Source organism: Rana temporaria, chromosome 13 (genome assembly GCF_905171775.1).
Source record: "Rana temporaria chromosome 13, aRanTem1.1, whole genome shotgun sequence".
In the NCBI taxonomy this organism is placed as follows: domain Eukaryota; kingdom Metazoa; phylum Chordata; class Amphibia; order Anura; family Ranidae; genus Rana; species Rana temporaria.
In genome coordinates this window covers 30,212,175-30,284,263 of record NC_053501.1, presented here as the reverse complement: position 1 = coordinate 30,284,263, position 72,089 = coordinate 30,212,175, and the positions used below count along the sequence as shown (strand labels likewise).

Below are 72,089 nucleotides of genomic sequence, written 5' to 3'. Positions count from 1 at the left end.
AAAATTGAAGCATGCTTCAATTTTATGTGTCGTTTTTCAAAACGTCAACTTTTACTTCACAGAAATTGACCGTGTGTAGCAAAAAACGTCGTTTAAAACGAAGTTTTTTCATCCACGCATGCCCAGAAACTACTTATGAAGCGAGCTTCAATGGAAAAACGTGGTGGAACGTAACCTCGCTTTGCTAGAACATTGTGAGAAAAACGATGGTGTGTAGGCAACTTCGTCTTTGAAAATTGAAGTTTCAAAAACGTCGTTTTTTACTTCACAGAAAATGTCGTTTTTTTTCATCACATAAAGTGATGGTGTGTATGCGGCATTAGAATCAGTCGCATAGATACCCGGGGCCAGATTAGGACTTACGACGGCGCAAATGGTGTTGCGCCGTCGTAACGCCTTTGAGAATCTGGGCCACTATCAATCAGATGATGGTGTTATGCCTTGTACAAATGATCGGTTCGTCTGATGAAAACGGACCAATGGACCGTTTTCATCGGACGAACCGATCATGTGTGGGCCCCATCGTTTTTTTTCCAAAATCTCTGGTGTTCTTACCTATACTTGTTATATTTTGTACATTTAGGAATGCATGTAGCTCTTTTAAAACAATCAACCTAGCTGGCCAATGCTAGTTCCTGAGATAGTCTACTTCACATTTTCACAGCTCTTTGTGAAGAAGCCTTTCCATATCTGTAGGTTAACCTTTTTAACTCCAGACATAAATAATTACTTTGCACCACGTTGACTATATGGATTACATATCTCAGGACAATGGAAATTTGCCATAGCTATAACTGAAGGTGTAAGTTTTGAAATTAGTCATAATTGCAAGTTCTCACATGCTTGAAGGAAATAAGCATACGGTGTGTGTAAGGTGCAAGTGTGATTCAAAACAGGAAAAAGAAACCTCAAACAGCATTTTTCCTTTTATGTGTGGTAAAAAGGTGGGGTATGGCAGACTGGTAAGATTGCTTCTGTAAGATAGCATCTTCTTTTTACTTTTTATCTGATTCTGCCTAGCAACGTCATTGTCTTTTTTCAGATAGCTTATTGCATTGTCCAGAATGCCTTTCTGGAAACCAATGAACTCTCTGCACTTTAAAAGATTTAGAGTTGACATAAAGGACACCAAACATGTGACTATAAATTTCCCAATTTTCCACTCTCTCTACTCTTACACAATTTCACAGAAAACAAGGGGCCAGATTCATGAAGCACTTACACCGTTTTTGTTGGTAGATGCGCGGCGTAAGTGCAGATTTGCGCCGGCGGATCGCTGCGCTGTACCCAGAGAACCAGATTACGCCTCCAAATAGACTTCATCGCCTCGGTGTAACCTTTCCACGCCGGCGCGGCGTTGGCACAGATTTACGCTGGTTGGATCTGGCGTGGCCATGGTTTTTGTGTTTTAAATATGCAAATGAGGTTTTTGGGCCGATTCATCAACTTAAGCTTGACCGGCGCAGGCTACTCCCGGTGCGCGGAGCTGAAATTTCCTGGGGCAAGTTACACCTCATAAAAGCAGGGGTAACTTTGCACCAAACTTGCAGAGGTCAGCTGGAGAGCAGCTAAAGCAGCAGCGTTACAAACAAACTGAGCAACAACACTTGCTGGACAACACATCTGTGTGCCAACATGCCAGGGGCAGCCACTCTGTGGCCCATAGAGGCGGTCCCCATGTTGGGAGAGGCCCTCAATAATTACAGCCCTCTCCTCTGGGCTGAAATTGGTCATCCGCCCACCTGAGGATTCCTCATCAGCCATAACTGCCCCACCACAATGCAAACGACCTAGCTTGGAAAAAAAAAGCTTCAGTACATTTGCACCTGCAGGGCGGAAGTCTGGGCTGGTTTGTGGACTGGGCGTTGGTAGTGGGCCGGCGGAGCTCAGGGCCAGTTCTGAGCATGTGCAGATTGGGGCGCAGTTCTGAGCATGTGCAGATTGGGGCATTTACCCCTGGATGTCACTGAGCATGTGCGGTCTAAGATGCGGCCCGGCGTGACCCCTGCGCCGCGGTCAGCACTTCATTAGCATAGGGTGACTCCCATTTGGCCTTACCCCGCCTTACGCCGTCTAAAATCCGCCCCGCTGGGGCATCGTAGACAAAAAAAGTTTCTTGAATCACCTAACTGCCGCTCCGCGCTGGACCGGTGTAGTCTAAAAATGATGCACCACGCCGGTGCAAATCTGCACCATTGTACATGAATCTGGCCCAAGGTCTTCTGGTGTAGTTGGTTGCACTGCCTTACTGAGAGCCTTTTTATTAAAAGGACAAAAGAGTAAAATGTAACCCAGTTCCACGGGCTGAACAAGAGAAACCACTTAATTCTCCCAGTCACATTATGGTGGATGAGGATAGGTGAATCGAAAGCCCATGGGGTTGAATGAAAGAAACAGTGCAAATGATTCCATATAGAATTCCTGTGGGTTTCTTTATGCTGTTGAGATCTTTATTTTGTAAATATATTTGGAACAGGAGACGACCCAGACTTGCTAGGTCCCTGTTGACTAGATCCAAGAGAGATGGGGTCTTGGCTCTGCCGGATGTCAAACGGTATTTCCTATTCCTACCAGAATCTCAGATTGGAAGTATCATAAGCTATCTAAGCTATGGGTGTCATGTCATTGGAAATTGATTTGTGTGGTGATGATCCTTACACTCAAATCTGGATCCCACGGAAGTTCAGGACCTTGTCTGCTACAACATCTCCCCTGACACACTCCACTTTGATGATTTGGGCACATAATTGATTGCATAATTCCCCCCTGATGCCCTTAACTGGTCACGATTACTTCCCACCAGGGAATATGCAGCCCATTATCCATGCTTGGCATTTAGGTACCGCATCATTGCTACATCATGTTGCTTTTTGGTCTGGCCTTGTCCCCCTTTCCAATCTCATGGAGTCTTCCATGGTCACACCCATGGTCTTCTGGAAATACCGTCTTCTATGGCCTTTGTGAACTCTCTCCCAAAACCCCTCTGAGATCTCACGGATTTAACGCAGATAGAATTTGCTTTTGCGGAGGACAAACTGGTTGAGAGACCCATCTCTTACTTTTACAAAGCTTTGTATTCCATGTCTGCTTCTGGGACTCCTACTGTTTTATAAATAAATGGTGATTCTGCGCAACATATCACACTAATGGAATAGTGATATCACATAAACAAGATAAATGTAAGAGCTGACAAATAATCAGCATATAGTATTAAATGCAAAGAGAATAGTGAGTCCAAATATAAATATATATATACTCAAATAGTGAATAGTGAGTCCAAAATATATAATACTCATAAGGCGAATGTGCAAAAATATATAAAGAATATTGTGCAAAAAAAAACGGAATGGTGCAGGTAAAATATGTTTATTGAGGAAAAACCTGCACTTACATTAAAAGAAAAATAAAAGTGCAACGAGGAAACAAACAGGCGGCGTTTGAATCGCCAGCTTACGTCACTCCGGGTGTACGTCCTCCAATTCCTACGCGTTACGACACCACGTGTCTTCGTCTGGGGAATCCCTGCACCAAACGTTACCTCACTATGGGAGTCCCCTCTCTCTCTCTCTTATAACCCACATCATCCATCTGGTTTCGAGGAGCATCTGTCCCAATTAAGGAAGGATCCATCAGATCAAGAGAGGAAACATCAGGGACCACCCATAGAAGGCTGCGAGTGACCTGTACATCAATGCCCATTTAGGAGGGCTGAGAGGTAAGAGTCCCGGGAGCTCAGCCAGGGATCTGGTTTATCTTCTATCGCACGGCCGTGCACTCACACCATAGAGCTGGTGCTCACCTTCATCCAGTGCATTCAGAATATCTGCCCTGACAGCTGATTTGTGTTTACTATTGGGATTGAACTTCCATTCCGTTTTTTTTTGCACAATATTCTTTATATATTTTTGCACATTCGCCTTATGAGTATTATATATTTTGGACTCACTATTCACTATTTGAGTATATATATATTTATATTTGGACTCACTATTCTCTTTGCATTTAATACTATATGCTGATTATTTGTCAGCTCTTACATTTATCTTGTTTATGTGATATCACTATTCCATTAGTGTGATATGTTGCGCAGAATCACCATTTATTTATATTCCTGTTTTATGTCATGTAAACATAATTAGGTTTTGCTGCACTATATATTTTTGGTGGATTCACTCATTTAGGATCCATTTTAGCGCAAAAGCACTTTTCACTTTATCGACTCCTACTGTTTTGCTTAATTGGGAAAAAGATCTACAAAAAGAACTCTCGCAAGTTCAAAAGTCCACAATTTTACATCTGGTACATACAGCTTCTATATCCTCTAAACTTGCTGAAGTTAATTATAAACTGTTGACTAGGTGGCATTACACCCCGATGGTGCTCCACAGAGCATTCCCTCTGACATCCCCGCTCTGCTGGCGTGGGTGTGGCGAGCGTGCATCGCACACACATGGTGGTACTGTCCACGTATCCGCCCATTTTGGTTGTCTACTCTGCATTGGATGAAGGAGATCCAGGGCTTTGAGACCCCGGGAGACCCCTGGGCTATCCTGTTACACTGTACGGCCGAACTAGTCGGATCATATAAAAAATCACTAACGCCGCATCTGCTGAATGCAGCAAAATCCCTTATTCCTAGATTTTGGAAACAAACGGCTATACCCACTCTGCGCCAGTGGTTAGTGGAAGTGGACCATATTTACTATATGGAGGACCTCACTTATTCTCTTAGGAACAAATCTGATTTGTCACAGAAAATATGGTCCGGCTGGTTCGCCTTTAAATATACGTGATGTCACGTCACGTGATGTGTTCGTCACATCACGTGACTTCATCAGGGGATGAAGTCCTGATGAAGTCACGTGATGTGACGAACACGCGTTGGGACTCAGAGCACTAACCAGGAGCAGTACCGAACAGACGGCAGACGAGCGCGGTGCTCGTGGATATGCGACCGCCACCCCACTGCTCCATGTGAGTTTTTTACCGATTGTTTTTAGCTTTATTAAACGTGCTGTACAGTTTTATGCAATGTGCACTCTCTCACTTTTCCTTTCCCTGCCTGCTTTACCCTAACATGAGCAAACGGCTCCACGCAAGCTAAGGAGTTAAAGCGGTAGCAGTGAGAAGTCCCAGGAAACGAGTTCGGCACTCGTGGAGATAGGCACTTTTTCCCTACACACTGTGTAAGTGGATTCCCACCCTGCTACCTTGTAAACTGCACCCTCCCCCCCCCCCTCCATGAGTGACAGGAGGATAAGGCTACAGCTTCTTTGTTATCTTTTCCCACATGTATGACCAACCACTGAGAAACTGACAGGAAGATACCCACTCAATAGGAATACTGGTAATTTGTTTTTCTCCTGACTGACAGCTGGAAGGTAAGCTGCATGAGCAACTGAGGTGTGGGTTGCACGCTGTGTGGATTTGTCTGGACTGCACATCTCCATCTATGTGAAGTCTGGAACTCTTCTTACTTTCACCTTTTCACTGCTGTATCAGCTTTAGTGTGGAACTATGGTCTTTTTTCCTTGGTCTGCACCAACCCAGTATTTTTGTTCATGTTATATATGAGTTTCACACATATGTTTTTGCCTTTCACCGTAGACTTTCACTGTGCTATAATATACAGTCCAGTTAGGACTGTACCTATTTAAAACACCGTTTTAGGGTGCTTTATTTGTGTCTGCACCACTTCCCATCTCTCAGGCCCACTTAGCCTGCCCACCCACTCTTCCCTTAATGTCTGTGTTGAGTTATTTTGAGGGGACAGCACATTTACACTGTTATATAAGCTGTACACTCACTACTTTACATTGTAGCAAAGTGTCATTTCTTCAGTGTTGTCACATGAAAAGATATACTCAAATATTTTCAAAAATGTGAGGGATGTAATATCTTTTGTGAGATACTGTATGTCTCAATTTTATCATCAATAAAAAATTATGGACTTTTAAGACAATTATCTAATGCCTTTTGATGATTTCACTTTGATCATCAGGTGAGAACTGTGCCTTGTTTTCTGGGGGGACCTCGGGTTATTGGTAGAGCTGCCAAGATCTAGTCATCAAGCCCAAGCATTGCTTCCTCATAGTCCAGCGCCTCACACCTTCTTCTCTTTGAGGTTCACTGTGACTGACCTGGTCACTACTAATAAAATATTTACAAAAGTGTGAGGGGTGTACTCACTTTTGGGGAATAATGTATGTGTTAACTGTTTTCCCTGTGCATGTTGAGTATTCTAATTTCCTTCTACAATCCACAAAGGATATAAAATAACTGTATTTAACCACTTCCGGACAACCGCATGCCGATATACGTCGTCGGTTTGAGGAGGGATATATTTGTTAGCTAGCTGCCATAACCCAGGTATCCTCTTCTTCAGCGGGCAGTTCGTTTTCCGATAATAGTGGTCTCTGCGGCGAGATTACTTTTATCGGCAGTGGAAGAGGGCCCCCCCCTCCCGCCGCTCTCCCGTGCCCTCTGCCGCTTACTGGAGCCGTCGGCAGTGACGATCGGGTCCTTCTGATGGCTGGGTATGGAGAAGAGTGAGGGGAAGATAGCCCCCACCCATCTCCATACCATAGCAGGGTGTAAGCGGCGTAAAAACGTCACTTCTGCCCATAGCTGTTAAAGGACCATTTTTTTTTTTAAATGACAACATTTTTTTATTTTTTTATTGCATTAGTGTAAATATGAGATCTGAGGTTTCATTTAAATTTCAGCTGCTTTGTCTGGTAACCTCTGATGCATGTACTCACAGGGATGTGTGTTCTGTTTCAAATGCCGCTTTATAAATTGGAATACCTCCATAGACCCTGTCTTTCCAGACAGTCTAGTCATCTGGTTTCTTGGCACTATCCACAGGCAGCTTAACTCCTTGAAAATTTCAATTCAACACAATTTTGCTCACAAGTCCTTTGTGAGATCACTATAGCTCACTATATTTAGATATGATCATTGGAGGTGACTGTGTAAGGTGGATGTAGAGTCTTGTTTAAGGGGGGCTGGATGTAAGGGTAATTGGTGCCTGTCATCATATTCCAAGCACTTAACTGTAGCCTTGCAGTCTCTAGAAAAATGCACAGTAGGGGCACAGCATCTGAAGCAGACATCATGGTTCTTTAGAAACTTCTTGCATTCTTTAAGGAACTTTCCTTTGAAAGCATTACACTTTCTGAAAGGATGTGGTTTGTTTCGAATGAAACAGTAAGAGTTAGGGATGAACTTTATGTTCGAGTTGAACATGAGTTTGACTCGAACATTGGCCGTTCGCCCGTTCGCCGAACAGCGAACAATTTGGGGTGTTCGCAGCAAATTCGAAAAGCAGCAGAACACCCTTTAAAAGTCTATGGGAGAAATCAAAACTGCTAATTTTAAAAGTTAATATGCAAGTTATTTTCATAAAAAGTTTTTGGGGACCTGGGTGCTTAAAAATGCTTAAAGTGAAACAATAAAAGTGAAATATTCCTTTAAATTTTGTACCTGGGTGGTGTTTATAATATGCCTGTAAAGTAGCACATGTTTCCCATGCTTAGAAAAGTCCCTGCACAAAATGACATTTCTAAAGGAAATCGCGACTATAATGAATTGTCGGGTCCCGGCAATAGAGGTAAAAGTCATTGAAAAAAACAGCATGGGTTCCCCCTTAGTCCATTACCAGGCCTTTTGGGTCTGCTATGAATATCAAGGGGAACTGTATAGGGTTCCCCCCCAAATTCCATATCAGGCCCTTCAGGTCTGGCATGGATATTAAGAGGAACCCTGCGCCATTTTTTTTATAAATGGCGTGGGGTTCCCCCCAAAAATCTATACCAGACCTTCAGGTCTGGTATGGATTTTAAGGGGAACCCCGCACCAAAATAAAAAAAATATGGCGTGGGGTTCCCCCCCAAAAATCCATACCAGACCCTTATCCGAGCACGCAACCCTGCAGGCCACAGGAAAAGAGGGGGGACGAGAGAGCGCCCCCCTCCTGAACCATACCAGGCCACATGCCCTCAACATAGGGGGGATGTCCCCGTGTTGATGGGGACAAGGGCCTCATCCCCACAACCTTTGCCCGGTGGTTGTAGGGGTCTGCGGGCGGGGTGCTCATCGGAATCTGGAAGCTCCCTTTAACAAAGGGGAACTCCAGATACAAAAAAGTGTCAAAATGTTAAAAACCACAGGAGACAGCCTGCACTTGTGCCTGAGTTGCATGTGCTTCTGCCTGGGCAGCTTGTGCCTCTGCCTGCCCAGTGCCTGGGCAGCTTGCAACTCTGCATCCTCATGTGCCTTGAGCTTGTGCCCCTGCCTGCTCAAGTGTCTGCACACAAACCTGGGCAGATTCAGGGGTAGATTCAGGTAGAATGGCTTATTTTTCTCCGATACGCTACGCCGCCGTAACTTAGTGAGGCAGGTTCTGTATTCACCAAGATCCTGCGCCCTAAGTTACGGCGGCGTAGCGTAAATTGTGAAGAGGTGGGCGTGTTTTATGCAAATAAAACATGACCCCACGTAAATTAAGTTTTTGACTAACGGCGCATGTGCCGTCCGTGAAAGTAACCCAGTGCGCATGCTCCAAATTAACCCGCAAAAAGCCAATGCTTTAGACGTGAACGTAAATTACGCACAGCCCCATTCACGGAAGACTTACGCAAACAACGTAAAATTTTCAAAATTTGACGCGGGAACGACGTCCATACTTAACATAGGATACGCCTCATATAGCAGGGGTAACTTTACACCGGAAAAAGCCTAACGTAAACGACGTAAAAGAATTTGCCGGGCGGACGTACGTTTCTGATTGGCGTATCTACCTAATTAGCATATTCCTCGCGTAAATCGACAGAAGCGCCTCCTAGCGGCCAGTGTAAATATGCAACTAAGATACGACGGCGTAAGAGACTTACGCCGGTCGTATCTTAGTCAAGAATCAGGCGCATAGATACGACGCCGCACACTCAGAGATACGACGGCGTATCTGGAGATACGACGGCGTATCTCCTACCTGAATCTGGCCCTAAGTCTCTGACTGTGCAAGTGTTCTGTAAGCTTGTGCTGCTGCTTGAGAAGCTTGTGTTCTAATGTCTGCTTCCCTCACAATGCAATAAACTTTTGCCCTTGTTGCTCCTGCTTCAGCACCGGCTGTTATGAGTTGACTACTTAAGCCGCCCATAGATGGTTCAAACCCAGGCTGGTTCTGCAGACCAGGGAACAGTCAAAATTCTAACGATCTATGGGTATGCTGAATGTACAGTGTCTGCTTCAAAACGCTGCTTGTTGCAGTGGGGTCATGTGATGCAGAAGCTCAGACTCCCCTGTGTCATGTCATTTGACAATGAGGCTAAATTGTTGTAGTAGTGACATCACCAGCCAGCTTCCATTGCCTATCTAATTTCTGCGTTCCCTCCTCTTCCCTGCAGCAGCTGCTCCATGACACAGGGGAACTGGAGGTTTTACAGCATGTAAATACACTGGAGTGAATTGAAAAAGGGTATTCACACATCTTTTTTACAAGTAGTAGGAAATGGGAAGCAGTAAGCAGACGCAAATGTAGCCTTTACTTCCACTTTAATTGCTTTACATCATTGCATGTTTCATCAACAACAGTTATGCATTGCACAGTCATGTTCCACTAACCACACAAATGTTCAGACATTTGTTTCATAATTCTCTTTAAGCTTCAAGGAGCGCTTAACTATATGCTTGGTTCTAACATAAATCTATCTCTACCTGTGTGCAGTCACAAATTATGCAGAAAGCAGGTTTTGTGCAGAGCGGAAAATTAAATATAGTCTAGCACAGCAATTCCAGAAGAGATCATTCTTGAAACAGTTCTTACATTTCCACAAGTTCAATACACAGACAATTCTAATCCACATGTAGCACCCACCACAAATCTAGGGGGCGCTATTTCAAATTTAAGGGAAGTCTAGGCCAGTATTTGGGCCCAGACCTGTAAGGCCGGGTACTAACGAGCAAACATGTACGATGAAAGCGGTCCGTCGGACCGTTTTCACCGTACATGCCTGCCAGAAGTCCGCGCGTAAACACTACGCGGGGCGTGTCCGCGTCGTCGCCGCGACGATGACGCGGCGATGACGCGGCGACGTGGGCGGGCCTGCCATTTAAAGGCTTCCACGCATGCGTCAAAGTCATTCGACGCATGCGAGGGACGGCGGGCGCTCGGACATGTACGGTAGGTCTGTACTGACGACCGTACATGTCCGAGCGGGCAGGATTCCAGCGGACGGTTTTAAAACACGTCCAGGAATATTTGTCTGCTGGGAAAAGGCCCGGCGGGCAAATGTTTGCTGGAATTCGGCCCGCTCGCGCCTACACACGACCGAACATGTATGCTGAAACTGGCCCGCGGACCAGTTTCAGCATACATGTTTGGTCGTGTGTACGGGGCCTTAGATTAACACAAATTTGCCTCTGTTCTGGCTGTGGTACTGCCTGGTAGTTTCCCTTGTTGCCTGCAGGTGGTGTTGCCATCTTGGCCTTATGTTGGAACACAGGTGTACCATGGTGTATTGGGTGTCCTTTCTCGGCAGCGGTACAGTGGGAGTGATGACCCCGCTGTGCGTGCTGGGGAGGGGTACTTAAGGGGTCCTTCGCCTCGTGGCCCTCCTGGCGCAAGGTGCGTGTGTGTGTGAGCCCGACTTCGGGGCCACGTTGGCCCGGAGTTGCTTCGCTGTTGAGAGGGGCCCAGCTATGCTGTCCACAAGGGAGGAAGCTGCCTTAATGAAGGAAACTGGGGGAGGACCTGCCCTGGAGGAGACCGACAAAGTGCTGGTGTCTCGGGTGAGACCTGGTGACCTAATCAAGGGAGGATCCACTACATTGAAAGCCCTGCAGTCTGCCGGTTCCAGCTTAAAGGCTCTTCTACTGCATGGCTGGAGGTTCGGGACTTTGAAATCCTGTGGCCAGGGCCACCATCAGGAATTATGGGGCCCCTTACACAGCTTCAGGCATGGGCCCCCTGGAGCAGAGAACCGGGGGGGGGGGGGTGCTGCTGTCTGAAATTAAGAAGCAGGGGGGCTGCCGCGAATTGAGAAGCGGGGGGGCCCCTTTACAAAAAAAAGAAGAAATATAGAAAAGCCATCCGGGGCCCTGGGGACCTCTGGGCCCTTTAATAATAATAAAAAATGATATATATATATATATATATATATAATATATATTTTTTTTTTATAAAAAGAAATTACAAAAAAGGGGGTTGCCATCCGGGACCTCTGGGCCCTTTAATAAAAAATTAATTAAAAAGATATATATATAAAAAAATAAATAAACATTTATAAAAATGGGGCCTTTAATAAAAAAAAATATATATATAAACATTTATAAAAAAATAAACATTTATAAAAAAATAAAAAAAGGGGGTTTGCCACATGGGGCCCTGGGGATCTCCTGAGCCCTTTAATAAAACAAATATATATACATATATATATATATATATATATATATATATATATATATATATATATATATATATATATATATATATATATATATATATATATATATATATATATATATATATATATATAAAGAGATAAAAAGAAATAAGATAATATAAAAAAAAAAATTATAAAAAAAGGGGGGTTTTCATCCGGGGCCCTGGGGACCCCCATACCCCTAAAAAAAATTGTCCCTTTAATAAAAAATAAAATAAAAATATATTAGAAAAAATATATTTTTTTTAATAAAAAATATATAAATGGCCCTTTAATAAAATATATACCCCCATACCCCTAAAAAAAAAAAATTGGCCCTTTAATAAAAAAATAAAATAAAAATATATTAGAAAAAATATATATTTTTTAACAAAAGATAAATAAATGGCCCTTTAATAAAATATAAAATACAAATATATAAAAAAATGTATATATATATTTTTATAAAGAATAAATAAAAAAAAAGGGGAGTTGCCATCTGGGGCCCTGTGGGCCTCCGGGCCCCTGGGGACCTCCGACTCCCCTAACAGGTGTACTGCCTGTACCCCCCTAATGGCGGCCCTGCCTGTGGCAGAGGATTCCTGGACGCATCCAAGTTTATTCAAAGATCTGTGGCAGAGACCAAGTTCATTCCAAAAGGTCTGTGGCAGAGACCGTCTGGACATTAGTTTGTGCTTCATCCCAGCTGCTAGGCCATGTAAGAGAGGACTATCCGGGTAAACAATACCCACTCAATAGTTGAGAGTGGAGATTGATTGACTTACTTGAGCATTCTGTACCATGTGCCTGAACCTTCCCCTGCTCTTCTCCTCCCTTCTACTTTCTCTACTTCAAGTTACCTTGCAGCAAAAAAAAAAAAACTGTTGAAGGTTTTACATCTGTTTGGACATTGCATTTATTATGGACTTTCCCACCCTGACAACGAAGCTATAAAGGTAACGTGCACAGTCCCACCCCGCCTCCCTTGGCAGAAAACCTCAGAGAGGTGGGCTGTGGTGTGAAGTGCCACAACCAACGGTCACTATAAACACCCTGTTACAAGTATCTAAAACAAAAAAATAATAATAATAAAAAAAAATACTTTAGTTCCCTTTCAACGATAAATAAGAGTTTAGAAAGTTAGGGACTTTCACACTAAAATTAAACATTTTTTTCTTTTTCAATTTGTTTACATCTATGAAAAATTCCTTTAGTCAAACCATGAACAGTTTCCCTTCCCATTTGAATTTGAAAAAAAAATCCAAGTTGGCAGCAATTCTGCCTTGGGTTTGCTTTCAGTGTTACTACTTCAAGACAAATACGTATGGTGGAAAGTTAGCTAGCAGAGATCTGAGAAAATCAGACTTAAGAGTTCCACGGATGACAAAGTGGAAAGTACTATTCATTCTCTTTTGTGATTCTCACTACAGTTCAATACGTCTGGTTCACTGTGAAACTTCCTGTTATGTTAACGGATTCGAGAAGAGCAAGAACGGTTCTGAAGAACTCTGCTTAAAGCATTTCGAAAAAAGAAAGCTGGAAATGCTTCATGTTCCAAAATAGGTACGTCTCCTACAAATCCTTCGATTTTATTTCATATAGTTGCTATAGATGGGTTTAGAATGCTTTTCATCGGCTACTCTTATGTTTCCTCTTTGATGTGCACTTGACGCCCTAGAGAACTCTATACACAGACCACATGGGATACAACACACACCGTCTAATAATGTGCTGGCTGCCCAGTGTACAGGATTGCAGCAATGCACAAACACATTTATGGAACGATTATTTATTTCATTTACCTAATTAATACATTTAACTAATGATAATGTGCAACGTCCCGTAAGCTTGGTTGCTTTTACGTTTTTAACTTTACATGGCACAGGTTTATAATAAATATTACTAAAAGATATTTGTGCATTTGTATTCACATATTTAATTTTGTTTCTACAGTGCCAGTGCCACAATTTGTATCACCCAATTCGATCTTAGTTTACCCTACTCGGAGCAGTGAGAAGTTAACCCTTACTGGCTGCTGTGGGTACCTTATGGTTCTTTGTAATATACATTTTTTTTTTCATCTGCACCACAGTGTCTTATTTTTTTCTTGTGCATACATTTTGGAAATATTAATAGTACACTATATTATCCCTAATAAAATAGTAAAAGTAGCAGAATAAATAATGCTAATAGTATGATTGCTACTGTTGTTATATTTGTACTGTGTAGTAGTACTATGATTGCTTCTTTTTATTTTATACTATTACTGAAAAAACAATAACAAAAACATCAGTTGACTAACAGTTGTAAAAGTGGTGCAATGTCAGCTTAGTGATTCATTAACATTTCTATTCCCTTTATCGGGGGTCAGCAACCTCTAGATCGCGATCTACCGGTAGATCGCGGACATGTGACTGGTAGATCTCAGTCTGGGCTTGCTGAGTGCAATGCATAGGAACTACTTGTAAAGTTAGAGCTGTAGTAGGGAGCATGAGCTGCATAAGCCGATGCCTCCTCAGTAGTGCTGGGCTGGCTCTTGTCCCATGTGGAGTGATGCCAACTGCACTCCACCTCTTATCCTGGCTAGTGGTCTCCAGAATGGTGCCAGCAGCAGGAAAGAAGAGATACTCAGGTCAGTGTGAAGCAATAGTATAGGACTGCTTTCACACTGAACCGTAACTCAACCATAGGGTTTTACCACCCCCTCAACTTTACGTGTAAACAAGCCCTAAGGGTGCCACTGCCAAATGCAACTAAGTACACACTCACAAGTGCAGCAGGCACTGCTGCTCCTCTGAAAAGCAATCTGAGGCCTAGATTCACGTACAGCCGATCTATATTGCGCGGGCGTAGCGTACCATATTTACGCTACCTTGCCGCAATTTAGAGAGGCAAGTGCTGTATTCACAAAGCACTTGCCTCCTAAGTTACGGCGGCGTGGCGTAAATGGGCCAGTGTAATCGCGCGTAATTCAAAGTAGGCTGTATTGTATTTAAATGAGGCTTGACCCCATGTAGATGCATGGCCGAACGAACGGCGCATGCGAGCGCATGCTCAGTATCACGTCGTATTTACGCCCAAAGATACGTCGGCTCAATGCGTGACGTGAACGTAATTTACGCACAGTCCTATTCGCGTACGACTTACGCAAACGACGTAAAAAGATACGCTTGTTCTGACGCCCATACTTTGCATGGGTTTCGCCACCTAGAGACCAGCTTTATCTTTACGCCAGCGTATCTCTAATGTAAACGGCGTAACTAATTGCGACGGGCGCACGTACGTTCGTGAATCGGCGTATCTAGTCATTTGCATATTCTACGCCGAACTCAGCGGAAGCGCCACCTAGCGGCCAGCGTAAATATGCACCCTAAGATACGACGGCGTAGGAGACTTACACCGCTCATATCTTAGCCTAATTTAAGCGTATCTGGTTTCCAGAATACGCTTAAATTTACGACGGTGCAGATTCGGACTTACGACGGCATATCTACTGATACGCCGACGTAAGTCTCTGAGAATCTGGCCCTAAGTGTATTTCAGAGGTGGTGAGGAGGCGTGATTTTGTCTCCTCACCACCTGATTTAAACCCATGATTGCCAGGCATTGCATGCGATTGCGACACAGTAGTAAGGCAATTAAATGTTTAAATCAGGTGTGAAGTGGCGACAATCTGCCCAGTGATCTTTGACTTCTCCCGTGTTGGTCAGGTAGATCTTCACCTCTATAAGGTTGCTCAACCCTGCCATTTATGGTATTTTGACTTCAGATGTCTTCATACTGTATGTAAGTTTTATGGTTGGGGATTTCTTGCTATTGTATCTTAACCCCTTCCTTACCGGGCCATTGTAAAATGACGCCGGCAGGAACCCTCCCTTGATCCGGGTGGACGTCATATGACGTCCTTTGTTCCCGGCGATCTAGGGCACGTGTGCCGCCGGCGGCACAAACCGCGCATGCCCGGCGGCCACGATTGCTGCCGGGCACTTGCGATTGTCGGTGATCACGGCAGGAGTGTGGATCTGTGTGTGTAAACACACAGATCCACCTCCTATCAGAGGTGAGGAGACCAATGCTATGTTCCCAGTACAGAGAAACACACATCGGTCTCCTCCCCTTGTGAGTCCTCTCCCCCCTACAGTTAGAACACACTTTATGGAACACCCATTCAGCGCCCCCTAGCATTAACCCCTTCCCTGCCAGTCACATTTACACAGTAATCAGTGCATATTTATAGCACTAATCGCTGTATAAATGTGAATGGTCCCAAAAACGTGTCAAACGTGTCCGATGTGTTCGCCGCAATGTCACAGTCACAATAAAAAATCACAGATCGCCGCCATTACTAGTAAATAAAATAATAAAATAAAAATGCCATAAATCTATCACCTATTTTGTAGGCGCTATAACTTTTGCGCAAACCAATCAATATACGATTATTGTGATTTTTTTTTTACCAAAATAATGTAGAAGAATCTGTATCGGCCTAAACTGAGGGAAAAAATGTTTTTTTTAAAAAAATTGTGATATTTATTAAATAAAAAAGTAAAAAATATTGTGTCTTTTTAAAAAAAATTACGCTCTTCTTTTGTTTATAGCGCAAAAAATAAAAAAACGCAGAGATGATAAAATACCACCAAACGAAAGCTCTATTTGTGGGGGGGAAAAAACATAAAGATTTAGTTTGGGTACAGTGTTGCATGACCACGCAATTGTCATTCAAACTGCAACAGCGCTGAAAACTAAAAATTGGTCTGGGCAGGAAGGGGGTGAAAATGCGCTGTATGGAAGGGGTTAACAGACAGACCAATAAAAATTACTGCATTATAATCATTATTATATTATTATTGTATTGTAGTTTTGTGTATATTTTTTATTTAGATTGGTCAAGATTAGAAATACCTTTGCTGCAAATAAAATCATGTTATCTACAGAGCCCAAGAGCTGAAGCTGAATGCTGATAGTATGATTCCTACTATTGTTTTATTTGTATTGTGTACTGTAGTAGTACTATGATTGCTGTTTTTTGTTTTTTTTGTAACACAATTGATATTATTACCGCAAAACAAAAAACAACAAAAACATCAGTTGTACAAATAGTGCAATCTTAGCTTAGTTGTTTATTAACGTTTCTATTCCCTTTTTGGTATTGTCCTTCATATTTTACCTTCAGATGTCTTCCTACGGTATGTAAGTCATGGTTGGGGATTTCTTGCTATTGTATCTTATCAGACAGACAGACCAGTGCAGTTCAGAAAAAAAATGTGTCACAAATTCCTCCACATATGTGAAAACAATTTTCTACTCTCCCCTGAGAACATCTCATTTCTCATGTGTTTAAAAATATATTCTTCTGTTTTTCTTCGTGTTGCTGTCACAATTCTTTTTTTAAAACGTTAATTGTGTTATTGAGTTATGGATCACAGTAATTTTACTAGAACTGCATAGGGCCCCTTTCACACGATAAGCCCGCTCGGGGAACAGGACACTCATTGGGGTAGATTCAGAGAGCAATTACGCCGGCGTATCCATAGATACGCCGCGTAATTGCTAAGTTGCGCCGGCGTATCTACTTGCTGTATTCAGAAAGCTAGATACGCCAACTTTAGCCTAAGATACGACTGGCATAAGTCTCTTACGCCGTCGTATCTTAGGGTGCATTCTGACGCTGGCCGCTAGGTGGCGCTCCCGTAGTTGTCAGCGTAGAGTATGCAAATTACATACTTACGCCGATTCACGAACATACGTGCGCCCGGCGGTAGTTTTTTACGTCGTTTGCGTAAGTCGTTTTCGTCGGAACGTTGCTCCTGCTATTAGGAGGCGCAGCCAATGTTAAGTATGGCCGTCGTTCCCGCGTCGCGATTTGAAAATTTTACGTTGTTTGCGTAAGTCGTCCGTGAATGGCGCTGGACGCCATTTACGTTCACGCCGAAACCAATGACGTCCTTGCGACGTCATTTACCGCAATGCACGTCGGGAAATTTTAGGGACGGCGCATGCGCAGTACGTTTGGCGCGGGAATGCGCCTAATTTAAATGATCCACGCCCCCTATGGGATCATTTGAATTACGCGCGCTTACGCCGGCCCCTTTTACGCTACGCCGCCGCAACTTTACAGGCAAGTGCTTTGTGAATCAAGCACTTGCCCGTAAAACTTGCGGCGGCGTAACGTAAATGTCATACGTTACGCCGCCGCAGTTTTGCGCGCCCCTACCTGAATCTACCCCATTGACTTTTATGGGCGGGCGGATGTCAGCAGAGATGTGTCTGCCATTCCGATCCGCTCAAAACAGAGGTATGGCGATACGTTCGCCATCCGTCTGGCGGATCGGAAAGGATGGGATCTGATGAAAACAGACATGCTGTCACGCTCTGACAGGTCCCTTCCTGCTCAGTGAGCAAAGACGGACCTGTCATCTGCCGGCTCAGCTGAGATCAACGGAACATTTCCCAGCTGATCCTAGCGGAGTCCACTGATCGGATCTGCCTCATGTGAAAGGGGCCGTCGTTTTTATTGTATTATGGCTATTAGATTGGAACTTAGGAAACATTTAAAGCGGTTATAAACCAAAATGCAAAATGCAAAACAAGGCCATAATGAGCTAGTATGACTAGCACACTAGCTCATTATGCATTACTTACCTTAGATCGAAGCCCCAAAAGACGTCCTCGTGTCCCCCTCCGGCAGCAGACACCTCTCCACAGGTACCCGGAAGGTTACTTCTGGGTATTGCGCTCCGGCGTTGTGATTGGACGGAGCAGCAAAGACGTCACTCCGCGCCGGCAAATACAGCATTGTCGTTTTTATGAATTGGAATCATCACTGCGCATGTGCCGTAGACAACGGTGTATACCTTTTGGCAAATATCTCCTTAACATGTAGGTTTAGGAGACATTGCAAACACCTACAGGTAAGCCTTAATCTAGGCTTACCTGTAGGTGTAACTTCAGGGGGAGGGTTTACAACCACTTTAAAGGCAAATGTCTTGCTTGAAAAAATGCTGTCTCCTTGCCATGCGTGTCTCTACTATGGTCCCCCATCAAATCCCTCTGTGTGCTTCACTATTTTCACTTACTAGAGGCCTTACCCCAATGCTAAACCCTGCTAACTGCCATTGTCCTGTCTGATGAGAGGGCCTTAATGGCCAAAAAGGCATTTTTACTGGATAGTGGAATAAAAGTTGATGGAGCTTAGTCCTTGAGTCTAACCCTTAGTAACAAAGTTAGACATATGCAGAATGAAAAAATGTGTTTCGCTTCGAGTCGTTATTTGCATCAATTTGTTTTGTTTAATTTGTTTTCGGAATTAGTTTCGTTTATTCGAGTTCGAATCGATTTGAAGTTTCCAAATTCAGTCTAATTGAATTCGCCAAAATTTGGAAAAGTCGAAACGACTAGCCTAGAATAGAACAACTACCTGACTGTACCACCAGGACTACACCTACCCGACTACCACCAGGACTACACCTAACCGACTGTACTACTAGGACTACACCTACCTGACTGAACCTCCCTGGCATACCACCAGGACTACACCTACCTGACTGTACCACTAGGACTACACCTACCTGACTGTACCACTAGGACTACACCTACTTGACTGTACCACCAGGGCTACACCTACCTGACTACACCTCCCTGGCATACCACCAGGACTACACCTACCCGACTGTACCACTAGGACTACACCTACCTTGACTGTACCACTAGGACTACACCTACTGGACTGTACCACCAGGGCTACACCTACCTGACTACACCTCCCTGGCATACCACCAGGACTACACCTACCCGACTGTACCACTAGGACTACACCTAACCGACTGTACCACCAGGACTACACCTAACCGACTGCACCGCCAGGACTACACCTAACCGACTGCACCGCCAGGACTACACCTAACCGACTGTACCACCAGGACTACACCTACGCGACTTACCGCTAGGACTACGCCTACTCGACTTTGACGCCAGGACTATGCCTACCCAACTGTGGCGCCAGGACTACGCCTACCTAACTGTGGCGCCAGGACTACGCCTACCCAAATGTGGCGCCAGGACTATGTCTACCCAACTGTGGCACCAGGACTACGCCTACCCAACTACGCCTACCCAACTGTGGCGCCAGGACTACGCCTACTCAACTGTGGCGCCAGGACTACGCCTACCCAACTGTGGCGCCAGGACTACGCCTACGCAACTGTGGCTCCAGGACTACACCTCTCCACCACCCTACACCTACGCGACTTACCGATAGGACTACGCCTACTCGACTTTGACGCCAGGACTATGCCTACTTAACTGTGGCGCCAGGACTATGCCTACCTAACTGTGGCACCAGGACTACGCCTACCCAACTGTGGCACCAGGACTACGCCTACCCAACTGTGGCGCCAGGACTACGCCTACCCAAATGTGGCGCCAGGACTACGCCTACCCAACTGTGGCACCAAGACTACGCCTACCCAACTGTGGTGCCAGGACTACGCCTACCCAACTGTGGCACCAGGACTACGCCTACCCAACTGTGGCGCCAGGACTACGCCTACCCAAATGTGGCGCCCTACCCCCCAAATGTGGCGCCAGGACTACGTCTACCGAACTGTGGCACCAGGACTACGCCTACCAAACTGTGGCGCCAGGACTACACCTCTCCACCACCCTGATCACTAGTTCCTCCACCCCAATCTCGCTCATCCATGTCTTTATGGACCTTGCTTTTTGCACTGGTGCACAGTCATGTTGGAACAGTAAGGGGTCATCCCCAAACTGTTCCCACAAAGTTGGGAGTATGAAATTGTCCAAAATGGCTTGGTATGCTGACGCCTTATGAGTTCCCTTTACTGGAAGCCCAACCCCTGAAAAACAACCCCACACCATAATCCCCCCTCCACCAAATGATTTGGACCAGTGCACAAAGTAAGGTCCATAAAGACATGGATGAGCGAGTTTGGGGTGGAGGAATGTGACTAGCCTGCACAGAGTCCTGACCTCAACCCGATAGAACGGAGTGGAGAATGCGAGCCAGGCCTTATCATAGACACACTCCTAAACCTTGTGGACAGCCGTCCCAGAAGAGTTGAAGCGGTTCTACTGCAAAGGGTGGGCCAAGCCAATATTGAACCCTACGGACTAAGACTGGGATGCTATTAAAGTTCATGTGTGTGTAAAGGCAGGCGTCCCAATACTTAGGACAATATAGTGTAGTCACCCTCTCTGGCTTGCTCCCTAGATTGACTAGGGTCCATTGTTCATAGTTCCATCTCTTGTATTAAAATTGAAAAGACATTTTTTAAATTGTGTGTCCCCATTGGGGAAACAGAATAGCACCGTGGCTTAGTGGTTAGTACATCTGCCATGCAGAATGTGGTTCACTGGTTCACATCCCAACCAGGACACTACGTGCATGGAGTTTGAATATTCTCCCTGTGCTTACATGAGTTTCCTCCTCTCCTCCAAAGATATGTTGATAGGTAATTGGCTTGGTAATTGGTAATTGTCTAATTTGGCCTATGCATGTGGGATAGGGACCTTAGATTGTACGCTCCTTGGGGGCAGGGACTGATGTGACTGTGTAGAGTACATTTTTGGTGCTATATAAATGCTGCTTTATTGATCTTTTATTCTTTTCAATAATTACAGGACTGTATACTTTATGCATAGGAACATACCATGGGACAGGATACTTATCTCATGTAACTATTTATTTTTATAAAGTATGGTAGTTTTCTGACTTTTTAGACCACTTGTGCATGCTTTTGTGCATGCTTTTTGTACTTTCTTAGCACTAACAGTGACACTGAGTTGGCAATGATTTAAAGTACATTTTGGGTAGATATTAGATTTTTTTTTTAAAAGTGGCAGCTTTCTAAAATAGTTACATTTATTTTTACATACAGCTGACATACTGTAAAGATGTGAATCTTTCTTTAAATAAGCCTCCTGTACAGCAGGATACAGTTCTTCAAGCCCTCATGCTGCCTAGGGCATTTATTTTTTTGTGCTCCACATAGCTGAGTTAGTTTTTACATTTTCATGTACAGCAGACGGACGTGTGTTGCAGGAGCTCCTGCTATCCGGGACTAATCTCGCTCTCTTCCCCAGCAGGCCGGTCTATGGCTCCCCCTCGACCTGGTTCTCCCTCAGACCAGCTCCCCCAGCTCACCTGTGTGCCGCCCGCAGCCACCTGCCGCCAGCCGGGCGCCTTCTCTAGACCGCTGGACCCGCAGGACAGACCGCGGCTGCGGCCTATCTCTGGCCATCCTCTTTATCACGGAAAGCTGGCTAATACTGGACTGTAACACCGTCCTAGCAGAATTAGTGCCTGAGAACTATTGCATCCTAACCGAGCATAGAATAGGGCAAAGAGGAGGAGGCCTAGCAGTGATCTACAAATCCCACCTCTCTCATCAAACCAACTCTACAGAACTCATTGCCTTTCATGGAAACACTCACTCTGCAACTCCAAACAACACCTCAGGCCCCCGTATACATACTGCTATGCTACAGACCACTGGGACCAAATACACACCTCCTCACACCTCTCACTGAATTCATCTCGACATAAACCTTGAAAACCAAACACCTCCTGTTACTCAGGAATTTCAAACTCTGGGCTAACTCCACCCAGGACGTCATCGCCACTGCCTGCATTGACCAACTGGAAGAATTAGGTCTGCAGCAACTGATAAATGCTTCCAAGCATGTTTCTGGGCACACTCTCGACCTCATCTTTGAACAGAATATGGACATCAACACACTGGACAACACGCCACCACGCAATCGCTATCAAATTTAAAATAACCACCAACACCATCCTCTAAAAACCAACATATTCAATAACAACACACTGGACAAGATCACAGAAGAAACTACACTCAGAACTCTTCAAAACCACACTATCGAATAAAATAACAATCCTAAATCAAAACCACTCAACGGAAGAAACACTCAACTCACTTAACAAAGCATTACTACAGACAGCAGACGCAGAGCACGCATTCGCAAAAATAATTCAGGCTGGTTCAATGACGCTCTTACATTACTGAAGCAAGAAGGCAGACAAGCTGAAGGAGCCTGGAGAAGAAACTCAACAAAGGAAAACCACACAAACTACCAATAACTCACCAAAAAATACCACAAAGCAATCTTCAAAGCAAAAAAAAAAAAAAACTTCTCTAACACCTTTTTAAAAGATTCTTCTGTGCGAAACTATCAGAAAAGACATTGCACATGCGCATGCAGGTAAACGCCGTTGCACAGAAGCATCTGTGTTTACACTCACTTCTACACCCCATCAGCGGTACTTTGGGTGCAAAGAAATGTCAGGAATTTTATGCTAGGCATATTTTATGTCTGCAATCATCTGTGTGCGAGAGGCCTTACAAAGAAAGCATGGTCACCCTGCTGTGTTGTGTACATCACAGAAGTGGTTGGAGAGAATTTCAGATCCTTTGGCAGATAAGACCGTTTACATATTTCATCTGTGTATTCAGGGGTTTGCCTGGAGTTCAGATTTAACCACTGCAGCTGAAGGCTAGCAATGGGGATATAGTCTTTTTTTTGGTTACTCACAGTTCTTGATTGTAGATTCTGACCACTTCTGACCAGATGTTGGGACAACACATTTTGATATTAATAAAAGTATCTTACTACAGGCTTTTCACCATCACTGGACTGTGAGGATTCAGGTTAACCTGATCTCCTGCCACCTCTCTCCTGTGACTGGACATTGAAAGGAGAAACAGCATATTGATTAGGTCATCTCTCTGTCAGTATGTTCTGCCCAGCATGCTCCTTACAATGCGCCTAATTGGCTCCTTAAGATGCTAGTTTCTTACCTAATCAAAGCAACTGTTATACAGCAGACTGTAAGAAGCTAATTTCAGGTCAAATTCTGGTAATTATTTTCATATAATAATACGTTTAGCTATGTATTAACCACTTGCGAATAACGGCTACAGCGCAGTCAGATAACTCTGGGGCGCGCACCCAGGAATGCCCGTGACCATCAGGTCCTCTGGACCGGACACGTCACGGAACGGGGTAAAGGGCCAATGACAGCAGCCTTTTACCACACGATCGCTGTGTCCAATGACGGAGTGATCATGTCTGGTTCAGATCCTCCCCTCTCCTCACACAGATCGGTACAGTGTACGAAGAGAGGAAGGAACCAGGTCCAGCAGCGCTGTGGGCTGGATCTGAAGTGCCCACAGCGCTGATCTGTGCCCATTCATGGCTCATCCATCCTCATTCATGATTCGTCCATGCTCAGCCATGCTCATCCATGCCCAGCCATGCTCATCCATCCATTCATCCATGCCCAGCCATGCTCATCCATACCCAGCCACCCTCATCCATCCATGCCTAACCATGCTTATCCATGCCCAGCCATGCTCATCCAAGCACAGCCATACTTATCCAAGCCCAGCCATGCCCATCCATGCTCATCCATGACCAGCCCTGCTCATCCATGCCCAGCCATGCTCATCCATCCCCAATCCGTGCTCCCATCCATGGCTCATTTGTGCCCATCCATGGCTAATTCATGCCTCATCATGTCTCATTCATGCTCATCCGTGCCACATCAATGCTCATCCATGCCACATCCGTGCCCGGTCATGCTCATCAATGCCCAGCCATGCTCATCTGTCCATTCATCCATACCCAGCCATGCTCAACCATGCCCAGTCATGCTCATTCATGCCCAGTCATGCTCATCCATGCATATATAGTAAAGTAAAATGTGGGAAAAACACTAAAAAGTATACACAGTATGATAGTGAAACAAATTATAATCAGTCACACGTGAAATGATAATCAAGTCACACAAAAAATCCAATGTAATAAAAGTGTACATCATAAGTGGATGTACATAACACAGTAGAGATGTCATGAGATTAAATGGACCATTCCAGCGACAATTCTTCAAGCCAAAGGTATGGATATAATCCGCTTACCAGAACTGTTGGACCCGCAAGCATGCGGTATCCCAACAGGCTAGTGGTCCACTTCATATTGCAAAGAATTGTGGGAAAAATTACAACTTCAAAAAACTCACCATGCCTCCTTCTAAATACCTTGGATTGTCTACTTTCCAAAAATGGTTCATTTGGGGGGTATTAATACTGTCCTCGATGTACATCAGATGTAATCAGGTGTGATCAATTTTCATAGACTCTATAACTTTCACAAAGACCAAATAATATACACTTATTTTGGTTATTTTTACCAAAGATGTAGCAGTATACATTTGGGCCAAAATTTATGAAGAAAAATTACAAATCTGCTAAAATATATAACTGAAGCAAAGAAAAATGCATTTTTTTTACCAGATTTTTGCTTGTTTTTCATTTATAGCGCAACAAAATAAAAAACTCAGCGGTGATAAAATACCACCAAAAGAAAGCTCTATTTGTGTGAAAAAAAAAAGAAAAAAAATCATATGGGTACAATGTTGTATGACTGAGTAATGGTCATTCAAAGTGTAAAAGCACTGAAAGCTGAAAATTGGTCTTGTTAGGAAGGGGGGTTAAGTGCCCAGTGGGCAAGTGGTTAATAATTACACAGTTGTCTTTTTATCTGCCCTAAGTTCAGTTTTAACAGATTTTTGCCTCTTCATAGTCCTGCAACAGTATAACCTTTGCACAGCTCCCAACCGTCCCTGATTTCGAGGGACTGTATCTGATTTGGAACAAAGTCCCTTTGTCCCTCTTTCCTCCTCATTTGTCCCTTATTTTGGTCTGATGTTATATAGTTGTATATAAAATGCATAAATTATCTTTAAAAAAGTGTTTCCCAGTGCTTAACCTTTTATCCAATTTCTAAATTTCTACATGTGTAGCTTTAAAAAGCCAGTATAAATGAACAGTAGTGGTTAAAAAAAAGCAATTAATTAATTCAATTGTTATTTATGATTTTCCTTTAAGGGGGTGTGGTAGGGGGTGTATCCTACGCCTACAAACTTTTGCTAATAGGTGTCCCTTGTTCTCATCTTAATGTACACAACAACGCAATAAAAACAATTTCTTCACCACATTACTCATAAATAGTAATTCCCCAAAATATACAAGACTGATAAAAATGGGGTTTGAGATACACTATAAGCAACTTTTGGCTCTAGTTATTTCTGCTACGTTTCTAAAAGATATAAAGAGGACCTAAACTGTGGAAGCCATGTTTAAAAAAGGCAAACAGGAAAAATGACTAGTCACCAGTATTGCCTGTAGGCTCCAAGCAGCTGATCCTTTCTCCATTACTGAATTACTGTGCCTTTTACTACACTGTGTCACCCTGTGGAGTTGGCCATCTTGGTAAAGGAAGGATTTTGTTGGGGCTATTCTATTGAAAACTGGTTATCTAATAATTACTGGGATAATGACCAAGAAGCAGCAAAAGGAGAACAGAAAGCAAAGATCCACAGATTTAATGAAGCAGAAGCAGGGAGACCCTTGCACTGTGTGATTTCAGGTACAGCTTCCCCTCAAGCAAGGAGAACAATGAACAGCACAGTAGGGACTTCACCAAATCTCACTCTTCATCTCATGAGACTTGCAGTCGTAGGAAACAATCAGGGCTGGACTGGGACAAATATTTGGCCCTGGACTTCAGCCAGACCGGCCCAGTTTAATTTAGCAAAGACGCACAGATCACCTATTTTATTATTGCACTTATTCTCCTCTGTATTTTTCTCCTCCACTCCTTCTCGCATCACAGCGTGAAGTGGGAGGGCTAATGTCATGCAGGAACATTGCAAATTTGTTTTATTCTTATTGTTTTTTTAAATATTTTCTTACAATTTATTTATGTATTCTGTTTTTCATGGTGATTTGGGGGGGGGGGGTGTGTTTACATTGTTTACATTCTTTAAAATGTTGTTGTTTATTACTTGATTACTGGAGGGGGGGGGGGGTGTATAGGGAAGTGAATGGCGTTAGTAGTTTTTTTTTATGTTTTCTTTTCCAATTACATATTTTTTTTTTTTATAATTATTTTCACAATGCTTTTGGGGGAAGAGGGTTGGGGCAGTGTACAGTGTCGGTAGGGCGGTGTCAGTAGTTTATTATTATTCATTTTTTAACAATTTTATTTTTTATAATTTAAAAAAAAAAAATGTTTACAATTTTTTTATATTGATTGCAATTCTTTTTTTTATCAGCCCTGTTGATGGGCTTTGGTGAGATATCAGGGGTTCAAACAATCCCCTGACATCTCCCCTTTGAGACAGAGAAAGGTACTGAGAACACAGATTCCCCAGTCCATTTCTTTGGTGTCTCAGCATTGAAGATGAATGGACAGGAGACAGCAGCTCCTGTTCATTCATAAACTGATGCAGAGTTTACTCTGCTCAGTTATCAAAAGACACAGGAGCAATCACTCACGATGTCCAATTGAGAAAAGGAAGGGGCCGGTAAATGACATATTTACTGCCCCCTTCCTCTGCTCTCCATCCTGCCACATCCCCCCAGCATCCGGCGTGAAAGTAGAGAAGCCTACTGCGGGGATGGGGGGCAAAGGAGAAAGAAAAGGGGACCGGAGGAGAGGTCAGAGCACATAGGGGAGGAGTAGAAGTACAGGGGACCAGAGGAGCGGCCAGAGCACACTGGGGGCAGAGGAGGAGGGCATGAAAGAGGAGGACACATGAAACAGCCAGGGATGATCGGTGCGGTGGAAGACGTGCAGCCATTACTTTGACAGGCTCAGCCTGTCACTGGAACCAGCCTACTGAGCCATCGGCCCACCAGGAAACTCTGTGTAGTCCTGATGGCCAGTACATGCTTGAAAACAATGCCTTAGATCTCACCCTGCAGATATACAACTGTGCAGTTACACAACAGGAATACCTAGACCCAATTACATGATAGGAAGGGCACTGCTATTTTCAAAGAGGAATTCAAGGCTGCTTAAAGTGGTTCTAAAGGCAGAAGTTTTTTTTAATCTTAATGCAGTCTGTGCATTAAGGTAAAAAAACTTAAGGGCCGCAGCCCCCCCCCTTTAATTACCTGAGCCCCATCTCGATCCAGTGATGCGCAGGGTCTCTCTCTCCTCACTGTCTCACACAGCAGTGGGAGCCGCAGTGTGAATGGCGAGTGTCCATTGACAGGAGCGAGGTCCGGGGGTGAGACTGCTCAAGTGCCCCCATTGCAAGAGACTTTGCTATTGGGGGCACGTGGCAGGGGGGAGGAGCCAGGACCGCTGGTGGGGGACCCAAAAACAAGAAAATCTGGGCTGCTCTGTGCAAAACCATTACCCAGAGCTAGTAAGTATAACATGTTTGTCTTTTTTTTTTTTTATTGTTCTCTTAGAATCAGAATTACAAGAACAAATAACATTTCTAGATGTTCCCTAAGGCCTCGTACAGAAGAGCGGATATCCGATGAGAAAAAAGTCTGCCGGACCTTTTCCATCGGATATGTCCGCTGGGCGGATTTTGATCTGATGGCTGTACACACCATCAGATCAAAATCCCAGCGGAAAACATCCGCAGTGACGTGGCCGCGCCGTCGCCGTGACGATGACGCGGCGACGTGCACGACCCTGGAAGGTAAATACTTCCACGCATGCGTCGAATCACTTCGACGCATGCGAGGGATGGGGATCGGGCGGACTTATCCGTTGAGTCTGTACAGACGACCGGATAAGTCCGAAGGACAGGATTCCAGCGGATAGATTTCTTAGCATGCTAAGAAATTTTTATCCGCTGAAAATCCGTCGGCTGGATTTTTATCAGCTGGAAAATGTTCGCTAGGCCCTACACACGACCAGATCTATCTGCTGGAACTGATCCGCGGATAAATCCCAGCGGATAGATCCGGTCGTGTGTACGGGGCCTAAGAGAAAGCAGATCTTCAATTTTTGAGTTCTTGTTTCGTTTTTGTAAGGTGTAAGGTATTCATTGGGTGTCATTCGATATTTCTCTAGTTCCATATTTCTTCCTACATATTATTCATTGTGTTCAGCTGAGAATGCACAAGGTTTCCTTGTTGCCACATGGATTGCTAGAAACTTGCAATGTTATGTCTATGAGGACATTCCACTGTCAAGTGTTGATAGCTGTGGACAGCTGAACACAGACACAATGGCTACCAACAAAAAAAGCAGAAGGATTATCCCTATCAAAGGAAGGGTCGGTCTATTTAAAACTGGTATTTCAGGTTTAAGTAGATGCTGGAGAGTTTGTAAAACCTAAGTCTTCTTTACCATAATGCTTTACCTGCATTAAGGTAAAAAATATTTCAGTATGTGCATCGCCACTCAACCCAATTATACTTATCTGGTCCCGATCTCAATCCAGTGCTGGGCCTGGCTGAAACTGCTCTTTCCCTTTCTCCCCGCCACAGGCTTTGATGAGAGCAGTGGGAGCCATTGGTTCCCGCTGCTGTCAGTCAAATCTTGTGACAAGGGAGCAGGGGGCGGGCCGAGCCTCGTTGTCTGTGTCTATGGACGCAAGCAGTGGGGCTCAGGATCAAGCCTGCAGGTGTGCCACAAAAGGAAGCGGCTTCTTATGTGGCACATCAAGAAGAGGAGGAGTGCAGGCAGGGGATCCCAGAGGAATAGGATTGGGTCTGCTCTGTACAATACTATTGCACAGAGCAGGTAAGTATAACATGTTGTTATTTTAATATATATATATTTATTTTTTTAAATGACTTTGAATGTGCTATAAACCACTAGATAAAGTTTCTTTCTTACCCACCACCTGCTTAATAAATAGTATAGGCAACAGGTATGAGTTTTTATTAAAAATGTGCATAGCAATTAGCCCTGGGAAAATGCTTATACATTTGCTTTGTGCCAATGGGGCTAAAAACAAATGTTATTGGGCTATAGAATCTATGTTCGCAAATCTTTTCTCCCTCTGAAGAAGACTTTACATTACTCCTAAGGTCGAAACGCGTTGGGGTTTTGCGTTTATAGTAAATATTTACAATGTTGTACAATTTTCCATTGGCTGTTTTGTACTAGCTTTTATTGATGTTTTTCTACTTTATATGATTTTTTCATTCCAATAAACTTTATACTTTTTTACAATTTCCATCCTTATTATTATCTTTATTTATTGCTGCAATTCAAAGCTCCTATGGGGTATGTTTTCCTTTTCCAATGTTATTAGGCTATGTCCTGTTTTGGAAGGACATAGCTTTTCTTTGATTTAAAACAGAAAATATCAAATTTGCCCCCTAGATGGTGCTAAGTATCAGAGGATTTTCCTATGATATTGAGCACTATCTAGGGGCCAAATGCAGAATTTTCCATTTTATTTCAATGAAAAACACGCCGGGCACAGGAAATAGACTAATAACATTTGTTTTTCGCCACATTTGCACAGAATGAACATGCATACCCTTCACTAGGCGATTTGCTATGCATTTTTTATATTTTTTTAATAAATACACCTCTAGGAGGTAAGGGCCAGATTTAGGTACATTTACGTTACGCCGTGGCGGCGTAACGTATCCCATTTACGTTACACCGCCGCAGGTTTACAGCGTAAGTGCCTGATTCACAAAGCTCTTACCTGTAAACTTGTGGCGGTGTAACGTAAATCCGCTCGGCGCAAGCCCGCCTAATTCAAATGGGGCAGGCACCATTTAAATTAGGCGCGTTCCCGCGCCAAACGTTCTGCGCATGCTCCGTTAGGAAATTTCCCAACGTGCTTTGCGCGAAATTACGGCGCCCCAATGTTTTTTTTGAACGGCGACATGCGTTACCTTAGGCCTAACTTTGCGACGGGAAAAACCGACGTAAGAGATTGCGACGAACGCGCGTATCTTCGTGGATCGCCGTAAGTAGTCATTTGCATATTCTACGCCGACCGCAATGGAATCGCCACCTAGCGGCCGGCCTAGAATTGCATCCTAAGATCCGACAGTGTAAGTCAATTACACCTGTCGGATCTTACGGCTATCTATGCGTAACTGATTCTATGAATCAGCCGCATAGTTAGGACAGGCGGATCACAGAGATACGACGGCGTATCAGGATATACGCCGTCGTATCTCTTTTGTAAATCTGGCCCTTAGTTTGCAAACACTTGGCTTAATTGAAATCCTTTTTTTTTTTTTTTTTTTAATGCATTTAGTCACTTTTTAAAAACATTAAAAGTCAGTCAAGTTTTCTGCCAACCTTATTTATCTGCATTAACCTGTTATGGACTTTACGTATAACCCTGGGCCTTTTAACCCCTTGGATAAACCACGAATGGGTCACTAAAAACCTCACACAGGTAGGATACCTCCTAACTAAAGAAGGGGTAAAACCCTTTGCACATTTACATCAAGAAAAAGAGTTGTCACACAGTGAACTCTTTCTATTCCTACAGATAAAGCACCTCTTGCAAACCAGTACATGATACCCGGAAGTACCTAGGGTGCTCATATCTTTTGAATCCAAATGTGCTTCAGATCCACATGCCCTTGGTCTGATCTCTTTTCTCTACTCAAAACTCATGGAACCATCCTCACAACATCCTCTCACTTATGCCGCGTACACACGATCATTTTTCGGCATGAAGAAAACTTTTTTCAAAAATGTAATTTAAAATGATCGTGTGTGGGCTACACATAATTTTTTAGGTTCTGAAAAACGAAAAAAAAAAAATTCGAACATGCTGCATTTTTAAACGTCGTTTTAAACGATGACGTTTTTCGGGTTGTTAAAAATGATCGTGTGTGGGCAAAAACGACGTAAAATACCCGCGCATGCTCAGAAGCAAGTTTTGAGCGCTCGTTCTGGTAAAACTACAGTTTTGTGGAGAAGAAGCCCTTGTCCTCATTAACATAGGGACAACATAGGGACAAGTTACTTTGCCAGGAGGTCCTCCTGTCCCCTGGCAAGGCACGCCCAATGTTAAGAGCTTGTGGCCTGGTATGGCTCAGAAGAGGGGCGCTGCACGCTTGCCCCCATTTCCTTTCCTAGCTAGCCAGGCTGTATGTTCAGATTAAGATTTGTAGTCCCAGTGAATTTATGGTCAGAGTCACTGTGGAAATGTTTAAATGCACTTCATGGACTTTGAACTAAGGCTAGCAGGCTTTAAAAGTCCAATAAAGGAGCTTTTGGATAATCCCTCTCGCTTATAAAAGGAAGGACACAGAGCAGCCATAGCGTCACTAAATTGTAGGGAAAACATAGGAGAAGGTGCCATACTGCATAGGGAAAGATTATGGTCAGTTAGGAAACTGTTCTGTAATTGTGATTGCCAACACCTTTCCTGTCTTTTTTATTTTTTTTATTTCTATTATTGGAGGCATTTTTGTCTTTCATTTTATTTTGTGGTAGACTTGATATCAGTGATCACTTTTACAGAGCGCTTTCTTCCACATGTTTGCTGTGTCCGCCACATGTCTTCTCGTAAACTGCAAACGGGACTTCACTTATGGCTTTCTTTCAACAGTGGATTCTTCTTGCCGGTCTTCCACAAAGGTCAGATTTGTGGAGTTGTCCTGTGGACAGATTCTTCCACCTGAGCTGTGGATCTCTGCAGCTCAGTGGCAGCTGGTGCTCAAAATTTTTGGGGGGGCGCAAACAAACTGAAAATAAAAACCCATCAATTGCAGCCTCACTGTGCCCATCAAATGCAGCCACTGTGCCCATCAATTGCTACCACTGTGCCATCAAACGCAGCCACTGTGCCCATTAAATGCAGCCACTGTGCCCATCAAACGCAGCCACTGTGCCATCAAACGCAGCCACTGTACCCATAAATTGCCACCACTGGGCCCATTAAACGCTGCCACTGTGCCATCATGCGCAGCCACTGTGCCCATCAAACGCAGCCACTGTACCCATAAATTTCCGCCATCAAACGCAGCCACTGTCATCATCAATTCCTGCCAGTGTGCCCCATCAATTGCCACCAGTTTGCCCTATCAAATGCTGCCAGTGTGCCCCCCGCCCAGCACTTACCTGTCTCGGGTCAACGCTGTCCTCCACAAATAGAGCTTTCTTTTGGTGATATTTGATCACCTCTGCCGTTTTAATTTTTTGCACTATAAACAAAAATAGCGACAATTTGGAAAAAAATTCAATATTTTTTACTTTTTGCTATAATAAATATCCCCCAAAAAATATATAAAAAAAATGTTTTCCTCAGTTTAGGCCAATACGTATTCTTCGACATATTTTTGGTGAAAAAAATCACAATAAGCGTTTATTGATCAGTTTGCGCAAAAGTTATAGCGTCTACAAAATAGGGGAGAGTTTTATGGCATTTTTATTAATATTTTTTTTTTTTACTACTAATGGCGGCGATCAGTGATTTTTATCATGACTGCGACATTATGGCAGACACATTGGACACTTTTGACACATTTCTGGGACCATTGTCATTTTTACAGCGATCAGTGCTTTAAAAATGCACTGATTACTGTGAAATTGACACTGGCAGTGAAGGGGTTTAACACTAGGTGGTGCTGTAGGGGTTAAGTGTGTCCTAGTGTGTGATTCTTACTGGCGTGACACGTCACTGATTGTCGTTCCTTATGACAGGGAACAGACGATCACTGACACTGCCACTAGGAAGAATGGGGAAAGGTTTGTTTACACTTACCTCTCCCCGTTCTTCAGCTCTGTGACCCGATCGCGGGACACCGGCGGCAAGCGGGGTCACAGAGCTCTGGACCGGCACGCGCGACCCATGGCTGGGCTCTTAAAGGCAACATACCTGTACGTGCTTATGCCCAGCCGTCCTTAAGCGGTTAAGCAAGTTCCCGGAACAGTATTCTCACCAACCGGGGATGGTGAAGAATCGGGAAACATCAGCATGTGCCAAGCCAGGGACCCAGCCAGTGGGGTGATGCTTGAGGAGCATTTGGGGTGCCAAGCCTGGGACCCAGCAGGGAAGCGGGGGATGACGCTTGAGGAAGATAATAAGTAAGACAATTGTAAGAGCTCACTGGGGGTTCAGTGGCAGTGAACCAGCAAGTCTAGTGAGAGAGACTGGGAACTCAGTCTCCCCCTGTGAAGTGGATCACGGCGGATTTTGCCCTGCATCCTCCTCCTAGGTGTCCAATAGGATCGCCTGACCTTTCAGCCAATTGGGAAACGGGTATCAGACCCGAGCTTCCTGATTGGCGGAGAGGCGATTGAGTGTTAGAAAAGTAAATATTCATTTTCTTTTCTAACACACCTGGACAGGCTCCGAGCGCAATGCTCTGCGACCACCATATAGCAATAATCAGGAGCTTCAAAAAACCATCCGCTGTAATTCATGTGTCCGGCGTCCTGAAAGGGTCTGGAAACATGAATAGGGGGCGGCCGCGACCGTGGATAGATTCATGCTATGCATCTAGGGGGTGGCATGGATAGAGGAAGTGGCGCCGAGCGCCCTTAATGGACGGGCCACCGCTGTAATCCGCAGCTCTTAACCACTTGCTTACTGGGCACATAAACCCCCTTCGTGCCCAGGCGAAATTTCAGCTTCCGGCACTGCGTCGCTTTAACTGACATTTGCGCGGTCATGTGACGTGACTTCCAAACAAAATTGGCGTCCTTTTTTCCCCACAAATAGAGCTTTCTTTTGGTGGTATTTGATCACCTCTGCGGTTTTTATTTTTTGCGCTATAAACAAAAAAAGAGCGACAATTTAAAAAATATATATATATTTTTTACTTGTTGCTATAATAAATATCCCAATTTTTTTTTTTTTTTTTTTCTCAGTTAAGGCCGATACGTATTTTATCGACGTATTTTTGTAAAAAAAAAAAAAAAATTGCAATAAGCGACTGGTTTGCGCAAAAGTTATAGCGCCTACAAAATGGGGAACAGAATTATGATTTTTTTTTATTATATTTTTTTTTTTACTAGTAATGGCGGCGATCTGTTATTTTTATTGGGAATGCGATATTGCGGCGGACGTATCGGACCCTTTTGACACAAATTTGGGACCATTCACATTTATACAGCGATCAGTGCTATAAAAATGCACTAATTACTGTATAAATGTGACTGGCAGGGAAGGGGTTAACACTAGGGGGTGAGGAAGGGGTTAAATATGTAACCTGGGTGTGTTCTAACTGTGTGGGGGAGGGGGGTGACTGGGGGAGGTGACCGATGCTGTGTCCCTATGTACAAGGGACACAGATCGGTCTCCTCTCCTCTGACAGCACGTGGAGCTCTGTGTTCACACACAGAGCTCCACTTCCCCGCTGTCTTACCGACGATCGCGTGTACCCAGCGGACATCGCGGCCGCCAGGTACACGCATCGGCTTCCCAGCGATGCGCTGGAACAGTGTTTACCCGCTGCGTGCCCCCCAGGGGCGCGCGCGGGTACTGCACTTGAAATGACGTCCAAAGACGTCCAGTTGGCACCTGAGAGCCGCGCTGTTGACGTCTTTTGTCAATAGCGTGGGTCTCAAGTGGTTAAATGTCAGCTCCTCTCTGCAGCTCTCCAGTGAGTATCACATTGGTGGCGGCAGATAAAGTGCCACATAGTGTAATCCCATAAAACATAAACACTGTCAGGTTTCTGTGGTAGTGAGCCCTTGTAGAACATCCTCACAGGGTCTAAGCCCCAGCCTGTTTCTTTACCAGGGCCCTGGAAGGACTTGTAGCAAGCTGGAACCAGGTTGCGTCCCCAAGGTACAATCAGCGGACGATATGGAGACTACTCAGAGTACAGATGGCAGGAAACAGAAGCACCTAGCAATATAGGACAAGGTACTACATGTACTTCATCCCATGGGAGAATTTCAGGCTGTTGGAGAGGAAGTAGCTATGGTAACTTTGTTGATCCTTAATTGAACAAATGCATCATATATGTATCATATCATATATGTAATTTGTTATTTTGCCCATAGTCTCACTTTAAAGACCTATTGATATAGATATATACTTATAGATATACTGCGGCAGGGTGGCCGCTCAGTGCCAAATCATGTACCAAGTACATGATCTGACACTTTCACATCAGGGACGTGCACACACGCCGCCGCCGGCTCGCTCCCACTGTGATCACACTAGATGTCCACCGGTCCACCTGATTTTTCAGTACACAGGCGGAACGTCGAACTGCCTATGTAAACCCATTACTTGACCCATTCCAGTCCGGTTTCCGCCCTGGTCACGGGACGGAAACAGCACTGCTCAAAATATGGGATGACGCTCTCGAGGCCACAGACGAAGTAGAATCTTGTCTTCGAGTACTGCTGGACCTAAGCGCAGATTTTGATACAGTAGACCACCAATCATTGCTGACATGGCTTGGTGAAGTAGCCGGAGTTACGGAATGTGATTTATCGTGGTTCTCCTCCTTTTTGGAAAACCGATCACAAATAGTAAAACTTGGTCCTTTTACTTCTGAAACACGCACAGTGTCATGCGGAGTCCCCCAGGGATCCCCTCTGTCGCCTGTTCTTTTTAATATCTATCTTCGCCCTCTTTTTGAAATCATCAGTAACCAGAAGTTACATTTACCATTCAGATGACACACAACTTTATTTTCGCATCTGCAACAAAAAGGATCATTATCTAGGACTAGAGAAATGCCTTTCTTTGATAGAAGATTGGATGACTAAGAGTTACCTCGAACTCAATGGCTCAAAAACCTGTTTCAGGCCAACCGAAAGATTTATCCTGCAAAAACATGGACGCCCCCGCCCATTCTGGATCAAACTATCGCCCCTTGCTCCAAAGTCAAAAGTCTAGGAGTCATCTTCGACACCAACATGACAATGGACGCACAAATAGGGTCAGTAGTGAGCGGATCGCACCATCTGTTGCGCCTACTACGCAGACTCACCCCCTTTATTCCAAAAGAAGACATAGCAGTCGTAGTGGGAACAATTATCAACTCCAGACTCGACTATGCTAATGCCCTCTATATTGGACTCCTAAAGTACCAAATCACTTGTCTGCAAGTCGTTCAAAATACGGCCGCTCGACTTGTGACTGGGAAAAAAACATGGGAATCAATCTCACCTTCTCTGAGATCCCTTCATTGGTTACCAGTAAAAGACAGAATCACCTTCAAGGCACTCTGTCTAACGCATAAGTGCATTGGGGGACTTGCCCCCCAATATCTATGAGAGAAACTAAAAGCTCACAACACCAATCGCATTCTGCGATCCAAAAACCAAAATCTACTCCAGATACCCAAAACCAGATACAAATCCAAAGGAGAATGAAGATTTGCGGTCCAAGGACCCAGACTATGGAACGCTCTAATTAACATCTGATTGGAGGTAAACCACCTGGCCTTCAGGAGAAAGATCAAGACCCATCTCTTCTGAGGGCCCAGGGAATGGTTGCCATTTAACCCTTTGATTGCCCCTGATGTTAACCCCTTCCCAGCCAGTATCATTAGTATATTGACAGTGCATATTATTTAACACTGATCACTGTATTGGTGCCACTGGTCCCCAAAAAGAGTCAAAAGTTTCAGTGTCCCATTTGTCCACCGCAGTATTGCAGCCCTGCTATAAGTCACTGATTGCCGCCATTACTAGTAAAAAAAAAGAAAAAAAAATCCCATAGTTTGTAGACACTAAAACATTTGCGCAAACCAATCCATATATACGCTTATTGGGATTGTCTTACCAGAAATATGTTAGCAGAATACATATTGGCCTAAATGGAGGAAGACATTTTTTTTTTTTATGTATATTGGATGTGTTTTATAGCAGAAAGTAAAAAAAAATGTTTTTTCAAAATTGTCGCTCTATTTTCTTTATAGCGCAAAAAATAAAAACCACATAGGTGATCAAATACCACCAAAAGAAAGCTCTATTTGTGGGGAAAAAGGAACATAAATTTAATTTGGGTATAGGGTTGCACAACTGCGCAATTGTTAGTTAAAATAACGCAGTGTCGTATCGCAAAAAATAGACTGTTCGTGAAGGGGGGTAAATCTTCTGGAGGGCAATGGGTTAAGCAGTGTAGACATACAGGGCCAGATTCAGAGACATGAGCGGATCTTTGTGCGGGCGTAGCATATCTCATTTACGCTACGCCGCCGCAACTTAGAGAGGCAAGTTCAGTATTCACAAAGCACTTGCGTCCTAAGTTATGTCGGCGTAGCGTAAATTGGCCAGGGTAAGCCCGCCTAATTCAAATGTGGAAGTGGTGGCCGTGTTTTATGGTAATTACTCGTGACCCCACGTAAATGACGCTTCTTACGAACGGCGCATGCGCCGTCCGTGGACGTCTCCCAGTGCGCATGCTCAAAATTACGCGGCAAATACTCATTGGTTTCGACGTGAATGTAACTTACGCCCAGCCCCATTCACGGACGACTTACGCAAACAATGTAAAACGTGAAAAAATCTACGCTGTTCCGACGTCCATACCTAAAATTGGCTACGCATCAGAGAGCAGGAGTAACTTTACACCGGAAAAAGCCTTACCTAAACGACATAAAAAAATGCGCCGGGCGCACGTACGTTTCTGAATCAGCGTATCTAGGTCATTTGCATATTGGACGCGGAAAATCTACGGAAGCGCCACCTAGCGGCCAGCGGAAAATTGCACACAATTATACGCCGGCGTATGCAAGTTACGTCGGCGGAGGAAGCCTATTTTTTCAATGTATCTGGCTATGAGAATCGGCCTAAAGATACGACGGCTCAGATTTGAAATTACAGCCGTAAGTTGTTTCTGAATCTGGGCCACAGAGAATAAAATGATATCTGGACCTCATGCATTCTACTTTTGATGCTTTGCTCCTTACACACCCAGTCCACCAGGGGCACTATCTCCGATACAAACATAACAGAGGATCAAATCTGTTCTCACTCTATCCTAAGGGGATCATTAGATGGCTGATGGTGATATTATATGGAAAGTTTATCACACCGTCTTAATAATGTCAAATTTGGTAAAAGGCCAACCTATGCTTGAACACACAGTTGCATTATGAGATTAATACGGTTAACAGTCAATGTGTATCTCTCATCTCTAACTGAATTTATGGTTCTCTTTTTGTAAGTTTCATTATTACCACTTGGCTCACCCAAATCGTAGTGACAGAATTAGTAACATCGGTGGTTAACTGGAAGTAACTGGTGTTATATGTTTGGTTTCACGTCCTCCCAGACAACAGAACCGCCTCTCAACCTTTTCAACACAGAGGAACCCATGAAATATATTTTTGGTCTCAGGGAACCCCTATAAAGATGACTATATCTACAAGTCATGATACATTAGTGTGATGGTCAGGGAGAAGAATGCTCCTTATCCTCAGTGGCGTATCAACGGGAAAGTGGTCTGCCCTGAGTGCCGCACATTGGGGGGGGGGGTGTCAGACTGGAGCCACTTAGGAAGCCACTCTGTACATCACTCTCTGCACATTGCTCCTACTGGCATGGCGGGTCCAGACTCCAGATTGTCTGGACCCTCCATCTCCTCAGGTAGGTGATCCCACCTTCTATCTCCACATCTCTACACTGACAGGTTCACCCAGCCTGTCATCTGTCTATTACTGAGCAGTGAGATTGGACTCTGTGCAGGAGAGGGACAGGAGCAAAGTTCCTGGCATGGGCACACTCTTCCCAGGAGGGAGGGTTATGGAATGGGCACATTCTTCTCGGGAGGGGTGATACCTGCTATAGTCACACTCTTCCTAAGTGGTGATACCTCCTATGGTCACAATCTTCCCAGGAAGGGGGATAATTTGCATGGGCACATTCTTCTCAGGGAGGGGGGGTGGTCGATACCTGCTTTTATCACACTATTCCCAGTAGGGGGAATACCTGGCATGGACCCACTTTTCCCAGGGTGGTAAAACCTGCTATTATGACACTATTCCAGAAAGGGGGGTACCTGCTATGGTCACACTTTTCCCAGGAGGGGTTTTGCCACACTTCCCAGGTGGTGATGTCAGATGGTGAGGGGGTTCCAGATGGGGGGGGGGGGGTGCCAAGTATAGGATCGGCCTGGGTGCCAATTGCTCAAGGTACACCCCTGCTTACACTTGTGGACATTTGGAATAATTCCCCCCTTACAGATAGCTAAAAAGATCAATGGTGTCAGTTGGAACTTATCTGAGAGGTAGAAATTGCTCATTGCTCAAGGAACCCCTAGCAACCTCAGGAGGAACCCTACAGTTCCACGAAACCCTGATGTAGAATATGAATAGATGGACCTGTAATAGTTTAAATTGTTCTTATATTCAAAGGGTTTACAATGCAGATGGTAGGCTGTCATAGACCCAGATAACAAAGATAACTTGCCACAAATTTGTTGAAGTGTTGTATTGTAAGTCTGGTAACTTGCTGCACACTTTCACTGGCAAGTTGTACACTTGCAGAGAACTTGAAGCACAACTTCTAGTTGACACTTTTCCAATATGTAACAAATTTGCTTGCCAAGTCTCTTACAAGAGACAACAGCAAGAGCTCTGCAAGTCAACAGCATGAAAATGTAGCCACAGTGACCCCTTGTGGTGGGATGACTATTGCACAACATAACTGAACCAGAACTTGCAGCCAAATTGCAGAATGTTTAGAAAGAAAGTTGATCTGGAGTCATGCAATGTGGATTGGCTGCAATTGTGCAACACATTTGTGAAGCCTGGCAAGTCTAGCAATAGCTTAGCAAGTCATTTTCAAACTTGCAGCACAATTGCTTGCTATCTGGGTACATGATGTATTGATGAACTTTTGTATTGGCTCTGACCTTTTAAAGTGGAACCACGGTCAAGCCTGACTTTAGGTGTGCCGGTCTCCCTGACGCTGCCATTAACCACTTAAGGACCGGACCAATATGCTGCTACCTGACCCAAGGGGTTTTTACAATTCGGCACTGCGTCGCTTTAACAGACAATTGCGTGGTCGTGCGACGTGGCTCCCAAACAAAATTGGCGTCTTTTTTTCCCCACAAATAGAGCTTTCTTTTGGTGGTATTTGATCACCTTTGCGGTTTTTATTTTTTGCGCTATAAACAAAAATAGAGCGACAATTTTGAAAAAAATGCAATATTTTTAACTTTTTGCTATAATAAATATCCCCCAAAAACATATATAAAATTTATTTTTCCTCAGTTTAGGCCGATACGTATTCTTCTACCTATTTTTGGTAAAAAAAATTGCAATAAGCGTTTATCGGTTGGTTTGCGCAAAATTTATAGCGTTTACAAAATAGGGGATAGTTTTTTTGCATTTTTATAAATTATTATTTTTTTACTACTAATGGCGGCGATCAGCGATTTTTTTCGTGACTGCGACATTATGGCGGACACTTCGGACAATTTTGACACATTTTTGGGACCATTGTAATTTTCACAGCAAAAAATGCATTTAAATTGCATTGTTTATTGTGAAAATGACAGTTGCAGTTTGGGAGTTAACCACAGGGGGCGCTGTAGGAGTTAGGGTGCACCTAGTGTGTGTTTACAACTGTAGAGGGGTGTGGCTGTAGGTCTGACGTCATCGATCGAGTCTCCCTATAAAAGGGATCACTCGATCGATGCAGCGCCATAGTGAAGCACGGGGAAGCCGTGTTTACATATGGCTCTCCCCGTTGTTCAGCTCCGGGGAGCGATCGCGACGGATCGGCTATAAACAAATAGCCGCGCCGTCATCCCGGATCGCTCCCCGAGGGAACCCGACCGCCGCGTGTAGCAGGGGGGTCCCGATCGGACCCCCCACCCACGTCTAGGCAGGGACGTACAGGTACGCCAATGTGCCTGTACGTGCCATTCTGCCGACGTATATGTACATGCGGCGGTCGGGAAGTGGTTAAATAAAGGTTCTGATTCCCACCCCACATATATTTATTTCTTCCGGAGTAGTTTCCTGGGCTCTAAGCAACTGCTGCCTTCCTTCTTGCTCTCTCTGTTAGCTGCTGACCAGGTCCTAAAGTTTCCATTCAGCAGAAATGCAGCTTGGTCAATGGTACACCCTAAGCTTGCTGTTCAATGAGTTATCACTCTGTTCTCTCCTCCTATCAATGTGCACTGCAGCAGAAGCGGACAACCTTATAGTATTGACTCTCCTTTACTCGGTCTGGGTACTGGCATAAAAAGGATCAGAAAAGTGATATCAAGTCAAAATGAAGGTTCCTTATGTTATTGCATTTAACCACTTAAGACCCGGACCATTATGCAGGACCTTGCCCCTTTTGTGATTCGGCACTGCGTCGCTTTAACTGATAATTGCACGGTCGTGCGACGTGGCTCCCAAACAAAATTGGCGTCCTGTTTTTCCCACAAATAGAGCTTTCTTTTGGTGGTATTTGATCACCACTGCGGTTTTTATTTTTTGCGCTATAAACAAAAATAGAGCGACAATTTTGAAAAAAAATCAATATTTTTTACTTTTTGCTGTAATAAATATCTCCCAAAATATATAAAAAATGTTTTTTTCCCTCAGTTTAGGCTGATACATATTCTTCTACTTATTTTTGGTAAAACGCTATGAGCGTTTATCGATTGGTTTGCGCAAAATTTATAGCGTTTTTCAAAATAGGGGATAGTTTATGGCATTTTTATAAATAATTTTTTTTTACTACTAATGGCGGTGATCAGTGATTTTTTCCGTGACTGCGACATTATGGCGGACACATCGGACAATTTTGACACATTTTTGGGACCATTGTCATTTTCACAGCAAAAAGTGCTATTAAAGGCATTGTTTACTGTGAAAATGACAATTGCAGTTTAGGAGTTAACCACTAGGGGGCACTGTAGGGGTGAAGTGTGACCTCATGTGTGTTCCTAACTGTAGGGGGGCGGGGCTGGACGTGTGACGTCATTGATCGTCTTTCCTTATATCAGGGAACAGACGATCAATGACACTGCCACTGTGAAGAACGGGGAAGGTGTGTTTACACTCACCTCTCCCCGTTCTTCAGCTCCGGTGACCGCTCGCGGGACATCGGCGGCAATCAGGTCCGCGGGTCCCGCAGGTCCCGCGGGCGGTCACAGAGCTTGGGACGGGTCGCGAGCGCGCCGCGCTCGCAACCCCACGGCTGGGCTTAAAGAGGCACGTACAGGTACGTGATTGTGCCCAGCCGTGCCATTCTGCCGACGTATATTGGCGTGAAGGGGTCCCTAAGTGGTTAATGCATTAAAGTAACAATCTTTAATAAATATATAACTGCATTTATTGTTTTTTACACAGATGATGGGAGTTTGGCTTTAAAGCGGGAGTTCACCCATTTATTTAATTTTTGCCCTTTTCCCCTTAGATTCCTGCTCGTTTGGTCTAGGGGAATCGGCTATTTGTTTTAAAATATGAGCAGTACTTACCCGTTTTCGAGATGCATCTTCTTCCGTCGCTTCCGGGTATGGGCTGTGGGACTGGGCGTTCCTTCTTGATTGACAGTCTTCCGAGAGGCTTCCGACGGTCGCATCCATCGTGTCACTCGTTGCCGAAAGAAGAAGAACGTCGGTGCGGCTCTATACTGCGCCTGCGCACCGACGTTCGGCTTCTTTCGGAAAATCGTGACGCGATGGATGCGACCGTCGGAAGCCTCTCGGAAAACTGTCATTCAAGAAAGAACGCCCGCTCCCGAAGCCCATACCCGGAAGCGACGGAGAGGATGCATCTCGTAAACGGTAAGTACGGATCATATTTTAAAACAACTAGCCGTTTCCCCTAGACAAAACGAGCATCCATCTAAGGGGAAAATGTGTTCTCTAAGGGTGAACCTCCGCTTTAAGAAACATAATTGTTAAATACAAATGAACAAATCTTTATACATAATAAATAATAAACAATGCAACTCCTCTATACAAAAGCCTAAATACAGTAAAACCTTGGTTTGCAAGCATAATTTGTTCCAAAGCACTTGTATATCAAAGCATTTTATTTACAGGGTATAAAAGAGAAGAGAGGCGCCTCTAAGTGTAGCAATAAGTTGCTAAATGTTGTACCTTCATTAAATGTAACCATATTGCTACGCATAGAGGCGCCTCTCTTCTATTTTATACTCAGTGGTGACATGACGCTACTCTTATATCAAGACATCGCTTGTATATCAAGGCAAAATGTATTAAAACATTTTGCTTGTCTTGCAAAACACTCTTAAACCAAGTTACTCTCAAACCAAGGTTTTACTGTAATTAAGTCCAATGAATAAAAGAATATTATCTTGCATTGCAACACAAATGATTTGATAACGCCATTTTTGTTGAGAAAAAAATATTCCGCTCTCCGTGATCTATGTACATTGCAGGGATTTTAACAAACTTTGTTGCAGACAGGGCCGCTGATAAGCCAGTACAACTGGCCCTGTTGTACAGGGCCCCGGCCAGCAGGGGGGCCCGGACAATCAGAGAATAAAAGAATACAGAATAAAAAATAAAAAAAGTCCTTCTCTAGCCAGCACCCCCCAACCCCCCACTCCCCTCTGCTATGACTTATCTGAGGGTTTTTCTTCTTTCTGAGTACCATCATATTGATGTTCTTGTGGGAGGGACTATTTTTTCTATTTCGGGTGCATGTCACTTACATGCCGCTCCGCATGCTGGCTCAAGTCCCAGCCTGCATATTCCCTTCCCTGGCGGAGTGATTCATCTCCCTCCACTCATGGCAGTGGCATGACTGTGACATATACCAGACACAGAAGTCACCATTGCGACTGGGCTCCATGCTGCAGGGGGCCCCTTGTGCCCCCCATGTCTGAAATGTTAGAGAGGTGGCTTCCCGATACTCAGCTGGAGTGTTAATCGTCAGTGCAGGAGCTCGATCTCACTGTTTACACTGAAAGTGAAAGCAAAGGGAGATATGTCTTGCAGTATGTGCTGTGCTCTTTGCCTCCCCCTACAGTGCAGTACCCAGCATGGAGAGTGAAGGTACGTACAGTGCTGCTGCTGACATTTAAAAAAAAAAAAAACAATCTATATATGTTTGTATGCATGTATGTTTTAAAAATCAGGAGGCAGAGAAGACGAGGCATATATCAGACTATAGTAGATGGTAAATCCTCACAGTATCCCTCAGGAGGGGAGACCATAGACCCTTCAAATGCACGGATTTTGGATATACATTAACCACTTCCATACCGGGCACTTACGCACCTTCCCGCCCAAGCCAATTTTCAGCTTTCAGCACTGTCGCATTTTGAATGGCAATTGCGCTGTCATGCTACACTGTACCCAAACAAAATTGGCGTCCTTTTTTCCCCACAAATAGAGCTTTCTTTTGGTGGTATTTGATCACCTCTGCGATTTTTTTTGTTTGCGCAACAACTAAAAAAAGACTGAAAATTTTGAAAAAAAATTACGTTTTTATTTTTTTCTGTTAATTTTTTTGTAAATAAGTAAGTTTTCTCTTTCAATTACGGGCACTGATATGGCGGCACTGATGAGATGGCACTAATGGACATCGATGAGGTAGTACTGACGGGCACAGATAAGGTGGCACTGATTGGCGGCGCTGGTATGCGGCACTGATGGGCACACATAGGCGGCACTGATGGGCACACATAGGCGGCACTGATGGGCACACATAGGCGGCACTGATAGGCACTCATGGGCGGCACTGATGGGCACTCATGGGCGGCAATGATGGGCACTCATGGGCGGCACTGGGCACTCATAGGTGGCACAGATGGGCACTCATGGGTGGCACTTATGGGTGGCACTGATGGATACTTATGGGTGGCACAGATGGGCACTGATAGGTGGGCACTGGGCATGGTTGGGCACTGTGGGGTGGAACTGATGGACACTGTGGGGTGGCACTGATGGACACTGTGGGGTGGCACCTATGTTCCCAGTCTGTGCCCATTTGTGGGCACTGATTGGCATTTTTTTTTTTATGTTTTTTTTTTCCTCACTTTTTTTTTGGGGGGGGGGGGATTTTTTTTACAATTTGGGCTTCCCTGGTGGTCCAGTGTGGCGATCCGAGGGGGGGCTGCGTTGATAAACAATCAGCGCGAACCCCCCCTGTCAGGAGAGCCGCCGATCGGCTCTCCTCTACTCGCGTCTGTCAGACGCGAGTGAGGAAGAGCCGTCAACGGCTCTTCCTGTTTACATCGTGATCAGCCGTGGTTGGACACCCTGCAACAATGATCGCTGGCAAGTGGTTAAAAGTGAGGGGCCTATTGTGTTGAGAAAGCATGGCCAGAAATCTGTCATTTTTGTTCCCCTGTTCCAAAAAAAAAGTTGCCTGCTGCTATGTAAATCCAGCCACATGCCATGTTCCATGTGTAACTGCAGGTATCCCCCTTAGCAGGTGTCTGTGTGTGTGCATGTTTGTGTGTGTATGTGCGTACATGTGTTTACATGCGTGGGTGTATACACACGTTACTTTTAAACCTGACTCCCTTTTTCTGTACGATCAGAACTGATTTTTTAGAGCGGGTTCATAAAACCAACAAGAAAATACCATTCCTCTGAAAAGCAATCCAGGCTCAGATTGCTTTTCAGAGGCAGTTGACAGGCGGTGAAGAGGCAATAAATTTCCCCATGACTGGTAAAATGTTGAGAAACACTGATCTCTCCAATTTCCTCCCGCAGCCGCTGAAAGCCTGGAAGAGAATCAGGGTGGTGCTGAAGGAGGGACCAGGGGTGGGACCAGGGGAGGGGCTGAAGGGGGCCCCGTCAGGTAGGCTGTACGGGGTCCCATGATTTCTATCAGCGGCCCTGGTTGCAGATCCCTACTTTTTGTTATTCTGAAGAAATAGCTGTTTGTCTGTGTCTGTGTCACACAGTGAAAATGTATGGGAGTGATTTTATAACTATCAATCAGCTGCTGCACCTACAGGGCTCGAATAAGGAAAGGAGCAAGGTCTGCTTCCCTTTAGATGTGATTTCCCTTTGGGAGTATCTCACCAAAAATGTAATTTTTGCAGGGCATGCTCACAATCAGATTTTTATCTTAGTGCTGACTTCTTGGAAAATGAGTAAGCCAATCACACAAGCAGGAAGTTAAATTTCTGCGGGACATTCTGCACACCATCTGTGTACAGAACGTCTCCAGGTAGCCATATTGCATTGTATTTAACAGAAAATTACAGAGCTGCAGATTGAAAAGGAAAGGTATTTATTTTTAATAACATTCAATTACAATGTGACCTGTGTCACAATTGTATATGCTATATGCAATTTTTTTCCCCACAAAAGTGGAGTTACCCTTTATATTATGGAGGCAAAAAAAAGGAGGAAGCTTAAAGTGGGATTCCACCTGCATTTTTTTTTTTTTTAAAGTCAGCAGCTACTAACACTGTAGCTGCTGACTTTTCATTAGGACACTTACCTTAGGTGACCAGATTTTTTTAATGAAATCCGGGGACATCTTTTTTTTTTTTTATACTAGTAATGGCGGCAATCAGCAACTCTGCCCATCACCGTCGCCGCCCGCCTCACAGCCTCTCAAGTCTTACCCTCCGGGCCCTTGGTACTACTGGGTGGGGAGCGGAGGAAGATCACTCCACTGGGGAAGGCAAGGACATAGGCAGGCAGGCGGCTGGCCAGGACTTAAGCCAAGCCAGAAGAACATGCGGAGCTGGATGGTCATGCGCCCGAATCTGAAGAAATATTCCCTCCTCTCCGACCAGCACATGATCATCAGAAAGGGGCACAGATAATGGAAAACAACACACCCCCCTAAGCTAGTAGGAGCGGCGGGGTTTGTAATTCAGATTTTTTATTTTTTTTTATTCTGCACTGTCTTTGAAATTGCCCCAGCCCCTGTTCAAATCCAATCCGGGGACAAAACCAGGGACAGACTTGGTCCGGGGAAAGTGTCCTTAATCCGGGGACTGTCCCCTGAAACCAGGGATGTCTGGTCACCCTAACTTACCTGTCCTAGTCGCCCGCGATGTTGCCCCCCCGATGGCGATCGCTCAGTCCTCGCGCCTCCATCCTCACTAAGGGAAACAGGCAGCGAAGCCTTACGGCTTCACTGCCCATTTCCTACTGCGTGTGTGCGACTCACACAACGCTTTGTGAAAGGGCGGCTGCCTCCTGGGATACACACAGTTCCCAGAAGGCAGTGCGGCTCATTCACCAGAAGACACCGTGACGGAGGACGAAGCAGAAGATCCAAGGCGGTGGAGGAAGAGGCAGAAGAGCTAGTCCCGCATAGCAACCACCCTTTCTGGTGAGTATAAAAAATAAATAAAACATTTTTTAAGTTTGGGGGGGGGAAAAACAGGGTGGAACTCCACTTTATACATGTGAAAAACAAAGATGTGAACTGCTAAGACTGCACAAGCTTGAAAAATTGCCAAAACCAACAGTCTTCCGCCTTTACAGATAGAACAAAGATAGCAGTAGTGAGCTGCAACTTTCTGTTCTCAAAGCTGAAAAAGAAAAAAATATACAAAACATATATAAAAATGACTGAAAAAAATATATTATTCTTCCTATATCCTCTCTGCCCAGGAGTGTATAAGAAAAGACCAAAAAAAGAGAGGTTTATTTAAAGAATTAAATAAGTATAGTTCCCAAAGTTATCAATTCCAGCAGAGCTTATCCATTTTGAGGCTTGGTTCACACCAATGCGTTTTTTCATGCTTTTTGCAGAAGCGCAGAACATAATTTTTTACATGGGTTCCTATGGAACACGTTCACATCAATGCATTTTTATGCCTCTGTGTTTTTGGAAAAGGTCAGGGACTTTTTTAAGCGCAAAGCGCAGCTTCTTTTCTTTTTTGGTTCAATGAACTTTAATGGAGAGCGTTTGTCCAAAGAAAAGTAGGAAAACATGCAAAATGCAAATCGTAATAAAATTGCTGTAAAAACCTGCAAAAAGCACTGCAGAAATGCAGAATCAAAATCAAACTGCCCAAGGCTCCATTCACACCAATGTGTAATTTCATGCATTTTGCAGAAACACAGGATGTTTTTTTAACATGGGTTCCTATAGAACATGTTCACATCAATGCACTTTTGTGCCTCTGCGTTTTTAGAGGTAAATATGTCTTTATTGCTTTTTAACAGAAGGATATAATACAGACAATTAACCAATATCTACAATACAGAAAGGATCATAGCAGTATAACTTGTCTGAGACAATATATAACGAAAGCCCATTACGATTCCGATGAATTCGCCTCCTACCTCAGGTGGCTATCAATGCATGCACGGCGCGGCAGCATGTACGGTAAGGAGGACATGGCTACATATATGGGGGGGGGGACATGGCTGGATATGGGGGGGGCATGGCTGGATATGGGGGGGGGCATGGCTGGATATGGGGGGGGGACATGGCTGCATATGGGGGGGACATGGCTGCATATGGGGGGGACATGGCTGCATATGGGGGGGACATGGCTGCATATGGGGGAACATGGCTGCATATGGGGGGGACATGGCTGCATATGGGGGGGGACATGGCTGGATATGGGGGGACATGGCTGGATATGGGGGGGACATGGCTGGATATGGGGGGGACATGGCTGGATATGGGGGGGACATGGCTGCATATATGGGGGGGACATGGCTGCATCTGTGGTGGGACATGGCTGCATATGTGGGGGGACATTGCTGCATATGTGGGGGGACATGGCTGCATTTGTGGGGGGACATGGCTGCATTTGGGGACACATTTAAAAAAAAGTATCGGTATTCTGTATCGGCGAGTACTTGAAAAAAAGTATCGGTACTTGTACTCAGTCCTAAAAAAGTGGTATCGGGACAACCCTAGTATATAGGCAAACACTGGGTATAGGGGCTGTCTGTCTGTCTGCCACTTTGTAATGTCACTTGTAATGAAAGGTACTGACTTCTACACTTTGTTGGTAGCACTTTGGTGTTCATAGTATTTGATTGTTATCCAAGTTGAAGCATTCTTCTCTATAATACAGTTTTAAATAAGCCTGGTACAGTAAAACCTTGGAATGCTTGTAATCCAAAGCACTTGTATACCAAAGCAAATTTACCCATAAGAAATAATGGAAACTCAGATGATTCGTTCCACAAACATTTATTCGTAGGTCTTTCAGTTTATAGTCCATATAGAAAGATTATAGCAATGTGACCATGTTGTGTAACCATAAAATGTCCATCCACAAATGGCAACCTCCACAAGGGGATTAGAAGCAAAATCCAATAGGACAGTGATGGCGAACCTTGGCACCCCAGATGTTTTTGAACTACATTTCCCATGATGCTCCACTACACTGCAGCGTGCATGAGCATCATGGGAAATGTAGTTCCAAAACATCTGGGGTGCCAAGGTTCGCCATCACTGCAATAGGAGATACAGAGTATAAAAGAGAAGAGAGGCGCCTCTAAGTGTAGCAATGTGGTTGCATTTAATGAAGGTACAACATTTAGCAATTTACATACAGTATATGTTATTGATATACATGTTGCTAAATGTTTCCTGAATAGGTATTGTCCCTACTCTGGGCAATCTATCAGTTCTTATATACTGCACAAAATCTCAGCAGAAATAAAAAAAATATATACTGTGCATTCCCAAAAGCCACAAAACCAGACTACCATGAAGATTCAGCTTTATGATAACAATATCTAATAAAACTTAAAAGTATACCAATAATTATCAAAACTAAAATCTAACATGGCACGCATCTCTTTATTTAAGCTCTGCATCCTCTAACACTCTCTTTAGAGTTTGAAACTTCCGAGAGAGTTGGATGTCTGTGTCCTCCTCTGCACGCCATGGTTCTATCATTAACCCTTACGTTACTGCATTTTTCGTCGTTTTTTTAAAACCACTTCAGCAAACTCTAGCGAGAGATGTATTCAATTTTCCATTCATTTGTTGTCTCCATCTCGGTTTTAGATCATGGTGGTGTTTTTTCAAAAGTTTATTCATTATTCATTTTCTTTTATTCAAAAATTGTAATATTAAAATCTGATTATTAGTCTTATCCTCTACCGCTTGGCTTTCAGGACTTCAAATCTCTCCCTACCCTTTTCTCCCCCACCCCCCCCCCCCACCAACCCAATTCTACCCCTCCCTCCCCTCTCCACTACCCAAATGGCTTGTTCTCGACCCCCTCTCTCTCTCATTTCCAACTCTATTCAGGCCCACTGCCCTCCATCATCTTTTCCAGATATTTCCCTGATGTTTTGAATTCTGTCCATCTTCTCCAGATTCTATTGTATTTTCCTGGTTGCCCTTTATCTCTACTACATAGGTATTCCATTCTACAATAATATTCTATTCGCTCCGACCATTCCTTTACATCTGGTCTTGTTGTACTTAACCACTTCTTCTGTATTAATCCTTTTGTGACATTCAACAGTATTGGGGTTAATGTTCTCCTATATTCAGTGCCGATCCTGACCTCCCTGGGGCCCTAAGCAAAATGACATGTCACATTAAAGTTGAGAAGCGGGGGGAGGGGGTGTTCTGCTGTCAGAAATGAAATCTTACATTAAAGTGAGAAGCGGGGGGTGCTGACTTCTTACCTCTTCTCCCATGCAGCCAGCGAGTTGAGAAGCGGGGTGAGGGGCCAAAAATTATTTCTCACCAGGCAGGGCCTCTCTAGTAATTTGGGGGGCCCTCCGCAGCTTTGCAGGACCCTAAGCAGCTTGCATAGTGAGCCTATAGGGCGGATCGGCCCTGCCTATATTTGAGACATTCAATTCGTGAAATAAACATGTCTTGCAGGCTGTTAGTTATCTTTTCTCCAGTTATTTCTTCTATAAAGTCCCAAATTTCCACCAGATATGTGTCATTGTGCCCTTCTGTCCACATTCTCTCCAGCAGTACTCTGGGGAATTGTCCGGTTGGTATTTATGGATTTTATCCAGTGTCAGATACCATCTTACCAGGAATTTGTAGTTCATTTCTATTGTATTTATATCCATTGCGTAGTTGTATACAGCTCCTATCATTTTCTCGACTTGTTGTTCCTCTAATTTTGTACCAATTTCCTTAGGTTACTGCTGTATCCTGTGATGATGTAAGGGTTAGACAACTTACCACAGGGGACACATGTAAATTCTCAGGCCTCGTACACACGACCGAGTTTCTCGGCAAAAACCAGCAAGAAACTTGCTGGGATTTTTTTTTGCCGAGGAAACCGGTCGTGTGTACATTTTTCGACGAGGAAACTGTCGAGGATCCCGTCGAGCCAAAAAGAGAGCATGTCTTATTTTTCCTCTAAAGTAATGGAAAAACTTGCCTTGTCGAGTTCCTCGACCGCCTAACAAGGAACTCGACAAGGAAAACGATGTGTTTCGCCCGTCGAGTTCCTCGGTCGTGTTTACGAGGCTTCACAAGTGTCCAATGCAAGAGAGTCACAGAGGCTGCAGAACAGATATGTTAGGAAGGTAGGAGACACAGGCTACCAGTGAAGTGACTATAATATCTCTTGCTCTTCTATTGCAGGGGACTTTCATTTGGAATTTGTTAAGCAACTAACAGGGGATACTTTAAATGGGTTGTAAAGGTAAATGTTTTTCCACCTTAATGCATCCTATGCATTAAGGTGAAAAAACATCCGATGGTACCGCCCCCCCCGAACCCCCGTTTTACTTACCTCACCCCTCGAAAGTCCCCCTGCGCGTCCCCGTGATTCTCTTTGGTTCCCAGCCTGGCCGTTGATTGGCTAGACTGGACGGATTGATAGCAGCGCAGCCATTGGCTAGCGCTGCTGTCAATCACATCCGATGACGCGGCGCGCCAGGGGGCGGGGCCGAGTGATACAGTCGGCGGCTATGCCCGCCGCTGTATCACGGGAGCGCGCCCGCAAAAGCTTTCCACCATGCGAGCTCGCATGAAGGTGGAAAGCTCTTGCGAGGAGGAGCCGAGGCAGCCGCCGAGGGACCCCAGAAGACAGGGTTCGGGGACACTCTGTGCAAAACGAGCTGCACTGTGGAGGTAAGTATAACATGTTTGTTATTTTACAAAAATATTTTTTTTAACTTTAGTGTTCCTTTAATAAAATTTGAATCCTTTAGGATTCTATGCTGCCATCTGGTGGTCTGGTTTTATAGATATTGGAAAATTACAACATATATTTTACTGTGTTAAAATGTAGTGCAATGCATTTAGTATCTATGGACACAAAGTGAAAGAAAAAATACCAGAACTGCTGGCAAAAAAAAAGCAGAATAAAAAACATGCCTATGGAGTGTATTGTACATGCATTTGCCAGCATTTGTGTATAAACTCTAGAAAAAAATTGCACTTAACAATACTTGTTGCACCTAAACGCCATGCTTAGGCTCATCAAGAATTTTTTTTCTGCCTGAAAGCTCCTCTTAAAAATTCACAGATTTTTTTTTTTTTTAGCCTATAAATGCTCCCCTACAAATATGCCTGAAAATGCCCAAATGTGCATGGACACATAGGCCCGGATTCACATACATCGGCGCATATTTATGCCGCCGTAGCGTATCTTTTGTACGTTACGCCGACGCAGCGCAGAGAGGCAAGCACCGAATTCACAAAGCACTTGCTTCCAAATCTGCGCTGGGTTTCTAAGGCGTAAGCCGGCGTAGGTGGAAGTGGGCGTGAGACATGCAAATGAGGCGTGACCCCATGCAAATGATGAGCCGAGTGCCAGACAGATACATATAACGAACGGCGCATTCGCCGTCCCGTGGCCGCATCCCAGTGAGCATGCTCAGAATCACATCGAAACAACTGCCTAAGATACGTCGAATCACTGCCTACGGCGTGAACGTAACCTACGCCCAGCCATATTCATGTCCAACGTAAACTACGTAAAATACGACGGCTTGTGTTCCCTGGTCCATACCTTTGCATGGGTTGCACCTCCTATATGGGGAATAACTTTACGCCGGACGTACGACTTACGCAAACCGTGTATATTATGGGCCGGGCGCAACTACGTTTGTGAATCGGCGTATCTTCCTCATTTGCATATGTGAATAGAAAATCAATGGGAGCGCCACATGCTTCCAGCGTAAATATGCACCCACTCTACCCCGGCGTAAGCAAGTTACGTCAGTCGGATGAAGCCTATTTTCAGGCGTATCTAGTTTTGTGGGCACGGCGCACAGATACGACGGCGCATATTTGCACTTACGCGGCGTATCTCGAGATACGTCAGCGCAAGTGCTTTGTGAATCCGGGCCATAGGGGTTGATTTACTATAGGCAAATAGAATGTGCACTTTGCAAAGTGTAGTTGCCTCCTGCAAGTGCAGTTGCTCCAGCGCTTAGTAAATTAGGTAAAGCTTCACTTTGCAAAGAATACCCAATCACGTAATAATAATAATAATAATAATCACGTGCAAAGAAAATAAAGAAAAACAGCATTGTTGCTTGCGCGTAATTGGATGATGGAAGTCAGCAGAGTTTCTGCTCATTTACTAAGATCTGGAGCAACTGCACTTTGCAACGTGCACAGTCGATTTGCCTTTCGTAAATCAACCCCATAGGCTTGCATAGTGTTGCTTCTACATGCTGAAAGAAAAAAAGCCAAACGCCTGTATAGGCAGAATTTTTTTGGCCCAGCATGCATGAGGCCCTAGGTTTTTGCACTAACCACACAGTTTAGTATTCAGTACAGGGACATTTGGGTGGGTGGTCTTCTCATGGCTTTAGCAGTATTGGTTTTGTAGAGACTTCAGATTTTGTAATGTTGATTTCTGTTATGCTTTCTTTTCCAGTAGCTGAAGATGAATGTTTCTGGGAATCTAAGCCTCACAATGGTGAACTCATCCAACATCTCGATCCTTGAGCCACAGTGCAATCCACCGTATGATGACAGCAAGTTCTTTGTGATTATCATGTACAGCATTGTCCTGGCTATTGGCCTGCCAGCTAATATTTTGACCTTGTGGTTGACACTTCTTCAAATATATAGGAAGAATGTTTTGGCGGTGTACCTGTTCAGCCTATCTCTGAGTGAAATCATGTATCTTGGGACTCTACCACTTTGGATTCTCTATGTACAAAATGGTCATGAGTGGCAATGGGGCCCCTTGGCATGCAAGATAACGGGCTTTATATTCTTCAACAACATATACATAAGCATTCTCCTCTTGTGTTGTATCTCTGTGGATCGTTATATGGCCGTGGAATACGCCTTGGAATCAAGAGGGGTTCGGCGCCAGAAAATCGCCATTGGCGTCACTGTCACCATCTGCAGCCTGGTGGCATTGATCCACGCCCCAGTATTCAGGCTCAGTGACGGTGACCAAACAGGAAACCAAACCACCTGCTTTGAAACCTTGCCGGTTCCATCACACATTGCTTACTTTTATGTTGCCAGGTTTATTGTTGGCTTCTTGGTCCCTTTGTTGACCTTGATGTACACCAACTACATCATCAAAAGGAGGATCGAGACAAGCGGCAGCTTCACCAGTCAGCAAAAAAACAAAGTAAAGTATTTAGCCATTGCCGTCATCATCATCTTCTTGATTTGCTTTGCTCCGTATCATGTGGTGTTGCTCATACGAGGAGTCGCTTATTTCTTAAAAGACAAAGACTTCTGTGATTTTGAAGAAAAGGTTTACACGGTCTATTCTATACTTCTTTGTCTTTTGACTGTAAACAGCGTTGCTGATCCTTTTATTTACGTCTTGGTCAGTGAAAATGTCAGGAAGGACATCTGTAGAGCCATGAGGATTTGGAGAAGACAATTATCACTTAACACCAAAAGCGACAACAGTACTTACCCGCATAACCACAATTCCCGGGACCTGCCTTTGGATAAGGATTGCTCCACACACAGTGGGCTCGGTATAATAGACAAACGGCAGGACAGATATCATTTCCGTTGACTGGCTGTAGGGTCAAAATAATTAATCAAAAGACTATATGTACGATACTCAATATTTTATGTGTATTTATATTTTATTTATTGTCTTCTTTTATGCGGGTTTTTGTAACAGACATTTTTGGTGCCTCAATAAATCTGCTACATTATTTCAATTATATAATTACATTACAGATCATATTCCATTGGCACTGTGTTCATCAATAACTAGTCAGTGGTGTTCCAGTGTCAGATTAAATTCCTGTGCTATTAACCACTTGACAACCGGGCCTATTTTGGCACTTCTCTCCTTCATATAAAAATCTAGGGCCAAATCCTCAAAAGGGATACGCAGGCGGATCTGCTGTTCAGCCTGCGTATCCCTGTGCCTATCTTTGGAACTGATCCTCAGAAGCAGTTTTCCAAAGATAGGCAGAAGATCCGACATCTGTAAGAGACTTACACTGTCGGATCTTAGGATGCAGTACCGCATCCGCCGCTGGGGGCATTTTGTGTCGAAATGCCGCCTAGCGTATGCAAATGAGGACTTACGGAGATCCACAAAGCTTTTCAGCTTTGTGTTTTCTGCGTAAGTTTTTAGTTTGCATACGTAACATTAGTTCTGCTTTTACAAAGTGTAAACTAGTTACACCTTGTAAAAACAGACCTTTTTTTCGATCGCCGCAATTTTTTTTAAATTTTGAATTTTTTTTTTCGGCGCGTAACTTTTTTTTTACCCGACGCAACATTATTGTCCCGTCGCAATCCACAAAGCCCGGCGTAACGTAATTTAAATTGTCTCATTTAAATTGTCATCGCCCCCTGGAGAAGAGAACCGCCTTGCACCGGGAGAATTTAAGTTACACGGCCTGAAATTTCTAGGTAAGTGCTTTGTGGATCGGGCACTTAGGTAGAAATTTTAAGGCAGTGTAACTTAAATGGAAAAAGATAAGTTAGGCAGGATCTTTGAGGATTTGGCCCCTAATTTTTTTTGCTAGAAAATTAATCAGAACCCCCAAACATTATATATATTTTTTTTAGCAGACACCCTAGGGAATAAAATGGCTCTCATTGCTTTTTTTCTCACACGGTATTTGCGCAATCGTTTTTCAAACGCCTTTTTTTGGGAAAAAAAAACGATTTCATGAATTAAAAAATAACAAAACAGTAAAGTTAGCCCAATTTTTTTGTATAATGTGAAAGATGATGTTACACCGAGTAAATAGATACCTAACATGTCACACTTTAAAATTGCGCACACTCATGGAATGGCGCCAAACTTTGGTACTTAAAAATCTCCATAGGTTACAGAGGAGTTCTAGTGCTAGAATTGTTGCACACGCTCTTAACGCACGTGACGATACCTCACATGTGGGGTTTGAATGGCGTTTACATATGTGGGTGGGACTTGCATGCGTGTTCGCTTCTGCGCGCATGCTACTGGGGACAGGGGCGTTTTAAAAAAAAAAATGTTTTTAATTTTATTTTACTTCATTTTTTTAAATTTTACACTTTGTTTTACATTTTTTTTTATCACTTTTATTCCTATTACAAGGAATGTAAACATCCCTTGTAATAGGAGTCAGCAGGACAGGTCCTCTTTATCGAGAGATGTCAATAAGACCCCAAATCTCTCCTCCAGGCTTACAAGCATGAGATCATGAAAAAAGATTCACCGACCTCAGGCCGACAGCCACGATTGCGGATTTGTTTACTTCCGTGTACCGGGCGTGACGTCATAACGTTGCGCCCGGGCCTCCGACGGTCATAGGGATGACTGGTGACCATCTGGTCACCAGTCATCTCTGTGCTTCCCAGCCAGCGCCGGCCGATTCACTCTCCGGGCCCCCGATGGCACGGGAGAGCCTGGAGAAGCACCGGATGGCGGCGGGAGGGGGGGACGTCCCCTCCCGCTGCCTATAAGAACGATCAAGCGGCGGAACTGCCGCTTTGATTGTTCTTATTGTGCAGACAACCGGTGGCTGAAGACAGTGATATCTGAATGATGCCTGTAGCTGCAGGCATCATTCAGATATCACCGCACAAAGTCGAGGACGTGCCAGGGACGTCCTCGGTTGTCAAGAGGTTAAGGAACAAATCACATGGGGAAGAGTTAGGACCTCTGTCAGGTTTTTATTGCTATTTGTGAAGCCACTGCAGAGATTTTTCTGAAGTTCCTCTGAAGCTCCTTTCTTCATCACAACCAGTGTAAACTACCTGGTGATTTTAGGTATGGGGAAGCTCGTGACTTCCTACCCTATGACAGTGCTTGAGCCCAGCGGCAAAGTACTGTCACATAACAAATGGAGTCACTGTTCCGCCGGTCACTGATTTCAATGGCCGCTGTGACAAAGGAAGGAGTGCAGGTAAGTGTATAAGGTAGGTAAAGTGCTTAAAGGGGTTGTAAAGGTAAAAGTTTTTTCACCTTAATGCATCCTATGCATTAAGGTGAAAAAACATCCGATGGTACCGACCCCCCCCCCCCCCCCCCCGAGCCCCCGTTTTACTTACCTGATCGTTCGAAATTCCCGGGGCGCGTTCACGTGATGTTCTTGGTTTCCCAGCCTGGCCGTTGATTGGCTAGGCTGGGCGGATTGATAGCAGCACAGACATTGGCTGGCGCTGCTGTCAATCACAGCGGATGACGCGGCGCGCCGGGGGGCGGGCCGAGTGATACAGTCGGCGGCTATGGCCGCCGATGTATCATGGGAGCGCGCTCGCAAAAGCTTTCCACCATGCGAGCTCGCATGAACGTGGAAAGCTTTTGCGAGGAGGAGCCGAGACAGCCGCCGAGGGACCCCAGAAGACAGGATTCGGGGCCACTCTGTGCAAAACGAACTGCACAGCGGAGGAAAGTATAACATGTTTGTTATTTAAAAAAAGAAACATTTCTGCCTTTAGTGTCCCTTTAAGGTATGAGTATGAGGAGGTCTGGGGGAGGCTTTGTAGAGATGTAGAGCTACTCCTGTAGGATCCACACGATTACTGTCCAGGCTTTGCCCTGCCAGGCACACAGGCTCATTCACACAATTCTTCAATTACCAGTCTAGGAGTGTTGGGCCAAATCCTCAAAATCGTAGCCTAACTTAATTTTTGCCATTTAAGTTACACTGGCGGGAAATTTCTACCTAAGTGCCCGATCCACAAAGCACCTACCTAGAAATTTCACGCAGTGTAACCTAAATTCTCCCGGCGCAAGGCAGTCCTGTTATCCAGGGGGCGATGACAATTTAAATGAGGCGCGCTCCCGCGTCGGCCGTACTGCGCATGCTCGTGACGTCATTTTCCCGACGTGCATCGCGCGAAATTACGTTACGCCGGGCTTTGTGGATTGCGACGGGACAATAAAGTTGCGACGGGTTAAAAAAAAGATACGGCGGGAAAAAAAAAAAAATTTTTAAAAAAAATCGCGGCGATCGAAAAAAAGGTCTGTTTTTACAAGGTGTAAACAGTTTACACCTTGTAAAAGCAGCCCTAATTTAACGCATGCAAACGTAAACTTACGGAGAAAAAACAAAGCTGAAAAGCTTTGTGGATCTCCGTTAAGTCCTCATTTGCATACGCAAAGCGGCATTTCGACGCGAAATGCCCCCAGCGGCGGATGCGGTACTGCATCCTAAGATCCGACAGTGTAAGTCTCTTACAGATGTCGGATCTTCTGCCTATCTTTGGAAAACTGCTTCTGAGGATCAGTTCCAAAGATAGGCACAGGGATACGCAGGCGGAACAGCAGATCCGCCTGCGTATCCCTTTTGAGGATTTGGCCCGTTGTTTTTATTTTTGGAGAACTTAGATAAGTATGAGGGAATTTGGTTGGAAACTCAAAAAAACAAACGATGTACACTTGAGGACCTAAGCATTTCTTTCTGAGTGAGCAGAGTCCCTTTAAATAGGAGATTATCTGGACAAAGCTCTTCAGGACACCAGCCGACATCTCCTTTAAATAGACTCACAGCTCACCTTCTATAGCGACAGAGGGTTAGCAAAAAGCAAAAAAGTCCCCAAGATCTTTTAAGCGTCTGTACTCACACATGGCCCAAGGAACAGCTGGTTGCCTCCTTACAACTGCCAAGCGACACCTTACTCCGGTGATACCAGACTGGATCTTCTGCGGACAGCTTCCCCTCAGTCAGCTTTCTTTAGCATTAGGTTATCAGCAGCATCCAAGCCCTCGGGTCGCCCACCTGAGGCCTCACAACAGCAGGCATAGCAGCAACTTTGCCTGGGAAGGGCAGCATGCCTCTCCAGGCTGGACAAATCCTGAGATCACTGTGCTCACAGAATATATACAGTCTCCCAGCATGCCATCAGAGCCTGCCTCTCTGGGATAGGCCTGGCCTGTATCAATAGTCATTCTGCCATCTGCATAGCTTCACACTCATCATCCAAATGGGCACTTCTTAAATACTCCTAGGTCATGCCAGCAGGGGTAGTCAGGTGGAAGATTGAGAAGGAGTGCCAGGGAGGCTATTGGTGCTTGAGGGTACCCCCTAGTCTGTACCTTCTAATTCCAGGTCTTTCTGAAGCTCTCCACAAGTGGTCCTTGGCTCTTGGACAACTCTTCTGATAATTCTTTTCATTCCTCTGTCAGAAATCTTGCGAGGAGCACCTGCTCGTGGTCAGTTTATGGTGAAATGATGGTCTTTCCACTTCTTGATTATGGCCCCAAAAAAAACGATCGTTTGTAGGCACGTCCATCGGTTAAAAATCCATGCATGCTCAGAATCAAGTCGACGCATGCTTGGAAGCATTGAACTTCATTTTTTTTAGCACGTCGTTGTGTTTTACGTCACCGCGTTCTGACACGATCAATTTTTTTAACTGATGGTGTGTAGGCATGACTGATCATCAGTCAGCTTCATGGGTTAACTGATAGGCCTTGTACTCACGGCCAGACATGTCCGATGAAAACGGTCTGCAGACCGTTTCCATCGGACATGTCTGCCCGGGGACTTCTGTTCGATGGCCGTACACACCATCGAACAGAGGTCCGCGCGTAAACAATACGCGGGGCGTGTCCACGGTGTCGCCGGGTCGATGACGCGGTGTCGCCGCGACAATGACGCGGCGACGTGGGCGGCCTGCCTTTAAAAGGCTTCCACGCATGCGTCAAAGTCATTCGACGCATGCGAGGGATGGCGGGCGGCAGGACATGTACGGTAGGTCTGTACAGACGACCGTACATGTCCGGGCGGACAGGTTTCCAGCGGACTGTTTTAAAGCAAGTCCAGGAAACAGTTGTCCGCTGGAAACCTGTCTGATCCGCCCGAAAATGGTTCGCTCGGGCCTACACACGGCCAAACATGTCTGCTGAAACTGGTCCGCGGACCAGTTTCAGCAGACATGTTTGGTCGTGAGTACGGGGCCATAGAAAAATCCATCAGACCGTTCTCATCGGATTGACCGATCGTGTGTACAGGGCATAAGCCTCTAATCATGTGCTTACAAAAAAACATTGAAATCCATGCGTCCGGTGACCTGCATGTAGATTAGGGGCCGGGCGCATTAATTAGGGGGGCGGCGCCCCTAATGGACGGGCCGCCACTGGTTGCTACTAGCTCATAACGTGGTTCCTGTCTATCTTGTGATCAACTCTTGTGATACAATAATTCATTCTAGGCAGACCAGGGTGTTACTTTTGTTTATCACTTCATAATAGACGCCAGATCTCTCCATAAAGAGGACCTGTCATGGCCCATGCTATCACAAGAGATGCTGTTCATCTCTTGTGAAAGCAATAAAGTTGATTAAAAAAATTAAAGGGATAGTGTAAGAAAAGTTTTAACAAAAATAAATAATTATTATTAATTAAAAAAAAAAAACTTAAAGTGCCCCCCGTCCCCTGGTACTCACGTACAAACGTGAACACATACCCAGGTCCCGCATGCGTATGTAAATGGTGATTGTACCACACATGTGAGGTATCATTGCGAACGTCAGAGTGAGAGCAGAAATTTTAGCTCCAGTGTAACTCTAAATTGGTAACCTGTTACACCCCATTTACACTTGTGCGACTTGCCATGTGACTTTGGACATGTTTTCCAAATGATAACCATTCATAGATGTGCAACTTAAGCCTCGTATACACAATGAGAATATCGTATAAATGATCATCTGTTTTTTGTTGCATGGTAGTCTTATATCAAAAAGGAAGAGGTTACTCAACTTACAAAAATTCTCATACAACAGAATACAGAGTTGGAAGTGATGTAATGTGTTGAATTGTATTGTAATGTATTTTTTAACCACTTAAGGACCCCTTCACGGCGATTTACGTCGGCAGAATGGCACGGCTTGGCACATCAACGTATATGTACGTTGTCCTTTAAGCCCAGCCGTGGGGTCGGGCGCGTGCACGCGTCCCGGTCCGAAGCTCCGTGACCGCGGCCGCAGGACTCGCGGACCCGATCGCCGCTGGAGTCCCGCGATCGGTCCCCGGAGCTGAAGAACGGGGAGAGCTGTGTGTAAACACAGCTTCCCCGTTCTTTACTGTGGCGCCGTGATCGATCGTGTGTTCCCTTATATAGGGAATCACAATCGATGACGTCACACCTACAGCCACACCCCCCTAGAGTTAGAAACACAGATTAGGTCATACATAACCCCATCAGCGCCACCTTGTGGTTAACTCCCAAACTGCAATTGTCATTTTCACAATAAACAATGCATTTTAAATGCATTTTTTGCTGTAAAAATGACAATGGTCCCAAAAATGTGTCAAAATTGTCCGGAGTGTCCGCCATAATGTCGCAGTCACGAAAAAAAGTAGTAACAAAAATAATTAATAAAAATGCAATAAAACTATCCCCTATTTTGTAAACGCTATAAATTTTGCGCAAACCAACAGATAAACGCTTATTGCGATTTTTTTTACCAAAAATAGGTAGAAGAATACGTATCGGCCTAAAATAAGGAAAAAAATGTTTTATATATTTTTGGGGGATATTTATTATAGCAAAAAGTAAAAAATATTGCATTTTTTTCAAAATTGTCGCTTTATTTTTGTTTATAGCGCAAAAAATAAAAACCGCAGAGGTGATCAAATACCATCAAAATAAAGCTCTATTTGTGGGAAAAAAAGGGCGTCAATTTTGTTTGGGAGCCACGTCGCACAGACACAGCAGTGGGGCTCGAGTGCAATTGTCAGTTAAAGCGACACAGTGCCGAATCGCAAAAACTGGCCGGGTCCTTTAGCTGCCTAAAGGTCCGGGTCTTAAGTGGTTAATTTCCAAGCATGCGTAGTCTTGCTCTTCCAATTTGTTTCGGATGAAAGCTGTACTAATTAAACAAACATCGGACGTTGTGTCCATGTACAATATAAATGTTCTAGCCTGCACCTCCAGTTTTTGTCAGAAAATCGGCTGTCGAAAGCACTATGCTAATAATTAGAAATCGGATCGCATGGATGTTCTCACCTATGTGATCCGATTCCTCTGCAAGTTCACAGTTTGCACTGTGATATGTGAACCGATCTGCGGGTGTCATTAACAATGTATTGACACCAGTAGCGGTTCGCAGAGGGCAGTGTGAACTGCCTGAGGGAGAGATCCGATGTGGGAACCGGCGCTGTAATCGGGCTGGTCCCACCTAGGCTTCAAAGTAGTTCATGTAATATTTTGGTCTGACTTTCACGCAACTTGAGGGCCATAGACTTCAATGTTAACCCTCAAAAGTTGCATTCAAGTCGTACCTGAATGTTTTACATGCAACAGTGGGTCCGACTTTGCAGAGGGTCCAACAACAAGTCACATCCAAGTTGCACCCATCCAAAGTTGCATCACAGTTGCACTCCAAAGTCGCGTGATTTTGGAGTCATACAAGTGTGAATGGAGCCCAAAGGCATTTAGGGCCAAATCCTCAAAAGAGATACGACGGAGTAACTGCTGTTACTCCGTCGTATCCCTGGTCCTAACTATGGAACTGATCCACAGAATCAGTTTCCCATAGTTAGGACGAAGATCCGACATGTGTAATTGAATTACACTGTCGGATCTTAGGATGCAGTACCGCATCCGCCGCTGGGGGCATTTTGCGTCGAAATGCCGCCTCGGGTATGCAAATTAGGACTTACTGAGATCCACGAAGCTTTTCAGCTTCGTTTTTTCTCCGTAAGTTTTATTTTGCAAACGCAAAATTAGGGCTGCTTTAACAAGGTGTAAACTGTTTACACCATGTAAAAACAGACCTTTCTTGCTCGCGACGCGATTTTTTTTAAATTTCAAAAAAAAAAATTGGCGCCGTGTCTTTTTTTTTAACCCGACGCAACTTTATTGTCCCGTCGCAATCCACAAAGCCCGACGTAACGTAATTTTGCGCTATGCACGTCGGGAAAATGACATCACGAGCATGCGCAGTACGGCCGGCGCGGGAGCGCGCCTCATTTAAATGGTAATCGCCCCCTGGAGAAGAGGAACGCCCGATTTAAGTTACACCGCTCAAAATTTCTAGGTAAGTGCTTTGTGGATCGGGCACTTAGTTAGAGATTTTGCGGCGGTGTAACTTAAATGGAAAAAGTTACGTTGCGCCAGGTATTTGAGGATTAGGCCCATAAAGTGTTGCCTATGGAGATTTTTAGGTACTGTAGTTTGGTGCCGTTCCACGGGCATACGTAATTTTAAAGCATGAAGTGTTAGGTAACTATTTACTAGGCGTAACAATATCTTTTATATTTCACAAAAAAAGTGGGTATTATGTAGTGTTTGTGTGCACTAAAAGATTTTTTTCCCCAAAAAAATACATCTGAAAAACTGCTGCACAGATACTGTGCAACATAAAAATGTGCAACACCCACCATTTTATTCTCTAGTCTAGGGCCTCTGCTAAAATAAATATATATATATATATATATATATATATATATATATATATATATATATATATATATATATATATATATATATAATATTGGGGGCTCTAAGTAATTTTCTAACAATTTTTTTTTAGCTTTTTACATGTATGAGTGAACTGTCAGAATTGGTCCAGTGTTGAAGTGATTAGTAAAAAATCAATTAAGTGACTGTACCTAGGCTTTAAATCTCAGGGCTGTAGTATTTTGTCTGCTGCACATAGAAGGAAACATTTTCTCCCCTCCACCTAGACATCATTTATGTTATAATGTTCTCGGTTAGAGCTGAGGAAGTCTAGTTTGATGTGACTCACTTCTACTAGCTATACCACAACCTGGATAAATTAGAAACTTTAAAAGCAGAAATGTTGTAACACCCTCATTTCCTGGCAAGTATTTCCTGGCAAGGCTAGTATCACTAGCAGGGGAGCTAAGAAGCTGTATACACACTTAGGCTGCATTCACACCTGAGTGTTTTGTCGCCTGAAGCGCGACGCTCAAAAACGCTAGAGGGGAAAAAATACATTATTTCCTATGGAGGTGATTCACATCGCCACTCCAAAACGCCTGACGCCGAACGACTGAAGCTCAAACAAGTTTCGGACCCTTTTTTTGTCGTGCAAATCGGGCGGTTTGGGCGATTTAGAGCGTTTCTATTTCCCATAGAAAGCAATGGAAACGCTTGATTCAAGCGACTAGCGCGACAATGAGCGTTTGCTACGGGCGCTTTGTCGCTTTAATCAATAGAACCTTTCACCCAGGCAGAAGATAAAAAAAATCTACCAACATAGCAATAAGGGATGTAAAGATGATCATTTTTCCTATTGGCTAAAATAAAAAATGTCGAAGTACAAAAACGTCGGACGATGCTGTATGCAAACACGCAAATAAGCATGAATACGCGCGACAAAACGCCGGAAAATAACACCGGGAAAAAACGACCGAACGACCTACGCTCAGGTGTGAATGCAGCCTTAGGGCTCTAGTATACAGGCAGCCAGGGGGTGCCCACCTGACTGCCCACCTAAAGCATAACATGCATTCAGAGTGGATTGCTTTGATTCTCAGCCATGGCAAATTGAACTTGGCATGCCGAGTTTGACAAGCAGCACAATCTGTCAAACTTGTCCATTGAAGTCAATGGGGCCTCACTGCCAACGTAAGCCAATTGTTTAGTTCGCAGTTGTGGCACAATCTTTCTATACAAAATCCCTGTTAGGCTGGGGAAAAAAATAAACATGCATTCTCAGAAGGCAGCAGTATCACCTCCTGATCGCCTAGAAGCCATTGTTCTGCCGTCCTCTGACACAATGGACACAGCAGCGGGGCTCGAGAGCAAACACGCACAAGTGCCCCAATGGGAAGCGGCTTCTCATGGGGGCACTGGACAGAGAGGAGGGGCAAGGAGCGTCGGAGAAGAGGAGGTTCGTGGATGCTCTATTCCCCGCAACCAAGTGCAATGCACACAGTATTGGCATGTTTATTTGGCAAAAATAGAGTTAAATCAGGCATTAAGGAGGCATCACCTCCTCCTCGCCTGCCAATCACTTTTGAAAAGTAATCTTAAGTGGATTGCTTTTCAGAGGAGCAACGGTTTAAGATACGTGTCTAAACCTATCTCCAATTCCAGTTGACACCTAAAGGGAAAACACGTCGGGCGGAGCCAGTGGTGACTTATATACGGTATACTGTTTAGAAAGTTGAGATCCTATAAGGAGATTTTCTCTTCCTGGGTAACACAGAGTGTGATGTCTGGGCATACAGCCAAGATAGCTAACATTGCTGATTGGAGGAAAGGCACACACCCCCTCTCATCATAGGCAGAGACTCTCAGAGCTGTTTTGTAATAGGAGCTGCTCTCTGCTAAACTATTTTAGCAACCTCCTTTGACAAAAGATTCAGGCTGCTTTTGTCTAAAAAGTAAAAAAATATGTCAGGAGTTCTCAGGCTGATAACAGAGGAACCGTTCAGAAGAGAGCTATAAGATTTGGCTCATTGAAAAGAGATAACAAAATACTGCAGATATATGTGCCCAGCGCAAATTTCATGAATCGGTTTAGTCCACTTTAAAGTTTTGAGGCTGATGTTTGGTAACTTGAACTTTCAGCTCCCTCCACATAGGGGTTTTCCCGCATCCAATTCGCATAGCAGGAGATTGTGACCAGCTCTCTAAAGAGGCGGTTAACATATCTCCTGGGCGGCTTGCACAGAAATGCTGTGCATCTTTGGCTCAGTTTCAGGGCCGAATTGAGACAAAGATTCCGTCCTGATTCGTCCCTGAAACAGAAAACAGGGATGAGCAGTGTTCCTGTGCGATCCGCAGCCGTTCCCATGTGCTTCTCCTTGAGCCACTCCTTTGTTGCCTTGGCCATGTGTTTTGGGTCATTGTCATGCTGGAATACCTATCCGTGATCCATTTTCAATGCCCTGGCTGAGATTTGATGGTACATGGCCCTGCCCATTGTCCCTTTGATGCGGTGAAGTTGTCCTGTCCCCTTAGCAGAAAAACACCCCCCAAAACATAATGTTTCCACCTCTATATTTGACGGTGGGGATGGTGTTCTGGGGGTCATAGGCAGCATTCCTCCTCCTCCTCCAAACACGGTGAGTTGAGTTGATGCCAAAGAGCTTGATTTTGGTCTCATCTGACCACAACACTTTCACCCAGTTCTCCTCTGAATTATTCAGATGTTCATTAGCAAACTTCAGACAGGTCTGTACATGTGCTTTCTTGAGGGGGACCTCGCGGCACTGCAGGATTTTAGTCCTTTACGTGGTAGTGTGTTACCAATTGTTTTCTTGGTGACTATGGTCCCAGCTGCCTTGAGAACATTGACAAGATTCTCCTGTGTAGTTCTAGGCTGATTCCTCACCGTTCTCACGATCACTGAAACTCCACGAGGTGAGATCTTGCATGGAGCCCCCAGACCAAGTGAGATTGACAGTTATTTTGTGTTTCTTTCATTTGTGAATAATCGCACCAACTGTTGTCACCCTCTCACCAAGCTGCTTAGCGATAGTCTTGTAGCCCATTCCAGCCTTGTTTAGGTCTACAATCTTATCCCTGATATCCTTAGAAGGCTCTTTGGTCTTGGCCATGGTGGAGAGATTGGAATCTGATGGATTGACTGCTTCTGTGGACAGGTGTCTTTTATACAGGTAACAAGCTGAGATTAGGAGCACTCCCTTTAGGAGAGTGCTCCTAATCTCAGCTCATTATCTATATAGAAGACACCTGGGATTCAGAAATCTTGCTGATTGATAGGGAATCGAATACTTATTTCACTCATTAAAATGAAAATCAATTTATAACTTTTCTGAAATTAGTTTTTCTGGATATTTTTGTTGTTATTCTGTCTCTCACTGTTAAAATAAACCTACCATTAAAATTATAGACTGATCATTTGTCAGTGGGCAAATGTACAAAATCAGCAGGGGAGTAAATACTTTTTTCCCCTCACTGTATTACTTGCATGATCTGAGACAGTGCATCTTTTTACCACATCAAGGGGCCAGATTCACAAAGAGATACGACGGTGTATCTACAGATACACCATCGTATCTCTGACTTACACTGGTCCTATCTATGCGCCTGATTCATAGAATCAGATACGCATAGATAGGGCTAAGATCTGACAGGTGTAACTGTGTTACACTGTCGGATCTTTTTTTCAAATTAAAAATGGCGCCGGGGGCGTTCCCGCTGATTTACCTTGAATAATATGTAAATTAGCGAGATACGCAAATTCACGAACGTACGCGGACCCGACGCAGTCTTCTTACGACGTTTCCGTAGCGGCGTACCCGTCGTATACTTACCCCTTCTTTTATCAGGCGCAGCCAATGTTAAGTATAGCCGGCGTTCCCGCGTCGAATTTGAATTTTTTAACGTCGTTTGCGTAAGTCGTTCTAGAATACGGATGGACGTCGTTTATGTAAGCGTCGAAACCACTGACGTCCTAGCAACGTCAGTGGGAGCAATGCACGCCGGGAAATTCCCCGGACGGCGAATGCGCATTTAAATCGGCGCGGGAACGCGCCTGATTTAAATAGTACACTCCCCCTAGCCGCGGAATTTGAATTCCGCCGGGGGATTTAGGATCCGCCGCCGCAAGTTTGGAGGTAAGTGTTTTGTGAATTAGCCACTTGCCTCTCAAACTTGCGGGAGCGGATCTTAAATCACATAGATCGAGCGGATCTATAGATCCGCTGATCTACGTGAATCTGGCCCAACGTGTCTAAACGTGTCAATCATACGATAATCAGATCGTTAGTATAAAGCTTTCAAGAGCCCATCACGACAGTTCATCCGAAATTATCCAAAGCGACAAACACAAAACTTTTCAGAACATACGATTTTCATTTAATCAGTACAGTATTAGTCCAAAAAAAATTGGAAGAGCCAGACTACGCATGCTCAGAAACATGAATACATTAGAATACAACTTCAGAAGTGATGTAATGCATTGTGTCGTACGAGAATTTTTGTAAGTTTAACCCCCTTAGCGGTATTTCTGAGTCTGGCTCGGGGGGGAATTTTTCATACCAAAAGCGGTATCCCAGAGTCAGACTCGTGATTGCATTGCAGAATACAGGGGGAAGTTACTTACCTTGTCCCTGGATCCTGCGATGTGTCCCTGCTGTGTGTGCGAGCTCCTCTGCTGTGTCTCCTCGCTCGATTCACAGTTCCGAGTGCCAAGCTCTGTTCCCTGCGACGTTGCGACGCACGGGGACGGAGATCGGCGCCAAATTCAAAAAGTAAAACACACAATACACATACAGTATACTGTAATCTTACAGATTACAGTACTGTATCAAATAATTACACACACCCTTTGTCCCTAGTGGTCTGCCCAGTGTCCTGCATGCAGTTTTATATAAAGTTTCTGCCTGGAAACTGGAGATTGTCCATAGCAACCAAAAAGTGTCCCTTTACATCAAAAGTGGTTTTAGAGCAGCTAGAAAACAGCGATAATAAATTAAAATCACTAGCAGAATTGTGCGATAGCGATTTGTGGGGAAATTCGTCATCAAATAATAAAAGTAATGACAGCGACAATTCTGCAACTGAGCAAATTTCATGTTTTTGATTTGATTACATTATTGAATACTTTTTTATTATAATTACATTATTATTTGTTATAATTATTTATAGTTATTTATTATATTATAATTTATGATTTTGTGTTTCAAACTTTATCATACTCGAGATGTCTACTAGACTCTTTTTTGGACAGATTTAAGTGAGTTATTCCTAAGAATTACAGGCCTACAATCTAAAATGCCAAATTTCCATGCAAAATAATTGTACCGCTTTCAGCACCTAAAACCAGAAAGAATCATACCGCCAGGGAGGTTAATAACCATTTTCAATATGAGACTAGAATGAAAAAAAAAAAAAAAAACAGAAGATCATGCACTTCATTTATATTAGCGCATCTCCAAACTTTACATTCTCTGGACCAAAGCCGCATCAAAAGTACCAAAGCAATGCAGGCACCTTTTCAAAGTTGCTGTGACCTTAACCACTTGCCGCCCGCCGCATGTACATACACGTCCACAGAATGGCACGTACAGGCATATGGGCGTACATGTACGTCCCTGCCTTTCCGCGGGTCGGGGGTCCAATCGGGACCCCCCCCGCTACATGCGGCGGTCGGATACCCACGGGGAGCGATCCGGGACGACGGCGCGGCTATTCCTTTATAGCCGCTCCGTCGCGATCGCTCCCCGGAGCTGAAGAACGGGGAGAGCCGTATGTAAACACGGCTTCCCCGTGCTTCACTGTGGCGGCGTATCGATCGAGTGATCCCTTTTATAGGGAGACTCGATCGATGACGTCAGTCCTACAGCCACACCTCCCTACAGTTGTAAACACACACTAGGTGAACCCTAACTCCTACAGCGCCCCCTGTGGTTAACTCCCAAACTGCAACTGTCATTTTCACAATAAACAATGCAATTTAAATGCATTTTTTGCTGTGAAAATGACAATGGTCCCAAAAATGTGTCAAAATTGTCCGAAGGGTCCGCCATAATGTCGCAGTCACGAAAAAAATCGCTGATCGCCGCCATTAGTAGTAAAAAAACTATCCCCTATTTTGTAAACGCTATAAATTTTGCGCAAACCAATCGATAAACGCTTATTGCTATTTTTTTTACCAAAAATAGGTAGAAGAATACGTATCGGCCTAAACTGAGGAAAAAAAAAACATTGATTTTATATATGTTTTTGGGGGATATTTATTATAGCAAAAAGTAAAAAATATTGCATTTTTTTCAAAATTGTCGCTCTATTTTTGTTTATAGCGCAAAAAATAAAAACCGCAGAGGTGATCAAATATCACCAAAATAAAGCTCTATTTGTGGGGAAAAAAGGACGCCAATTTTGTTTGGGAGCCACGTCGCACGACCGCGCAATTGTTTGTTAAAGCGACGCAGTGCCGAATCGCAAAACCTGGCCTGGGCATTTAGCAACAAAATGGTCCGGGGCTTAAAGGAACACTAAAGGTTTGTTTTTTATTAGATCAATTGATTACTGTAAGCTAGAGCATTTAAATATCACTTACCTCGTTTTTCCTTTTGACCTCCAAAATACAGTAATCCAGGTTTGAAAATGCCATTTCCTGTCTCTCCTCTTCTTGCTTTCCTCCAGCATCTGAGCCGTTTTGCATGGTGGAAAGCAGAATGTGCTCACCCCCTCCCTATGACTACAGCCCTGTGTGAAGATGCTCTTATCCCTCACAGGCATGGAGGCTAAGCCTAATGGGAACTGTAGTTCCCATTAGGCCGTGATGTAGCAAGAATAAATGCGCACAGCAAACCAGGAAGTCAGTGAGAATAACGATTCAGGAGTGCTGGAGGTGAATAAAACAGCTTGATTTCAACGGGTATCAAACTAGTTATAATGCAAAACATTACTTTTTATTTTATCAGCTACTGTCAGACTTTACTTTAAGAGGAAAATATTTTTGTCTTTACAACCCCTTTAAGTGGTTAAAGGAGTTGTAAAGGAAAAAAATGTTTTGCCTAAAATTAACGTCTGCAAGGTAGACAGACAGAATAGTGTTCTGTTAAAAAAATTAAATTCCTTCATCTGTATCACCTCCGGCGTTCTAGTTTCTGTTCTCTCATTCACTTCCTGGTTTGCGGCGCTCGTTCATGCAAGAACTACATTTCCCAGTATGAATTGCGGCGTGCCCAGTAATTCACACCTCCTTGAAGTCTCCAACATGTAGAGAGCGTCCTGCCACACAGATTTAGTTCCCAGGAGGGGGTGATCACGTCACTGACCACCGCAGTAAACCCTCCCTTCACGGTGATCAGTAAAATCAGACAAGCAGGAAGTGAACAGAACAGAGAAGAAATAGAGCAACTTCTGAGCAAAAACGAACAATGAGGAAGTGAAAAGAGGAATATCTGCAGGTAAAGGATGCTTATTATGAAAAAAAAATGTTTTTTCCTTTACAACTCCTTTAAGTCACACCAATTCAAACAGGTGCCATTGAAAAGAACGAGCTGCAACTTGTTATGTAGCTTTTAAGTCCAAAGCGCATGACAAGTCGCACAAGTGTGCATAGAGCCTAGGGTGTTTCCAAGCCAAAAAGCGAACGCTGCAGTACATGCTAGGAGAATAGGTAAATGACTCCGTTTTGAAATTACTGACAGTGAACACTAGAGGTCACAATTGTCAAAGAAAACATTGCATGGTAAGTTTCCGTCTACTGCATTGCTTTTATGTATACATCTTATCTGTGTCCTAAAATGCTGCTACTTCACAGATGTGTGGCTGCTGCAGGTTCCTGTTGTGTGAGTCCCCGTTCCCTCCAACGCACACTGTCGTTTCCAGTCCCCAGCTCATTCATCACTACAAGATGTATGTATAGGGTGATCAGACATCCCCGGTTCCCAGGGGCTGTCCCTGGATTGAGCACACTTAGCTAGATTCAGGTACCTGGGCGCATCTTTGAGGCGGCGTAGCGTATCGTATTTACGCTACGCCGCCGTAAGTCAGAGAGGCAAGTGCTGTATTCACAAAGCACTTGCCTCCTAAGTTACGGCGGCGTAGCGTGAATGGGCCGGCGTAAGCGCTCCTAATTCAAATGAGGATGAGGGGGGCGTGTTTTATATAAATTACTCGTGACCCGACGTGATTGACGTTTTTTTTACGAACGGCGCATGCCCCGTCCGTGTACATATCCCAGTGTGCATTGCTCCAAAGTATGCCGCAAGGACGTATTGGTTTCGACGTGAACGTAAATTACGTCCAGCCCTATTCACGGACGACTT

The 72,089-nt window shown here is 44.3% G+C and overlaps 1 protein-coding gene across 1 annotated transcript; it reads left to right on the top strand.

Moving 5' to 3' along the window:
* Positions 1-12,676: 12,676 nt before the first annotated feature.
* On the top strand, positions 12,677-55,131 carry GPR132 (G protein-coupled receptor 132). The gene is made up of 2 exons (XM_040332594.1): positions 12,677-12,986; positions 53,865-55,131. The coding sequence occupies exon 2, from the start codon at positions 53,874-53,876 to the stop codon at positions 54,978-54,980; it is 1,107 nt and encodes a 368-aa protein (XP_040188528.1). The 5' UTR covers positions 12,677-12,986; positions 53,865-53,873; the 3' UTR covers positions 54,981-55,131.
* Positions 55,132-72,089: the final 16,958 nt, after the last annotated feature.

Excerpts from the sequence above, each read along its gene's own strand:
- GPR132 (XM_040332594.1), top strand. The coding sequence starts at position 53,874 with ATGAATGTTTCTGGGAATCTAAGCCTCACAATGGTGAACTCATCCAAC.